General features: G+C 45.8%; 3 protein-coding genes across 5 annotated transcripts in view; 1 reads left to right on the forward strand and 2 right to left on the reverse strand.

Moving 5' to 3' along the window:
* The first annotated feature begins 8,059 nt into the window (after positions 1-8,059).
* rin3 (Ras and Rab interactor 3) lies at positions 8,060-43,612 on the forward strand. Its single transcript, XM_038288086.1, has 15 exons — positions 8,060-8,243; positions 8,485-8,598; positions 20,154-20,604; positions 20,710-20,821; positions 20,902-20,974; positions 23,182-23,273; positions 23,344-24,241; positions 31,942-32,119; positions 32,193-32,364; positions 33,958-34,079; positions 37,483-37,669; positions 39,244-39,375; positions 39,471-39,637; positions 39,723-39,837; positions 42,444-43,612. Exons 2-15 carry the CDS (start codon positions 8,567-8,569, stop codon positions 42,686-42,688), a joined length of 2,976 nt encoding a protein of 991 aa, XP_038144014.1. The 5' UTR covers positions 8,060-8,243; positions 8,485-8,566; the 3' UTR covers positions 42,689-43,612.
* A 50-nt stretch (positions 43,613-43,662) lies between these two features.
* Positions 43,663-56,920, reverse strand: ldah (lipid droplet associated hydrolase). Of its 2 annotated transcripts, none has more exons than XM_038288106.1 (7): positions 56,786-56,920; positions 49,957-50,078; positions 49,723-49,851; positions 49,478-49,647; positions 49,137-49,380; positions 44,065-44,147; positions 43,663-43,985 (listed from the first exon to the last, which is right to left on the reverse strand). In XM_038288106.1, the coding sequence occupies exons 2-7, from the start codon at positions 50,069-50,071 to the stop codon at positions 43,797-43,799; spliced, it is 930 nt and encodes a 309-aa protein (XP_038144034.1). In that variant the 5' UTR covers positions 50,072-50,078; positions 56,786-56,920; the 3' UTR covers positions 43,663-43,796. The 2 variants fall into 2 exon arrangements, with proteins under 2 accessions (XP_038144034.1, XP_038144025.1); XM_038288097.1 differs by having other exon boundaries at positions 56,657-56,850.
* Positions 56,921-61,845: 4,925 nt separating this feature from the next.
* Positions 61,846-71,713, reverse strand: part of apoba (apolipoprotein Ba) — a 40,445-nt gene continuing 30,577 nt past the window's right edge. Inside the window, exons 25-30 of one of the 2 annotated variants that reach the window (XM_038288126.1) lie at positions 66,810-71,713; positions 66,611-66,722; positions 63,808-63,846; positions 62,915-63,101; positions 62,344-62,836; positions 61,846-62,103 (exon numbers count right to left, since the gene is read on the reverse strand). The exon at positions 66,810-71,713 is cut by the window's right edge and continues 2,659 nt beyond it. In XM_038288126.1, the coding sequence (XP_038144054.1) occupies positions 61,958-62,103; positions 62,344-62,836; positions 62,915-63,101; positions 63,808-63,846; positions 66,611-66,722; positions 66,810-71,713 (5,881 nt within the window). In that variant the 3' untranslated portion in view covers positions 61,846-61,957. Of the gene's footprint in view, positions 62,837-62,914; positions 63,102-63,807; positions 63,847-66,610; positions 66,723-66,809 lie in introns of both variants that reach the window. The other variant, XM_038288116.1, reaches the window with a different exon arrangement.

Here is a 71,713-nt window from a genome sequence, read left to right on the forward strand (position 1 = left end):
CTATCTAAGCATATCTATCTATCTATCTATCTATCTATCTATCTATCTATCTATCTATCTATCTATCTATCTATCTATCTATCTATCTATCTATCTATCTATCTAGTCTCTCTCTCTATGTGAAGCTCTGCCTCGGTCTCCCACACACTCTTTTCTTCTGCGGCTCTCCATCCCTCTCGTAGGCCTCTCAGTTTGCCCTCTGCCTCCCACTCTTCACCTCAGCGTTAAGGCAACATGTATCGGCGTGGAGGCGGCAGCACAGAGAACTACAGAAAGAAAGACCAACAAAGGATTCTCACATGTTGTGCAGCCCAGTTTAAAGGCACCATGATGATCATCAGCAGCTGCAGCATCATTTGGTTCTTTTTTTGCCGTGTTTATCTGAGTGGTCCGTGCACAGACGGTTTCACCTGCACTGCTATAAAGTCTTGTTTTCACACAGAGTGGAGGCATCTACCACGAGGGACTATGATTGGTCACAGACATCTATAGCAACACTAGGTTTCCTCTAAAAACCACAAAGAAGCCCCAGAAGGCTCCCTGAGTGCAGCAGCAGCCTGCCGGTGCCTTAGACATCGATGCAGGGGACAACTTTAATTAGAGTGTGCAACCCTCTAATGACCGAAGACAAGATGATCAGCATTATCAGTTATATTGTAGTTATTATTTATACATTGTTAAAAAACACCTTGAGTTCATTTGAGTTGTGATCAGGAAAGGCTAAGTATTAATAAATAAATAAAAAAATCTTCACTAAGATAGAAGAAAAGATCAATATGGATGCAGTCAATTATGAAAATGATCGAATCCTCTGAAAAACTAAAGATTCCTGTAGGTTAGCTTAGCTTCTCTGAAAGACTGATGATGGATGGATGGATGGATGGATGGATGGATGGATGATGGATGGATGGATGGATGGATGGATGGATGATGGATGGATGGATGGATGGATGGATGATGGATGGATGGATGGATGATGGATGGATGGATGGATGGATGGATGGATGGATGATGGATGGATGGATGGATGATGGAGGGATGGATGGATGGATGGATGGATGATGGATGGATGGATGGATGGATGGATGGATGGATGATGGATGGATGGATGGATGGATGGATGGATGGATGGATGGATGGATGATGGATGGATGGATGGATGGATGGATGGATGGATGGATGATGGATGGATGGATGGATGGATGGATGGATGGATGATGGATGGATGGATGGATGATGGATGGATGGATGGATGGATGGATGGATGGATGATGGATGGATGGATGGATGGATGGATGATGGATGGATGGATGGATGATGGATGGATGGATGGATGATGGATGGATGGATGGATGGATGATGGATGGATGGATGGATGGATGGATGGATGGATGGATGATGGATGGATGGATGATGGATGGATGGATGATGGATGGATGATGGATGGATGGATGGATGGATGGATGGATGGATGATGGATGGATGGATGATGGATGGATGGATGATGGATGGATGATGGATGGATGGATGATGGATGGATGGATGGATGGATGGATGGATGGATGGATGGATGGATGATGGATGGATGGATGGATGATGGATGGATGGATGGATGATGGATGGATGGATGGATGGATGGATGGATGGATGGATGATGGATGGATGGATGGATGGATGATGGATGGATGGATGGATGGATGATGGATGGATGATGGATGGATGGATGGATGGATGGATGGATGGATGATGGATGGATGATGGATGGATGGATGGATGGATGATGGATGGATGGATGGATGGATGATGGATGGATGGATGGATGGATGATGGATGGATGATGGATGGATGGATGGATGGATGGATGGATGGATGGATGGATGGATGATGGATGGATGGATGGATGGATGGATGGATGGATGATGGATGGATGGATGGATGGATGGATGGATGATGGATGGATGGATGGATGGATGGATGGATGGATGATGGATGATGATGGATGGATGGATGGATGGATGGATGGATGGATGGATGATGGATGGATGGATGGATGGATGATGGATGGATGGATGGATGGATGGATGGATGGATGATGGATGGATGGATGGATGGATGGATGGATGGATGGATGGATGGATGGATGGATGGATGGATGATGGATGGATGGATGGATGGATGGATGATGGATGGATGGATGGATGGATGGATGATGGATGGATGGATGATGGATGGATGGATGGATGGATGGATGGATGGATGGATGGATGGATGGATGATGGATGATGGATGGATGGATGGATGGATGGATGGATGGATGATGGATGATGGATGGATGGATGGATGGATGGACGGATGGATGATGGATGGATGGATGGATGGATGGATGGATGGATGGATGGATGGATGGATGGATGATGGATGGATGGATGGATGGATGATGGATGGATGATGGATGGATGATGGATGGATGGATGGATGGATGGATGGATGGATGATGGATGGATGGATGGATGGATGGATGGATGGATGGATGGATGGATGATGGATGGATGGATGGATGGATGGATGGATGGATGGATGGATGGATGGATGATGGACGGATGGATGATGGATGGATGGATGGATGGATGGATGGATGGATGGATGGATGGATGGATGATGGATGATGGATGGATGGATGGATGGATGGATGATGGATGATGGATGGATGGATGGATGGATGGATGGATGATGGATGGATGGATGATGGATGGATGGATGGATGGATGATGGATGGATGGATGGATGGATGGATGGATGGACGGATGGATGATGGATGGATGGATGGATGGATGGATGGATGATGGATGGATGGATGGATGGATGATGGATGGATGGATGATGGATGGATGGATGGATGGATGGATGGACGGATGGATGATGGATGGATGGATGGATGGATGATGGATGGATGGATGGATGGATGGATGGATGGATGATGGATGGATGGATGGATGGATGGATGGATGGATGGATGGATGGATGATGGATGATGGATGGATGGATGGATGGATGGATGGATGGATGGATGGATGGATGGATGGATGGATGGATGATGGATGGATGGATGGATGGATGGATGGATGGATGATGGATGGATGGATGGATGGATGGATGGATGGATGGATGATGGATGGATGGATGGATGGATGATGGATGGATGGATGGATGGATGGATGATGGATGGATGGATGGATGGATGGATGGATGGATGGATGGATGGATGGATGATGGATGGATGGATGGATGGATGGATGGATGGATGGATGGATGATGGATGATGGATGGATGGATGGATGGATGGATGGATGGATGATGGATGGATGGATGGATGATGGATGGATGGATGATGGATGGATGGATGATGGATGGATGGATGGATGGATGGATGGATGGATGATGGATGGATGGATGATGGATGGATGGATGGATGGATGATGGATGGATGGATGGATGGATGGATGGATGGATGGATGGATGATGGATGGATGGATGGATGGATGGATGGATGGATGATGGATGGATGGATGATGGATGGATGGATGGATGATGGATGGATGGATGATGGATGGATGGATGATGGATGGATGGATGATGGATGGATGGATGGATGGATGGATGGATGGATGGATGGATGGATGGATGATGGATGGATGGATGGATGGATGGATGGATGGATGGATGGATGGATGATGGATGGATGGATGGATGGATGGATGGATGATGGATGGATGGATGATGGATGGATGGATGATGGATGGATGGATGATGGATGGATGGATGATGGATGATGGATGGATGGATGATGGATGGATGGATGGATGGATGGATGGATGGATGGATGGATGGATGGATGGATGGATGGATGATGGATGGAATATGGATGGATGGATGGATGGATGGATGGATGGATGGATGGATGGATGGATGGATGGATGATGGATGGATGGATGGATGGATGATGGATGGATGATGGATGGATGATGGATGGATGGATGGATGGATGGATGGATGGATGGATGGATGGATGATGGATGGATGGATGGATGGATGGATGGATGGATGGATGGATGGATGGATGATGGATGGATGGATGGATGGATGGATGGATGGATGGATGGATGGTTTTGCTGCTCCTGAGTAGGGGACTGCAGGCGAAGCATTGATCAGCTCAGTTTCTTCCATCTTTAAAGGACGGAGACCCGAGGCAGAAGCCAGAAACTCACCTCTGACCCTGAGGAACATTTACGGCTTTGTTTGAAAATCCAGGAGAATAAAAAAACATCTTTGGCTTTGTTTTACAGAAAATTTTGTGTGTGGATTTGGTGGCTTAAAACTTTAAAAAGATAGTTTATTCTATATGCAACTGTCACCATGGAAACCCACAAAGCATCAAGTCCTCAGGTCCAATGAGGCACTGGGAGGGTGAAAACATTACTGTTTTTTAATAAAGCAGTAATATACAGTTCCTAACAGCTCAACGTCTCCCTGCATTCAGCCGACTGAGGCTGCTTACATCAGCCGGCCTGCTAAAACTGGGCCAGTGGATGCTGGGTGTGATTGACAGGATGGAGTCTGACTCACTCTACTTTTTACCATGCAGCTCGGCTCTGGGTTGACTGCGTTAGTCTGTCTGCTGGAGGTAAACACAGGAAAAGTCATGCATCTGTCTGAGGAAAAACCCTGAGGTCAACTCTGAGCCTTTGTCTGGATTGGAGGAAGCTTCGTTTACCTGCAGTGATGTCAGAGGCGACCGCTGCTGCTAACGAGGAAACAGGTAATGCGGCTGGAAACTTCGATCAGAACATTTACTTCCCAAAAAATATCCATGTGTCTGGATCATAGCGCCCCCCAATGGATGCAATGAGGTTTTAGTTTTCCACACCTTGACCTTTGCTGTGTACCTGCCAGCCTAAAACCGCCTCTCAGTCCCACTCCCTGTCCCCTCCCTTAAAAAATAAAGCTGCTAGTGCTTAAATAAAGGAATTCAGGTTTCAAGAACCTGGATCCGGACTAGTTTGAACTGACCTGAGGACTCGACAGGTGTGTATCCCTTTAGTCATGTACAAAAAAAAAAAAAACAATTTAAGGTCAGATCCCCATACACTTTAAAAAACACCCAAAAGTAAGTAATTAAATCGTTTTTTTGTACGCACCCTTTGAGGTAGTTTAAAGTGGATGTTTCGTACAAAACTAAAGTGATTAACGTGTATTGACTATGAGCATGGTGGTCTGATAGAACGCCGGCTTATCCAACTCCATCCTTTGAACTTTTCTGTTAAACTTTCCCATTAAAATCTGTTTATTGTTTGTTTTACAGGAAATGTGGAACATCTTAGTAACAGTGTTCTAATGTTAACAAACCACCTGAAGGAAACATTGCTGATTGCGGGGCTCGAGGAGGATGGTAATCCAGTTTTGGGACTGGCGGCCATGTTGGATTCTGTCACAGTAATCCCAGTTTAGCGTCTCCACTGGTTCAGTGGTTTAACAATAAAGATGGATGAACGACCGCAGCTGAACATTTTAGCAGGTAGTTCAGATGAATGTGAATAAAAGTGGCTGAGCATTAGGAGCAGCGCTAACCTGATGTCCCACTGCGCCTCTTATCCAGCCCTGGTTACTGCTCCTTTATTCCCATCTTTGCCATGAACTCATAATAGTCAGACTTTTTCCCATCGCAAGCTGTTAACAGACATCTGCTCCCCTGGTCTTAATCCCTCCCTCATCATCATCCATAAAGAACTCCTAAAGACCATCCAATCCCTCAGATGTTCCTGGTAAACAGATGAATCACCGAGCCGTTTCTGCGGAAACAAAGACGACTGGCTGAGTTCAGAGCAGATCATTCTGAGGCCGCCTCCTCCATTATATCACCATTCAGACTACTTAGATTAAATGAATATGCATTTCCTGCTGTTCTGCTGGGTCTGGGTCTCATGGAGTATCAGGCCTGGTCAGCGGTCCAGGAGCCTCTCCAGGGACGCCCCTGGCCCTCAGGTTCCCTCTGATCCTGGCTATAACTCCTTCCAGTTTGCAGCTCTCACTCAAGTTGAATTGGCTCATAAAAAAAGAGTTTCTGCCTGATTTAAATCAGATCTGAGTTTCTCTTTAATCATCATACCAACGTTGGATCTTTTGTTTGCATTTTCTGATGCTGCTGCCGTTCTGGTCCTGGTCTTTAATCCTTATGCACATTAGACCTCCCCTCCTTTTGTTCTTCTCTTTATTCCTTTAGAACATATCTTTTTATATTAAAAACATTTTAGAGGACCAGGATTTAACTACACTCAATAAATCTGTTTCAAAACATGAGCTGTGAGGCCAACGGCGTAACCAGAACATTTTTACAAGGGTGGCCAGGCAATAACCAACGTACACTGATAGCTGATAGGCACCGGATCCTCTAAACCAGGCATCCCCAACCTCGGTCCTCAAGGCCCCCTGTCCTGCAGGTTTTAGAGGTTTCTTTGCTCCAGCACAGCTGATTTTAAATGAAAGCTGATTAACAGGAGTTTGGTCTACTGCAATCATTATAACCAGCTGTGCTGAAGCAGAGAAACCTCTAAAACCTGCAGGACAGGGGGCCTTCAGGACCGAGTTTGGGGATGCCTGCTCTACACTGTTCCAAGAGCAAAATTAACGAGCACAACATTCATATTTCCTAAATAAAGACAAACTCTACTTTCCTACAGCCTTTGCCAACAGATAGACGCATCTATTTAAACATCTGTGCTTTCTAGATAAAAGGTATATTGCAGGAGTAACCAATTAAAAACCTGAATAAAGAAAATCATAAACCAGTAAAAATCTGGAGACATTTTTAATTATAATCTGTTACTTTAAACAGAATTTAACACTGAAATAAAATGAGGTGTTTATGCATCCATGTTATGCATTGAATTTTTCAATAAAAAAAAAGAAATAGAAAATTTTTCCATTTTAAAATCTAAACTGTTTTTAAAGTAGAGATCAACAATCGTTCAGTTTGGTTTATAGATAATTTCCTGATTCCCATATTTTCTCAAACCCCTGAACTGATGGTTTGTTCTTTTCTTTCTTTTTTCTGTCTTAATGCTGGCAGTGGGCTTTAGGCTGCCCTGCAAGGCTTTAAACCTGGGTTTAACCGGAGACTAAGCCATTCTCAAGCACATATCAAGGAGCTCATTTTGAGCCTGGATCCAGATTTATTGTTGATTCTGTTCATGGTGGAGAATCCTGCTTCACAGCAGCAGGTTGAGCCAAACATCCTCTAAATGTGCAGGGTCATCTTTGAGCACGCCATTTCACTTTTCTTTCACCAGTTCACCGCAGTTCTTCCAGCAGTCCACACTTTCTCTGCTCTCTTTTTCTCATGGTCTTCTCCTTCTTTCCCATCGCCCGGCGCAGTGGGCTGCCATTGTGCGGCGCCCGGGGAGCAGTGTGGGGTTAAGGGGCTGGCTAGGTGACTCAGAGTGGCAGGCTCTGGGAGTGGACCTCTGGATTCCCAGCTCTATGCCGAAACCACCAGGCCACCATGCTGTCCCAGTAAAGCTCTAGGAGAGATAGAAGCAGGTGGATCATCTTCAGGAGAACAGGAAGGCTGCAGGTAAGGTCAGATCAGGTCAACCAGCCAGAGGTCAGGGCACAGAGAGAGCTGAGGTCAAAGTGGACAGACTCCATTCTCTGGCTCCCTCTGGTGGTGACTGGCTGCCAGCTCGGCATCAGATCAGGTCACTTCACACCTGGTTGTCATGTTTGATTGAGCAGGACCGCTGGGGGTCCACCGGCAGAGCGTGCACAGCATAACAAGTGGTGTTCACACAGGAAGCAGCTGCAGACACCTCATTGGGCTGCTCTTTGGTGTGTATGAAGGGGGGGTGCATGCAAATTCCTCCTGAAGCCTTCACTATAGCAGCACTTTAGTGTTCTTCATACTAGGAATTATTAATAGGAAGCATATTTGGTTTGGAGGGAGAGGCGTGTTTCTGTGGTTTGGTGGGCCGCGTCCTCTGGGTCAGCAGCCATGTTAAGGTCTTCCTCATTTGTTCTGCGTTGAAGACGCGTCGAGCTGTGAGGCAAGCTGAGCGTCCGCCCTGCAGCAGGCGTGGAGGACATTCCTCAGTCTGGAAGGAGGCATCTGGAAAACTTTAAAAGCAAAGGGGAGGAGGGGAAGGAGCATGTTAGAGGGGCTGAGTTTCAGCAGAAGGCTTTATGATTTAAAGGTGCAGGAAGTTAATTCTGATGATTCTGTAAAAGGAAGTGAAGTTTTGGACAGAGACCCAGAGAAGGAAACGCTGCAGAGAGAAAGAAAGAAAGACAGAGACAGACGGAGGAAGTCTGACCAAAGAGCTCGGCCTCTTCCTTCCTCACAGAGCTCAGGAAGTGGAGCAGAGAGTCAGGGAGGGGGGGCGCTGACACACACTCACATTTTCCTGCCGCCTTCTACTGTTTTCCCTGTTTCAGTGCTGCTCGATCAGCAGGAGAAGAAACCCCAGGAGGCAGAGTTTTCCATGGAGCAGGAGAACCGTTGGACGGAGGAGGCGTGATGGAGGCCAGCGCGGCTTCTCAGGACTCTGGGTGAGTTTGATGGACGGACCGTTCAGAGTGGAGAGAAGTTCTGGTAGAACCAAACACTGGAATGGGGTGGGGGGGCACAGATGTGATGACTCACTGTTCAAATATGGGTCACTGGCTGCTGGGAGGGTTTGAAGCTTCTTGGTCTCTTAGACCAGATCAGATCCTCTGGATCCATGGAGGTCAGCTGAAGGTTTTCCAGAAAAGCGTCTTTCTTCTTCACCTCAATCAGATCCACTTTTCTTCTTCTCTGTTGAAAGTTGGTCAACAGGAAGCTTCTGCTGGATCTGGTTGCTGAACCTCCAGAGCCAGCTCCCTGCTCCTCTGCTGATGGTTCATTCCTCTCGACTCTCTGATCAGAAAATGTCATTGTTCAGACAGACTGAGGACTTTCCTGCTACAGCCGGCTGTAAATCATCCTTTCAAGGGAAGTTGAAGTGAGTCGAGGACAAAAAAGGTTCAGAGGTCAGAATCAGACTGAGGAGAGACCTCTGAGGTTGTCCTGAAGCTCAGCTGGCAGAAAAGCTATCGGTTCAGGATGGTGGTGGTTCTGGATGGTGGTGGTTCTGGATGGTACTGCCTTAGACAACACAGCTCCTTGGTTTAATGCAGAGCTGCGTACTTTGAAGCAAAATGCTAGGAAACTGGAGAGAAAATATCGCTCCACAGGCCTGCGGGAGTCCTTCCTAGCCTGGAAAAATAGTTTACTGCTGTATAAGAGGACCCTTTGTAAAGCAAGAGCAGCATACTTCACCTCAGTAATAGAGGAGAATAAGAATAATCCTAGATTTCTTTTTAATCCAGTTGCCAAACTCACCCAGAGCCATAGCTCTGTTGAACCGTCCATTCCACCTGCTCTTAGCAGCAATGATTTTATGGGATTCTTTATAAATAAGATTGATCTTATTAAAAATAAGATCATAAGCACTCCTCTATCCGCGATTGTACCTGAGGTAGTCATGGAATCTGAACCGGGTTTAGACTGCTTTGATCCAGTTGAACTCTCTGAATTAGCAAAATTATTGTCTTCATCTAAGCCTTCAACTTGTATGTTAGATCCAGTTCCAACCAGGTTATTTAAGGAGGTATTCCCTTTGATCTCCTCCTCCATTTTAGATGTGATTAATCTATCTCTGTCACAGGGATATGTACCTAAAGCTTTTAAGGTTGCTGTAATTAAACCTCTGCTTAAGAAACCGTCTCTTGACCCAGATGACTTGGTCAATTATAGACCTATATCCAATCTTCCTTTCTTATCCAAAATTCTTGAGAAAGTAGTTGCCAAACAAGTGTGCGATCACTTCCACCATAATGAACTTTTTGAAGAGTTTCAGTCTGGCTTTAGAGCTCATCATAGCACTGAAACAGCTCTGGTGAAAGTCACTAATGATATTCTTATGGCCTCAGATAATGGACTTGTATCTGTGCTCGTCCTGTTGGATCTCAGTGCTGCATTTGATACAGTTGATCATAATATTCTTTTAGAAAGACTTGAATATTTTGTTGGAATTAAAGGAACAGCACTAGACTGGTTTAAATCTTATCTATCTGATCGAATTCAGTTTGTTCATGTTAATGATAGATCTTCAACACGCTCAAAGGTTACCTGTGGAGTACCACAGGGATCAGTGCTAGGACCAATTCTCTTTACTTTATACATGCTCCCAATTGGTAGAGTTATTAGACAGCATGGGATTAATTTCCACTGTTATGCTGATGATACCCAGCTATATCTGTCTATAAATCCAGATGAAGCTAACCCATTACATAGATTACAGGCATGTCTGAAGACAGAAAAACCTGGATGACTCTTAACTTTCTGCTTCTGAATGCAGACAAAACAGAAGTTATAGTCTTTGGACCAGAGCCTCTGAAAAAGAAGCTGATTAGCCAGTCACTTCATTTGGATGGGATTAAACTGATTTCAGATAATAAAGTAAAAAATCTTGGTGTTATTTTTGATCAGGACCTGTCATTTAAATCCCAGATCAAAGAGGTTTCTAGAATTTCCTTCTTTCATCTGAGGAATATTGCAAAAATGAGCAATCTCCTGTCCAGGGGTGATGCTGAGAAACTAGTCCATGCATTTGTTACTTCAAGGCTGGACTATTGTAATTCTTTACTATCAGGAAGTCCACAAACTCACTCACAGTGAAACTAGATGCCTGATCCTCGTTAAACTTCCCACAGATTGATGACAAACTGTCAGCAGAACCATTACATAAAGATATAAAATGCATTTCATCATAAATTAAAACAGCGTACATTAGTCTCCTCCAGGGATCCATCTCAACCCCATCTGGGGCCAGAAGGGCCCCTAAACATTCAGCACAGAATAGTTGCACCTCTGATGGTTTATTTCATAAATCACATCAACCATTACATTTCTTTGAATTATTAAAGCTTTTGGGTAAAAATCTGGACCAATGGGTGCTAGTGATGGACTGTTAGCTGCAGGTACATGATGCAGACTTCTGACATCTTAGGCGTTTTATTCCTTCCTATCAGGGTGTAACGGTGCAGTTTGAAGCCCAGGTTCTGGGTTTTGGTTTTTGAACATTAAAAAGATTGAATTGTGTGATTAGTTCTGATGCAGTTTGAAGGCCCAGTGAGCTTCCATCAGCAGGGGTTTCCATTGCTGTAGCATTCGGTTAAGTCTAAACATTTATCTGGACCTTCTCCACTGAACAGGATAAATCTTCCCTGTTTGGTGCTGAGAAATGACCAACATCTTGGCTGGATATGGTTTGATGCTTCCCTGTTTCTACCTTTCTCATATTTAATCCAGAATAATCAGGTTATCCTGATCTATCTCTATAGTTCTGCTGCTATAGGCTTAGACTGCTGGAGGACATAGGGACCCCTTTTTCATCATTCTGCTTCATTCTATCTCTATTCTCCCACTCTGCAGAATCTGTTAGTTCAATCTCTAACGTTCTGCTCTCTCTGCTTTTTCTCATAGTAGCTTCATCTGGTCTGTTCCTGTTTGGCTGTGACTCCATCCTGGAGAGAAATATCAGCTGTGCTGCTGCCATCAACACCTTTGTTTCTAGATGTTGGAGCTTGGCCTGTTTTCCAGTGTAGTCCTGTTTCTCTGACTGTGACTAACTGGATGTGCTCTCTTCATCCTCTGACATGGGAGCTGGCTCGGAGCTCGTCTGCCTGGCTGTGTGTTTCCTGGACGGGGCCGCCTGTGGAGCTGGTTGACAGTTGCCTTTTGTATCTATGCTTCTTTTTCTATGTCTGCTTCTGTCTCCTTGAACCCCAGTGGGCCTCAGCAGATGGCCGCTCACACTGAGCCTGGTTCTGCTGGAGGTTTCTTCCTGTTCAAAGGGAGTTTTTCCTCTCCACTGTCGCTACAAGCATGCTTAGTGTGAGGGATTGCTGAAGAGTCAATGAGTCGATGCAATCACCTGGTTTTCCTTAGATAGAAAACTTTGAATCAATCTGACTGGATGATCTGGTGAACTGGAAAGTGACCTGAGATGACATGATGTGAATTGGAGCTATAGAAATAGACTGAATAGAATGAATTGAGAACAGACACACAGATAAAACAACCATTGTTGTGCGAAGGTTGGTTCCTGCAAAGAGAAATAAACTCAACGACTCGTCAACATCCAGCAGAAGCGAATGCTGCTTGAGGATCCTATATATGCAGACGGTGAATCCATCTGTCTAATGTCCCATGATCAGCCTGTCAACTCTTATCACCATGGCAACATTCTTGTACCTTGAGCAACATGTCAGGAAAGAGTAAAAAGCAGAAGCTAGAAATGCAGAACCAGAACATGACACCATTCAGGTGATGTAATGTTCATGTTTGGTTCCATCATGGCAGCTAGAAGCAGCTTTCATGTCAGCAGTGACCTGCTCTGATTTCCTGTGTCTGACTGATTTCTTTTCCTGTAGAAGCTTGATGATTGGGTGACAGCAGCATAACAGAACAGGAAGATCCATCCAGGACAAAGTTCTGCTGCAAAGTCAGCAACTCCTTCCTTGGATGACAGGAGGACTCTGGGTTTTAGTTTTAGCTCTGTCCTTCCCTCACAGCTGCGGTCCGGTACCCAGACCCAGGTCCTCACAGACAGCTAGTCCAGGTTTCAGGCTCTTTGGTTCGGCTCCTTCCTCCTTCTGTCACGTCATTTCAACCCTTTCCTTTCCTCCAGTAAAGCAGAGCTTATTCTGACCCTGCTAGCCTCCTGCATCAACGCAACCATTTGATCAGATCCGTCCGCCCTAACCCCTAAATCCCTCCATCACTATATAGAGCGGGGACTCTATAGTGAACTATAGTGATCACTGCTCTTTGGTCTGTTGATCACCTAACTCCTCCTCCACCGTGCGATGCATGTGCCATGTCGGGTAGCGACAGCCTATGGAGACAGCGGGTCGCTGTGACAGCAAATCCCATCATGCTTTGCGAGGAGAGCTCTCTGCTAAAAAAGGCTACCAAAGTGGGCGGTGCCATGGTAACGAGTAATAAGTCAATTTGTCCACTGTGAGATCAATCAATCAATCAATGTACCGTTAGGGGCGGGGCTTAGTTTGACATTTAGCGTTATTTAGCTCAGATATGTTCATATAGAAAATAATAAATGGACACTTCATTTGATGTGCCTATAGGGCGGCCATCTTGGGTCAGACCACAGTTCAGACAGCTGACAGAATGATCAGATCTCATTTTAGTCACATGAAAGACGAGTCAAAGATAATGTTGCAATAATCTCTTACATGTCATCACGCCTTAAAACAACAAAACACATTTTAAAATGGCTTTTCTGTTAAATTACACATATTTATTCACATTAAAAACTATTTAAACATTTTAAAATTAATATGATAAACACAATGTTTTTTATCAATACATTATAACATTAAATTATATAAATGTTATATGTTTATATAAAATAAAATATATAAATATATATGTATACAGTATATTATTATTGTCATTTGTTTTTAACAGTTGTACTGTAATAATGAGTAATATGATTTATAGAGAAAACTTTGTATTCTGATTTAGTAAAGTTATTATTACATTTTTTTTTATTTATTTAAATTTTTTGTTATTGTCAAAGTATTTTTTGTCAAATCATAGTGAATGGTAAATTTATAATGTGTGTAACTAAAGGCTTTTTGTCCTGATAGAATTGGCTAAACTTCTCTACAGTCTGGTTGTCTCTGACAGCAGCTTGGTCTGACCTAAGATGGCCGCTCTGTCGACACGCTTCTCACCCAACGATGCAATGTCTACGTATGTTCTCAATATGTCTGTGACCCTAATGTTCGAAAATGTTAACAAAAATATCAGCTTCTTCAAACAGCTCATTAAGACTAGAAATCGCAAACAAACATATAATATTCAGCTGTGCATCAATCTGCCTGTTTCATGCTGGAGGCTGTTCCAACTGATGCACATGCAGAGCGTCTGACCTCCGCTTTGCTTCTGGGGGAAACGGTCGGGTTAGGTAGAGGATCAGATTTACAATCCCAGAGACTGGTAGACTTAAACTAGCTGGTATGCTGGTGAAGATTCTCAGTCATCCAGGTCAATTATTCCAAAAGAGTTCAAATCAATCCTCTGGACTTTGTTTCCAAGTTTGAAGACGTTTCTCTTCCATCCAGGAAGATTTTTCAATTCAAAATGTCAGAAATAGCGTTTAGGTCCAGGCTTTATACGGTAGCCCAACAAAGCTTTGATTTTGTTTAGAAAACCCCTTTGGAATGGGGGTCATTTTGTTTCTTTGCTAGCCTGCAATGCGCCATACCTGTCTGAGGCCGTTGATCAATTCAATAGAACGTGAGTACGGACTCATGTTCTCGCCAAGTCCGATTTTGACTAGAACCCAGGAAAGTCTGGACTCGGGGAGAACGGGAGCAGAATAAATCTGGGTCAACTGGAACAGAAGCGTACTGATGACATCACCACATTCAAAGCTAGTCAGGAGCTGCATTTCACCTGCTGGTATTAATTAAATGTATTAATAGATAATAATCAATTCTGACTTTTTTCATTTAGTTGAGGAATAATAATGAGCACAGTCAGATAAACACAGCTGTTATAAACCTTCAATGCAGCGATAGAGTTGATTCCTTCCTGATATCATCGCAGCCCCACCCCCTTTACAGGAGAACAGAAGACCTCGCCTATTCAGCCAGGCCAACTATTCCCTCTAACGACCCCCCTTTCAGAGACATAGACAGGTATGGGGCATTGCAGGCTAACAAAGAAGCCAAACGACCCCCATTCCAAAGGGGGGGACCCGTTCATCAGTTTCTATTTGCATGTTTTCTAAACTAAAACCAGGCTTTGTTGGGCTGCTGGATAAAACCTGGAACTAAACGCTATTTCTGACATTTTGGATTGAAAAATCTTCCTGGATGGAAGAGAAACGTCTTCAAACGAGGAAACAAAGTCCAGAGGATTGATTTTGAACATTTCCGGAATAACTAACCGGTAGTGACTCTTTACTTTAACTCTTCTTTCTGAAATGACAGGGTTTTGTTTGTGACTCATCAGTTTAGTTTTTGTTAAAATGAACAAGTTTTCAATGATTTCAAGTGTGTAAAAATCAGAACTAAGACTGTGTTTGCATGTACTTTAAAGCAAACTTAAAAAATTATAAAGTTTGAATCACTGAAACCCAGAAGTTGATTTAAAACAGAGATCTGCTTTGATAAACAGCAGACAAAACTATAAAATATTATTTTCCTTTTATGTATAAGTGCTCCTGGTCTGGTCTTGGTCTGAGTTCATCTCCACCTCTGCTACCTCAATGTTTGGTTCCTCAGTGAAGACAGAGAGGATGAGGACAGATGGATCAGTGATGTTTCCAGGCTGTTAGAGTGAAACATTGGTTGAACCACCTATAAGATCCTAAAGCTGCTTTGGTTTGAGGGAGATTTGTTCACCTGGAATGGATATTTTATGCTGTAGAGATTAAATGTTTGATGTGGAGACAGAACAGGCCATGCTGACTCTTCGTTTACACTGATGGTCCTAAATGAGCTCTGGCCTAATGCTAACCTGATGTGAGAAAAACCTGCGGTTCCTAAGGTTAGTCACCTCTAAGGTCTAAATGTCTGATGCTGAACTGGAAGATCAGAGAACTCCTAACATAAAACCATCAGAAAGCGACCTCCCTCAGCCTTCTCCTAAAAACTCAGATTTCTGATAACGGGTCTCTGATGTTCGGAGGTGTGAGCATCAGAAACAGGATGACTAAGCATGCTACATTCTCCACCCTTAGAGCCCTCCCTGGCTCTCATTGAACCTTTACTCCTCATGTTTGCTGGATGACTTGAGCTTTTGATGCTACCTAACACCTACATACAGAAGAAGTTGTTTCCTGTTTGGACATGGTGTTAAAGCCACTGAACGCTGCAGTCGGCCTGTAGTTGGCAGCAAAATGTCATCACTTACAGCAGGAAGACAGACTCTGTAGGACACCTCCATGGATCTTCTCCAATGGAAGCAGATGGAGAAGGAGAGTGAAGACTCAAAACAGTTCCTCTGGGCTCATGTTTATATCTAAGTCTCCTGATCTTAGGCTTTCACTAATCATAGCTCAGATTATCAACAGCAGTTAGTTCTCGACCAAAGTTATGCTTGTGTGTCAAAAAAAGAGCATACTGAAAAACTACTGCTGCTAAAACTTCCCCGGTTTCCATGTCAGAGGATGAAGAGAGCACATCCAGTTAGTCACAGTCAGAGAAACAGGACTACACTGGAAAACAGGCCGAGCTCCAACATCTAGAAACAAAGGTGTTGATGGCAGCAGCACAGCTGATATTTCTCTCCAGGATGGAGTCACAGCCAAACAGGAACAGACCAGATGAAGCTACTATGAGAAAAAGCAGAGAGAGCAGAACGTTAGAGATTGAACTAACAGATTCTGCAGAGTGGGAGAATAGAGATAGAATGAAGCAGAATGATGAAAAAGGGGTCCCTATGTCCTCCAGCAGTCTAAGCCTATAGCAGCAGAACTATAGAGATAGATCAGGATAACCTGAGCCACTCTAACTAGAAGCTTTATTAAAAAGGAAAGTTTTAAGCCTAGCCTTAAAAGTAGACAGGGTGTCTGCCTCACGGACTAAAACTGGTAGTTGGTTCCACAGGAGAGGAGCCTGAGAACTAAAAGATCTGCCTCCCATTCTACTTTTAGAAGTTCTAGGAACCACTAGTAAACCTGCAGATTGAGAGCGAAGTGCTCTGTTAGGAACATAAGGAACAATCAGATCTCTGATATCAGATGGAGCTTGGCCATTTAAGGCTTTATATGTGAGAAGGAGGATTTTAAATTCTATTCTGGATTTAACAGGAAGCCAATGAAGAGAAGCCAGGATAGGAGAGATATGATCTCTCTTTTTCATTTTCATCAGAACTCTGGCTGCAGCATTTTGGATCAGCTGAAGGCTTTTAACTACAGTTTGTGGACTTCCTGATAGTAAAGAATTACAATAGTCCAGCCTTGAAGTAACAAATGCATGGACTAGTTTCTCAGCATCACCCCTGGACAGGAGATTGCTCATTTTTGCAATGTTCCTCAGATGAAAGAAGGAAATTCTAGAAACCTCTTTGATCTGGGATTTAAATGACAGGTCCTGATCAAAAATAACACCAAGATTTTTTACTTTATTATCTGAAATCAGTTTAATCCCATCCAAATGAAGTGACTGACTAATCAGCTTCTTTTTCAGAGAAGTGCTATGATGAGCTCTAAAGCCAGACTGAAACTCTTCAAAAAGTTCATTATGGTGGAAGTGATCGCAAACTTGTTTGGCAACTACTTCCTCAGGAATTTTAGATCAGAAAGGAAGATTGGATATAGGTCTATAATTGACCAAGTCATCTGGGTCAAGAGACGGTTTCTTAAGCAAAGGTTTAATTCCAGCAACCTTAAAAGCTTTAGGTACATATCCCTGTAACAGAGATAGATTAATCACATCTAAATGTAAGGTTTCTAAAAAAAAATACAAATAATTTTCTTTATTAATTAGGTGGCATTAGGTAGATTAGGTCAGCATGATTCAGCATTATTAGTAGCTAACATTAACATAAAGTAGCATTAGCGCAAGGTAGCATTACTGTTATATCGTCATGGCATTAGGATGTGTAAGCACAATGAGCATTGGCATTGAATTGTCATATCATCAAGCATCATTGGCATAAATTGGCATTAGTATTTGGTAGTATTAACATAAAGTAGTGTTAGCATAGTGTTGGTATTAGGCAGCAATAGGATAGTGTCGGCATAAGGGAGCTAAGTATGATGTAGCAGAGAATTAGCATTAGGTAGCATTAGCTACCTAATGCTAATTCTCTGAGTCATATACTTCTGTTTGATCATGCTTCATGGATTTACTCATTCCTAAACGAATCCAGTGCTTCAACTTGCTGCAAACAACCTTCTCTGGATTGATTTAGCAGGTTCAGACTTCTGTCTGTGACGGTAGCCATCTATTAACAATAACTCAAACTAACTAAACCATTCCCACCAACTGGACCAGAGTCCGTAAGGGTTGGGGTTAAGATAAAAGGGGCAATAGAGGGGCCCAATGCCCCTTTGAAAAGCAAAATAATCTAAACTATAAATCTAATTGGATTTGTTTTGGTCAAATGTTTTCACAATCCTTTTGCAAACAGGTGAAGTGGGAATCCGGGACAGTGTGTCAGACCGATGGTATAACCTCAGCTGGATTTGGGTTCCAGAGGTTCTGAGTTCAAGCCCCACTCCCCTGGACTGCCTCTCTGGGTCCCTGAGCAACTCCCTTAACCCCACACTGCTCCCCAAGGGGATGGGTTAAATGCAGAGGGTTAATTTTGTTGCTTTGTAGTTGTTACAGTGGAATGACAATAAAGTTGGATTTTTTCATTCTCACCATGTTGCTCCTCTAAGACAGGCCTGCCAGTAAAAGGCTCTTGTGCAGGGGTGGGCAATTTCAGTTCCTGAGGGCCAGTATCCTGCAACTTTTAGATCAATCCTTGGTCCAACACACCTGAATCAAATGGCTGAGTTATCTCCCCAGTATGCAGTGTGTTCCTCCAGAGTCCTCTCAGTCATCTAATTGATTCAGGTGTGTCGAACCAAAGGCACTTCTAAAAGTTGCAGGACACGGGCCCCTTTAGGAACTGGAATTGCCCACCCCTGCTCTAGTGCCTGCCCCTTTTTGTTCTGACTGTCGAAGGAGGCAGTCGCATTTTCCTGCTGCTCCTGCACCTCCCTACCTGTCCCTGCTTTGCTGCGTCCTTTTCTGAGCTCTCTATTCACACCACCCAAACTAAAAAAAAAATGGATCTGGTCAGCTGGTCTCTTAATGCAATTGATCAAATTTATTAAACTTGAAGACAGGGAAAAGGGGACCCTTCCTGTCCTGCTGGGACATACTTCGTGGGATACACCATGGACTCCTGGAAAGCATGGAAGATGGTGTGTTTCACAACGTTGTCATTGGAGGATATCGAAGATGTGTGGATTTTTGGTTTTATGATACAGTGGTTGATGCCCTCACAAAGGCTGTGAATTAGCAGGACTGGGAGCTGAGCCGCATGCTGGGTGCGATTGAACACAGGCTGACTGCGGTGGTTGAACTCAAAGGTGAGATGGGATAACATCTTGGATGTGAACGCTCGCTTCAAGGCGGAAAAGCCCAACACATTTGGAATATTGCATTTCACCACAAAAGAGCCAGCAAGACAAAGAGTCAAGGCTGAAGGAAATTCCTGTGAAGCCTGATCTCAAAACAAAAGTGTTATTCTGGATTCGACCCCCGACCATCTAATCACCCCTGGATGTTATGGCGAAAGGGCACAGAAGTCTGCTGCCCCCCTCCCCTACCTGCAAACACCTGTGGATGCGCTAAGTGACTGTTGATAAACTTCCATCTCATCAAGGTCATTGCCTGTGGTCAGCGTTCATGGACAAATTGAACGCACTCATCATACGCGCACAACTAATGTCTCGATGTCAGTCAATTGACTCCATGTGACTCCGCCTCCAATCTGAGCCTCTGCTGAAATGTCTGTTTTGTGTTACATGTGCTTTTCTTGTGGGAGGTTTTTTGATATCTCCAACTGTATCCTGTCAAGGATAAAGTGTGAAATAAGTTTTTTTTTCTCTCTCTTCCCCAATGTAGCTCCTATCTTTCCACAGAGACAATGGCAGCACTAGGTAACCGCCTGGGCCTAGGCAGCCAGGTAACCGGTGGGAACCCGGCAGCTTGGCCTCAGTTAATCCATTGCCCAACCCCCACCCCTCCCCCCACCCTCAGACCCCCAACCCTAATGTATGTGATGTATTGTGACGGTTGTACTGAAACTGTATTTCCCATTGGGATTATTAAAGTATGTCTGATTCTGATTTACTGTGCGTCTATTGTGGGCATATTGCGGTGACGCAGTGGTTAACCCCAGACCCAGGCGCTGACCTGTGGTTCTCCTCTCATTCCCCCTTTCCTGTCAGCCTGTTGTCAAAAAACGAGCCACTAGTGCTGTAAAAACCTCAAAGAACCTAAAAAATTCTCTAATTTGATCATGTGTTTGTTCTCCTCTACAGCCACACTGGCCCTTTGACAGGGGTTCTCATCTCTTCACCAACCCCCCAACCACCTGCCAGGCCATGTCGGCCCAGACCCCCTCCTCCAATGCTGAGGCCCTCCCAGCTACCCTCCCGTCCTCCTCTACCCCCTCCAACCCCTGCATCACTTCTTCCTTCTCCTGCACCTACTCCCCCATTTCTTCCTCCTCCTCTTTCTCCTATTGTCCTCTCCCAATCTACACCACAACCATCTGATCTGATTCCCTCCTTTTCACCTCCATCTTTATCTCCATCGTCTCCCACTCCATCTTCACCCCTTCTCCCACTGGCTCCCGTCATCCCACCATCCTCCCCGGCTGCTCCACCGCTCAGCTCCATAGATAAGCTTGTTGGAAGCGTTTCAGTGTGGCGGCCCAGCGGATTGAGCCAAGACAAGATCTTATGTTTACTAGAGAAGCAGCCAGCAGGAGTAAGACTGCCACTAGATTGACTCCGTATCTACATCATGAATTAACATCCCAAACCAGTTATTTTGGACATCCATCTGGATCATGACGTTCTGCTGTTTTCGCAGACATTCTTGGCTCACAGCGCAGATGAAAAGGTCACCAAGATTTCCTTCCGACTGCCAGATGAACTTGGAGCACCGATTGTGCGCAGCGTGGCAGTCAATCAGCACCAAAGCTGTACGTGTCCCGTTATAACAGTTCACGAAAAACACTGTAATGTCTGATCTAAACTAACTTCTACATCAACTTGTTCGCAGTTGTCCACCTGGAAGGATCCTCGCTGGTGTTTGATGACATTTTCAAACTGATCTCCTTCTATTGTGTCAGCAGGTAACACCCCCCCATCCACCCCCATCCACCCACCCTGTCTTTTCTTTTGGTTTAACTGCATAAAGATTGGTGCTAAAAGGACTGAACAGCAGTCAGAAATAAAGCAAGGTCCAGGACTTGTCTGGGAGAGAAGTAGCCTCAGCTTCTGCTGGAGGTGGAGTAAAACTGCTTACATTCAAACATAGACTGGGCTCAGGTCCTTGAGAGAGGCTCCATGCTAATTTGGAAAACAGTGGAAGGACACGTTAGGGAGGACCAGACCCCAGCTCTGAATCTGAGCTGTGTTTCATTAATGGACTTCCGTCCAAGTCCTGGATTATCCATAAGGGACATCTTGTTCAAGCATAAAGATGTCCACCACTGGGCCCAAGTAGGTCAGAGGTTGATGAATGACTTTGTAGTTGTATCTTCTGATCTTTAGCCACATGTCTTGGACACTCAGATGGACACTATTGCAGTGGCAACACCAAATCCCAGTGCTGGACACCTTTCAGTAAGGGAGGCTGTAAAGCTGAAGGAGTCCCACCAGGGCCAGCTTGTGGGACTCTTTCAGAAGCAAGTAGGTATCCCGAGGCTAAGCATGCCGCTGCCCGGGTGGTCAAGGAGGCAAATACTAAACTAGACTAGACTAAATAATAGGCCATGGAGAAAGTTTATAATTTGTCAGCCTCAAAGGATTTCTGGATAACATCTGCCCCGAGCACCTCAGGTCTCTGGATGCCGTCAGGCTATCATGGCTTACATGCATCTCCAACTACTGGATGATCACACTTCTCAGGATGATGTCAGGATGCTGGAGAGGAGAGTTAGGCTGACTGTGCAACCTCTGCTCCAGGAGTAGCAGCATGATTTTCATCTGGGCTCTGGAACACTGGACTGGCTCTAAACTCTGCCGGGTGCTCAAGGTTTCATGGATGTTTGTCCAACCACTCCACATGTGTATTATGGACCCAGAGAAGGGGTTCAGCAACATCCCTTGTGGTGCCCTGTGGAGGTGCCCCAGGAATATAGAACTGGGGGCCCTTTATCAGGGGCCACATAATTTCTGTAACACCAGACCAGTATTTTATTCCGCAGTTCAGCCTTAAGTCTGACCTGTTCCCGGTGCATATTGGTGTTTAGCAGGGCTGCTCTCTCTCAGCACTCCTTTTAGAAATCTTTATGAACAGGATTTCTAGGTCCAGCCAAGGGCTGATGATGTTGTTCTGCTTGTTCCCTTCTTTGGACATCTATAGCATACATTGGGGGCAAACAGGTTAAATATTCAGCCTGGTTTTATGTTGACCAATGAGAGGGAGAAGCAGATCCTCCAAGTCCAGGGTGAGGGTCTGGACCAGAAGACGGTGGCTTGGCCACTTCAGTTTTAAGAGAGTTTCTGCCTAAAGTTGAGGGGTTCAAGTATCCTGATGTCCTGTTCATCAGTGAGAGGGATCGATAGACGAATCGGTGCTGCCACCATAATCCAGACACTGCTCTGTCTGCTGTGGTTCTCCTCAGCTGACTCAAAAGGAGTCAGCTGAGGAGGATCAGGCATCTTTATCAGATGCCTACTGGACGCCAATGTAGTAAAAACCACACCAACCCAGACCGAAGAGTATCGAGTTCAAGACAAGGCAAAGACATTTAGAGTTTGAGACTAAGACAACACGGACATGTAAGGTCTTGGCCTCGGTTGCCAATACTGGACGCCTCCCTCTGAGGTGTTCCAGGCGCATCCCAGTGGGACGAGGTCCAGGGGAGGACCCAGGACACCATGGAGGGACTATGTCTCCCTGCTGGCATAGACTGTCTGAGGAGAGGGAAGTCTGGGAGCCCCTGCTGAGACAGCTGCCTCCGCTATGTGTTTCAGGAAAAAGCAGAAGACAATGAATACGAAAGCTTAAAGATAGTCAGTGATCAAAGGCAGATCAAGCAGATTTTCTTTATATAATTGTTCTGCATTTATATCATGTTTATTATGAGTTAAATTGACTGTTGGAGGAAATATTTCATTTTTAGTTTTATTTATTTAATCCTTTAGCTAAAGGCCACATTTTTCTGCTAATTTGCTAGCTTTTGTATTCAAAGTTGTATAAAATCTGTAATTTCCTGTAAAAATTTAACTTTAATTTTTAATCTGACCGGATGATCTGTTTAAAGTGACCTGAGGTGAACTGAAGCTCTAGAAATAGGTGAATCCTCAGTTCTGATTTTTATCCTCCAATCAGAGACATTCTTGCCATGCCGTTGAAGTTACCCCCATCTGTTACCATGACGACCAGTGAAGAGGACCTACAGGCCGTCTCTGCTCTGGGCGCAGGTAGATGAAGCGTCTATTTTAGTAACGTTCCTCTGAGGCTGTAAATCTTTACTGAACCTCTGTGCTGCAGATTTCTGGACGTCTGACCAGAAGAACCAGAACCAGAATCCTGAGCCCAACATCTACCTGTATGTCAAACCAGTCCCAGTGAAGGAGCAGCCTGGTCCTGAAAGAAAACTTCTGTCTGCTTCCAAGCAAGAGTCCGTCTTCAGTGAAGACATCATGTCCTCCATGCAGAATGGGGAAAGCTCAAAAAAAGCACAGATCAAGGTCCCCAAACGGCCCCCTCCCCGGCCCCCCAGCCTGGGTTCTGGTTCTGGGACCGGCCTTCTGTTCTCCTCTCCCTCCTCAGCTCAGACTGCTGCTTCTACTTATCCAGAGTCTGAGAGGAAAGAAGGAGGAAGGGGAGCAGTAAGCCTGAAAGAGGAGAGGAAGGCAACATCCCCTCCTCTGCGGCGGCCTTCTGTCCCCCAGCAGGCCAAAGGGGCTCCTCCTCCTCCTCCTCCTCCTCCTCTGCAGCGTGCCTCGCTACGCAAAGAGGACGGACAAGAAGCTGCAAAAGCCCCTGAGAGGGAAGGAGAGAAGAGGAAAGAGATGACAGGAGGAGTAGCAGGTCTGCTGGGCGAGGAGGCTGAACAGGAGGCCGGCCGCCATGAAGACCAGAGGATGAGGAGCAAGGAGAAGGAGGAGGAAGAGGAGGGGAAAATGGGAAAGGAGGACAAACCGTCACAAAAAAGACCCTCCCGTCCCGTCCCGCCTCCCAGGACTAAACCATCCGTCACACCTGGAGGACCAACCAATCAGAGTGGACCACCGAAAATCCCCCCTCCCTCCCCGGCTCGGCGTCCAGATGTGTCGCTGTATTCACCACAGGGGGGCGCCGCTCTGGGGGCCGACCTTGATTCCTGTTCCACCAGCAGCACTGAGGAAGAGGTAGAACCAAACCTGGAGCAAGAACTGAACAACAGGTAGGATGGGAGGTGCCTAAACCTGTTAGACCCCGCCCCTTTAGCTGCCAGACGCCATGTGCCATCAGCATGGCTGCTGGCGTTCTGTTGAAACCGCTTCCGAGAAAGCAGCGCTATGCTAACTGAACGCGGAATCTCCTTGCTTCTTCTTCCCTGCTATCCTATCTCTCTGGAGGGATTAGAATATCCTGCAGCTGGATGACATGAGGTATGCAAAGTAGGCGATGACGTCATCTAGCTCCTTTTAGGACAGCCAATAGTGACTTTTCTTGCTGAGGAGGTGGCAGCGCTGCTGTTTATACTGAGCATCAGGTGCATCGAAGGGTTTAATGTCACCTTACTGATCCAGATCTCATTCTGCCAGAGACCAGAACCTTCTTATCCTGCTTAAAGCTCCTGTCACACCTTTACGATTTAGACCAGCGTATGTCTGATGTACGAAACATCTGGCAAAAACGCTGGCATACATTGGATAGGTTATGCCTACGGTTTGTATAAGTCTGCCATCCACTGGCCATCAGTTCCAGGTCAGTTATCTGATGGTCGACATCCGTTCAGTTCCTCATCAGTCGTGGCGTCTAGCTGATCCTAAACCTCTGCGTAACTTATCCAGAACTTCTCTCCAACATATCAGCGTATCTGCCGTGTTCCAGACGAGCGCTGAACGTGTTTCTACCTTCCAGCTACTGTATAATGGCGTATTGGCAGCGTTTTGGTATAAAGGGGGTTCACAGGAGGAAACCGTCAGTTCTCCTCCAGACTTCATCCCCATCATAGGGTGAGCCAGAAGGTGAGTGATGGATCCTCCCTGCGTTCACGCCCACCACCAACACACTTCCTAGCAGACATGACGCTCAGTCTGCTGACACCAGAAACCTCCTTTCTTTATTTCTTTATTCTTTTTTTTGGCGGTTAGTAAACAGCAGCATGGTTAATACAGCGATCAAACACATTTTTTTCTGCAGGCCGGGCGCCTCCAGGCGCATCGCTGCCCCCCTCAGGTCACTGCGCATCATTTCCTGTGCATCACGCTGCCGTGAGTTACATGCAGAAGTTAGGCTGTGGTTGGACAGAAGTTCTGGACTCGTTATGAATCCTCTGTTTACGCCCAGAATAGAAAGATTCCATAAAAAGTTCAGGGTATGGCAGCGTTTTAGGAGATTCTGGGACGTCGGCAGACGCTGGAGAAATCGTCCAGGTGAGACGGGGGCCTCATTAGGCTGTTAAAGACCGATCAGAAACATCCTCTAAGCTGCAGACATTCTTCACTGATGGTTGGAAATCAGAGCAGTCTGATCTCTGCCTCATACGGGTCCAACCTGAGATCTGATGAACATCACACCTGCAGCCATGATGGTCCTGGCTGCTGCTGTTGCCCATAACTACCGTTCAGTTGGAGGCGTGTGGGAACTATGTATACATTTTCTATATGTGAGCTCAGTCATGGTGGTTTTATTGTTTAGCAGCTTATAGAAGTGCTTCCTGCTGCATTGATCCAGACTGCAGACGCCTTTTCATACTCATATTATTCTACTGCTGTTATTTCTGACAGTCCAAATATGATCACAGACTCTCTCCACGGTCTGCAGCTCTAGCAGAACCTCATTTGTGGTGCAGAAGTTTTTGTGTGGGTTTGCACCTGCCTGCTGGAAATAGACACATGAACAGAGCATGGTCTCGGTTGTAGGTTTCAGAAATCGCTTTGCTTTCGGTTGCTGTTTGTTTGCATTTCTTCCACCCATGATTCTCTACAGTCTGCTGATTTGAAGAGGATCTGCTTATTCAAGAACCCACAATAATGACTGCTTAATCCGTGCAGTTCAACCTGCACCTGAGCTGAGGATCAGCTTTGCACACGCTGACAGGTCTGCACGTTTCAACACCTGCAGGCCTTGAATGCTCGTTTATTGCCGTAAAAGTTGGCAGAGGAAGCAAAGATCGGCTCACATCCTGGATCCCTTCGAATCCTCACTGTTCTGATTCAACGTAGACATTCTGAACGTAGACATTCTGAACGTAGACATTCTGAACGTAGACAGTCTGAACATAGACAGTCTGAACATAGACAGTCTGAACGTAGACAGTCTGAACGTAGACATTCTGAACGTAGACATTCTGAACGTAGACATTCTGAACGTAGACAGTCTGAACGTAGACAGTCTGAACGTAGACATTCTGAACGTAGACAGTCTGAACGTAGACAGTCTGAACGTAGACATTCTGAACGTAGACAGTCTGAACGTAGACAGTCTGAACGTAGACAGTCTGAACGTAGACATTCTGAACGTAGACATTCTGAACGTAGACATTCTGAACGTAGACAGTCTGAACATACACATTCTGAACGTAGACAGTCTGAACGTAGACAGTCTGAACGTAGACATTCTGAACGTAGACAGTCTGAACATAGACAGTCTGAACATAGACAGTCTGAACGTAGACAGTCTGAACGTAGACAGTCTGAACGTAGACATTCTGAACGTAGACAGTCTGAACGTAGACAGTCTGAACGTAGACAGTCTGAACGTAGACATTCTGAACGTAGACATTCTGAACGTAGACATTCTGAACGTAGACAGTCTGAACGTAGACAGTCTGAACGTAGACATTCTGAACGTAGACATTCTGAACGTAGACAGTCTGAACGTAGACAGTCTGAACGTAGACAGTCTGAACGTAGACAGTCTGAACGTAGACATTCTGAACGTAGACATTCTGAACGTAGACAGTCTGAACGTAGACAGTCTGAACGTAGACATTCTGAACGTAGACATTCTGAACGTAGACAGTCTGAACGTAGACAGTCTGAACGTAGACATTCTGAACGTAGACAGTCTGAACGTAGACAGTCTGAACGTAGACATTCTGAACGTAGACATTCTGAACGTAGACAGTCTGAACGTAGACATTCTGAACGTAGACATTCTGAACGTAGACAGTCTGAACGTAGACATTCTGAACGTAGACATTCTGAACGTAGACAGTCTGAACGTAGACATTCTGAACGTAGACAGTCTGAACGTAGACATTCTGAACGTAGACATTCTGAACGTAGACAGTCTGAACGTAGACATTCTGAACGTAGACAGTCTGAACGTAGACATTCTGAACGTAGACAGTCTGAACGTAGACATTCTGAACGTAGACAGTCTGAACGTAGACAGTCTGAACGTAGACAGTCTGAACGTAGACAGTCTGAACGTAGACATTCTGAACGTAGACAGTCTGAACGTAGACAGTCTGAACGTAGACATTCTGAACGTAGACAGTCTGAACGTAGACAGTCTGAACGTAGACATTCTGAACGTAGACATTCTGAACGTAGACAGTCTGAACGTAGACAGTCTGAACGTAGACATTCTGAACGTAGACAGTCTGAACGTAGACAGTCTGAACGTAGACATTCTGAACGTAGTCTGAACGTAGACAGTCTGAACGTAGACAGTCTGAACGTAGACATTCTGAACGAACGTAGACAGTCTGAACGTAGACATTCTGAACGTAGACAGTCTGAACGTAGACATTCTGAACGTAGACAGTCTGAACGTAGACATTCTGAACGTAGACAGTCTGAACGTAGACGGTCTGAACGTAGACAGTCTGAACGTAGACGGTCTGAACGTAGACATTCTGAACGTAGACATTCTGAACGTAGACAGTCTGAACGTAGACATTCTGAACGTAGACAGTCTGAACATAGACATTCTGAACGTAGACATTCTGAACGTAGACAGTCTGAACGTAGACAGTCTGAACGTAGACATTCTGAACGTAGACAGTCTGAACGTAGACAGTCTGAACGTTGACAGTCTGAACGTTGACAGTCTGAACGTAGACGGTCTGAACGTAGACATTCTGAACATAGACATTCTGAACGTAGACATTCTGAACGTTGACAGTCTGAACGTAGACGGTATGAACGTAGACATTCTGAACATAGACATTCTGAACGTAGACATTCTGAACGTAGACAGTCTGAACGTAGACATTCTGAACGTAGACAGTCTGAACGTAGACAGTCTGAACGTAGACAGTCTGAACGTAGACATTCTGAACGTAGACAGTCTGAACGTAGACAGTCTGAACGTAGACAGTCTGAACGTAGACAGTCTGAACGTAGACATTCTGAACGTAGACAGTCTGAACGTAGACAGTCTGAACGTAGACATTCTGAACGTAGACAGTCTGAACGTAGACAGTCTGAACGTAGACAGTCTGAACGTTGACAGTCTGAACGTAGACAGTCTGAACGTAGACATTCTGAACGTAGACAGTCTGAACGTAGACATTCTGAACGTAGACAGTCTGAACGTAGACAGTCTGAACGTAGACATTCTGAACGTAGACAGTCTGAACGTAGACAGTCTGAACGTAGACAGTCTGAACGTAGACAGTCTGAACGTAGACATTCTGAACGTAGACAGTCTGAACGTAGACAGTCTGAACGTAGACAGTCTGAACGTAGACAGTCTGAACGTAGACAGTCTGAACGTAGACAGTCTGAACGTAGACAGTCTGAACGTAGACAGTCTGAACGTAGACATTCTGAACGTAGACAGTCTGAACGTAGACAGTCTGAACGTAGACAGTCTGAACGTAGACATTCTGAACGTAGACAGTCTGAACGTAGACAGTCTGAACGTAGACATTCTGAACGTAGACAGTCTGAACGTAGACAGTCTGAACGTAGACAGTCTGAACGTAGACAGTCTGAACGTAGACAGTCTGAACGTAGACAGTCTGAACGTAGACAGTCTGAACGTAGACATTCTGAACGTAGACAGTCTGAACGTAGACAGTCTGAACGTAGACAGTCTGAACGTAGACAGTCTGAACGTAGACAGTCTGAACGTAGACATTCTGAACGTAGACAGTCTGAACGTAGACATTCTGAACGTAGACAGTCTGAACGTAGACAGTCTGAACGTAGACAGTCTGAACGTAGACAGTCTGAACGTAGACAGTCTGAACGTAGACATTCTGAACGTAGACAGTCTGAACGTAGACAGTCTGAACGTAGACATTCTGAACGTAGACAGTCTGAACGTAGACAGTCTGAACGTAGACAGTCTGAACGTAGACAGTCTGAACGTAGACAGTCTGAACGTAGACATTCTGAACGTAGACAGTCTGAACGTAGACATTCTGAACGTAGACAGTCTGAACGTAGACAGTCTGAACGTAGACAGTCTGAACGTAGACAGTCTGAACGTAGACAGTCTGAACGTAGACAGTCTGAACGTAGACAGTCTGAACGTAGACATTCTGAACGTAGACAGTCTGAACGTAGACAGTCTGAACGTAGACAGTCTGAACGTAGACAGTCTGAACGTAGACATTCTGAACGTAGACAGTCTGAACGTAGACAGTCTGAACGTAGACATTCTGAACGTAGACAGTCTGAACGTAGACAGTCTGAACGTAGACAGTCTGAACGTAGACATTCTGAACGTAGACAGTCTGAACGTAGACAGTCTGAACGTAGACAGTCTGAACGTAGACATTCTGAACGTAGACAGTCTGAACGTAGACAGTCTGAACGTAGACAGTCTGAACGTAGACAGTCTGAACGTAGACATTCTGAACGTAGACAGTCTGAACGTAGACAGTCTGAACGTAGACAGTCTGAACGTAGACATTCTGAACGTAGACAGTCTGAACGTAGACAGTCTGAACGTAGACAGTCTGAACGTAGACATTCTGAACGTAGACAGTCTGAACGTACAGTCTGAACGTAGACATTCTGAACGTAGACAGTCTGAACGTAGACAGTCTGAACGTAGACATTCTGAACGTTGACGGTCTGAACGTAGACGGTCTGAACGTAGACATTCTGAACGTAGACATTCTGAACGTAGACATTCTGAACGTAGACAGTCTGAACGTAGACATTCTGAACGTAGACAGTCTGAACGTAGACAGTCTGAACGTAGACATTCTGAACGTAGACAGTCTGAACGTAGACATTCTGAACGTAGACATTCTGAACGTTGACAGTCTGAACGTAGACGGTCTGAACGTAGACATTCTGAACGTAGACATTCTGAACGTAGACATTCTGAACGTAGACAGTCTGAACGTAGACATTCTGAACGTAGACAGTCTGAACGTAGACAGTCTGAACGTAGACAGTCTGAACGTAGACAGTCTGAACGTAGACAGTCTGAACGTAGACAGTCTGAACGTAGACAGTCTGAACGTAGACATTCTGAACGTAGACAGTCTGAACGTAGACAGTCTGAACGTAGACAGTCTGAACGTTGACAGTCTGAACGTAGACAGTCTGAACGTAGACATTCTGAACGTAGACAGTCTGAACGTAGACATTCTGAACGTAGACATTCTGAACGTAGACAGTCTGAACGTAGACAGTCTGAACGTAGACATTCTGAACGTAGACAGTCTGAACGTAGACAGTCTGAACGTAGACAGTCTGAACGTAGACAGTCTGAACGTAGACAGTCTGAACGTTGACAGTCTGAACGTAGACAGTCTGAACGTAGACAGTCTGAACGTACACAGTCTGAACGTAGACATTCTGAACGTAGACAGTCTGAACGTAGACAGTCTGAACGTAGACAGTCTGAACGTTGACAGTCTGAACGTAGACAGTCTGAACGTAGACATTCTGAACGTAGACAGTCTGAACGTAGACAGTCTGAACGTAGACATTCTGAACGTAGACAGTCTGAACGTAGACAGTCTGAACGTAGACAGTCTGAACGTAGACATTCTGAACGTAGACAGTCTGAACGTAGACAGTCTGAACGTAGACAGTCTGAACGTAGACAGTCTGAACGTAGACAGTCTGAACGTAGACAGTCTGAACGTAGACAGTCTGAACGTAGACAGTCTGAACGTAGACAGTCTGAACGTAGACAGTCTGAACGTACAGTCTGAACGTAGACATTCTGAACGTAGACAGTCTGAACGTAGACAGTCTGAACGTAGACAGTCTGAACGTTGACAGTCTGAACGTAGACAGTCTGAACGTAGACATTCTGAACGTAGACAGTCTGAACGTAGACATTCTGAACGTAGACAGTCTGAACGTAGACAGTCTGAACGTAGACATTCTGAACGTAGACAGTCTGAACGTAGAACGTCTGAACGTAGACAGTCTGAACGTAGACAGTCTGAACGTAGACATTCTGAACGTAGACAGTCTGAACGTAGACAGTCTGAACGTAGACATTCTGAACGTAGACAGTCTGAACGTAGACAGTCTGAACGTAGACAGTCTGAACGTAGACAGTCTGAACGTAGACATTCTGAACGTAGACATTCTGAACGTAGACAGTCTGAACGTAGACAGTCTGAACGTAGACAGTCTGAACGTAGACATTCTGAACGTAGACAGTCTGAACGTAGACAGTCTGAACGTAGACAGTCTGAACGTAGACAGTCTGAACGTAGACATTCTGAACGTAGACAGTCTGAACGTAGACAGTCTGAACGTAGACAGTCTGAACGTAGACAGTCTGAACGTAGACAGTCTGAACGTAGACTTCTATCATTATATGGTCAGCCACCACAGTGGGACTCTAACTGGGACGCTGCTGTCTGGTAGCGGCAGCCTATGGCGACAGCCGGCCGCTGGGACAGCAGATCCCATGATGCTTTGCGAGGAGAGCTTGTAGAAACGTCACAGCGTTCAGGAATGAGGAGGAAACCTAAAGTTCTGCTGTTTTTTCCATCAGGACTCCAGCAGACAGCCACAGCTGTAAGACCGCCGTAAGAAGAACCCCCACCGTCATGTTGGACCGGGCACGCCACCGCCTCTCCACGGTCCTCACCGGAATCATCTTCCATGACGGCCGCCTCACCAAGCGCATCGTGGAGCTGGCCAGGGACCCGCTGAGCTACTTTGGGAACCTGGTGAGTGCAGTGAGAGGATGGGGCTGCTTCCTCATGGACCAGCAGACCTGCAACGTCCCTGTTTTGTGTCCAGGTGAAGGACCACAGAGCTTTCACCTTGGAGACCATGTCCAAACACTCCACCTCCACGGAGCTGCTGCAGGAGATCCGTCTGATGATGACCCAGCTGAAGAGCTACCTGCTTCAGAGCACGGAGCTGCAGGCCCTGCTGGAGCCTCAGCATCAGTACACGCAGGACAAGCTGGGTAACATTTTAGTTTTTATTTATCCTTAATTTAACCAGGTAATACCCATTAAGATTAAAAATCTCTTTTGTAAGGGAGACCTGGCCAAGATAGGCATCAAAATGACATCCCATCATTACATACGTACAAAGACACACACATAAAAGCCAAATATGCACTTACAATAAAATTTCAATTAAAACATTGACATGTGAGGGAGTCCAACTCAAAACATCTAATTTTCAGCTTAAAAGTGTTCAAAGGAACCAATTTACTAAGATTAAAGTTATTTTGCAGCAAATTCCATGTAAAGGGAGCAGAGTAAGCAAAGGCCTTTTTACCCAGCTCAGTACCGACACGTGGGACAGAAAACAAGACGACAGCCTGAGAACGGAGAGAGTAATGACCAGTACTTTTTTTCATAAGAAGTGAACATAAATAAGATGGAAGCGCACCAAGAATAGCCTTATATATAAATATATACCAATGACAAAGCCTCCGTGTAGCCAAGGCAGACCACCCTACACCAGAATACAGCTCACAGTGATGGCTGCGAGCTTCACAATTAGTAATAAATCTCAATGATGCGTGATAGGCTGCGTCAATCATCTGCAGGCATCAAGCAGATGAATGCATATATATCACCATAGTCCAGCACACTTAAAAAAGAAACGTTTTTTTACATTAAAAGAAAAGCACAGCTTATTTCGAAAGTGAAAACCCAATTTTAGTCCCAACTTCCTCACTAGACAGTGAACATGAGGCTCAAATAATAGGTGGTCATCAATGACAATATACCAAGATACGTTGAGCTGCACCACCTGCTGGGGGGGGGGGGGGGGGGGGGGGGGGCTGAACCATCTGCCGGGGGTGGGGTGGGGTTGGGGCGCTTAACTGCGCCAAAGGCCTCCAAGGTGAGAAGTGGATGAAGGAGACATCCTGAAGAGTCCGTCTGCAGTGGAAGTTCAGGACCAGATGGACACCAGAGATCATCCCACAGACAGAAACAAGGACTTCACTGAGAGGAGAAGATGCTGATGCTGAGCCCAGAGGAGGGTGATCCATCTGGATGACGTTCTGCTGAAGAAAGGACAGGATCCCAGTTTGAAGGCTTTACTGGGTCTGCTGGGTGCAGAAGAGATAAAGTCTAACAGCAGCTGGAAGGAAGGATCTGAGGTTCTGCTCCTTTGTGGCCCTAACCGCCTTTACTGAAGAAGCTCTGCAGCTTCATCATCAGTGTCCTCAGGAGGTGGAATCTGCCTGTGGATCAGTTCCCCGCTGTCAGTGAGGTCATCACCAGCAGTGAGTATCCATGCCGACGTCCCGGTGGATCCAATGAAGACCTCACCAAAGGAGGAACCGGTGCCAAACAGGAGGTCTCCTCCAGCTTCAGGCTGAGGATGGAGATGTTTCCCATGATGCCACACAGCTGATCTGATGTCATCTGATGTCATCCACGCCTTCAGCCTGGGGCTTATTTTAAAATGCAGATAAAATCGGACATCTTAATTGGAAGCACTTTATTAAACGTTGTAAATAAAGATGCTGGGATCTGTCGGCAGCTGAAACAGGAAGAGATGGATGAAGCTAAATAAACCGTGTCTGTTTCTGCAGAGAGCATCGTGGAAGCCGCTCTGTGTAAGAGCGTTCTGAAGCCGCTGAAGGAACCCGTCTACAAGAGCCTGGAGAAGCTGCACTCAGATGCTGGAACCATGAAACGGCTGGAACAGAACCAGGTGGGTCCAAAACCCCACGGACAGAACCAGCAGGACCTGCTCACTGCTTCACCATCACAGGAAAAAAACAGATTCAGAGTCCGATTCAGAGTCAGATTCAGAGTCTGATTCAGAGTCTGATTCAGAGTCCGATTCAGGGTCCGACTCAGAGTCCGATTCAGATTCAGAGTCCGATTCAGATTCAGAGTCTGATTCAGAGTCCGATTCAGAGTCTGATTCAGAGTCCAACTCAGAGTCAGACTCAGAGTCTGATTCAGAGTCAGATTCAGAGTCCGATTCAGAGTCAGATTCAGAGTCTGATTCAGAGTCTGATTCAGACTCCGATTCAGAGTCAGATTCAGAGTCAGATTCAGAGTCTGATTCAGAGTCTGATTCAGAGTCCGATTCAGGGTCCGACTCAGAGTCAGATTCAGGGTCCGACTCAGAGTCCGATTCAGAGTCTGATTCAGAGTCTGATTCAGAGTCTGATTCAGAGCCCGATTCAGAGTCAGATTCAGATTCAGAGTCTGATTCAGAGTCCGATTCAGGGTCCGACTCAGAGTCCGATTCAGATTCAGAGTCCGATTCAGATTCAGAGTCTGATTCAGAGTCTGATTCAGAGTCTGATTCAGAGTCCGATTCAGAGTCTGATTCAGAGTCCAACTCAGAGTCAGACTCAGAGTCTGATTCAGAGTCAGATTCAGAGTCCGATTCAGAGTCAGATTCAGAGTCTGATTCAGAGTCTGATTCAGACTCCGATTCAGAGTCAGATTCAGAGTCAGATTCAGAGTCTGATTCAGAGTCTGATTCAGAGTCCGATTCAGGGTCAGACTCAGAGTCAGATTCAGGGTCCGACTCAGAGTCCGATTCAGAGTCTGATTCAGAGTCTGATTCAGAGTCTGATTCAGAGTCCGATTCAGAGTCAGATTCAGAGTCTGATTCAGAGTCTGATTCAGAGTCTGATTCAGACTCCGATTCAGAGTCAGATTCAGAGTCTGATTCAGAGTCTGATTCAGAGTCCGATTCAGGGTCCGACTCAGAGTCAGATTCAGGGTCCGACTCAGAGTCCGATTCAGAGTCTGATTCAGAGTCTGATTCAGAGTCTGATTCAGAGTCTGATTCAGGGTCAGATTCAGACTCCGATTCAGAGTCTGATTCAGAGTCTGATTCAGAGTCCGATTCAGAGTCCGATTCAGAGTCCGATTCAGGGTCCGACTCAGAGTCAGATTCAGGGTCCGACTCAGAGTCCGACTCAGAGTCAGATTCAGAGTCCGATTCAGAGTCCGATTCAGAGTCAGACTCAGAGTCCAACTCAGAGTCAGACTCAGAGTCTGATTCAGAGTCAGATTCAGAGTCCGATTCAGAGTCCGATTCAGAGTCCGATTCAGAGTCCGATTCAGGGTCCGATTCAGGGTCCGACTCAGAGTCAGATTCAGGGTCCGACTCAGAGTCCGATTCAGAGTCTGATTCAGAGTCTGATTCAGAGTCCGATTCAGAGTCTGATTCAGAGTCTGATTCAGAGTCCGATTCAGGGTCCGACTCAGAGTCAGATTCAGGGTCCGACTCAGAGTCCGATTCAGACTCCGATTCAGAGTCTGATTCAGAGTCTGATTCAGAGTCTGATTCAGAGTCCGATTCAGAGTCCGATTCAGGGTCCGACTCAGATTCAGGGTCCGACTCAGAGTCCGACTCAGAGTCAGATTCAGAGTCTGATTCAGAGTCCGATTCAGAGTCTGATTCAGAGTCCAACTCAGAGTCAGACTCAGAGTCTGATTCAGAGTCAGATTCAGAGTCCGATTCAGAGTCCGATTCAGAGTCAGATTCAGAGTCCGACTCAGAGTCTGATTCAGGGTCCGATTCAGGGTCCGACTCAGAGTCAGATTCAGGGTCCGACTCAGAGTCCGATTCAGAGTCTGATTCAGAGTCTGATTCAGAGTCTGATTCAGAGTCTGATTCAGAGTCAGATTCAGACTCCGATTTAGAGTCTGATTCAGAGTCTGATTCAGAGTCCGATTCAGAGTCCGATTCAGAGTCCGATTCAGGGTCCGACTCAGAGTCAGATTCAGGGTCCGACTCAGAGTCCGACTCAGAGTCCGACTCAGAGTCCGATTCAGAGTCCGATTCAGAGTCAGACTCAGAGTCCAACTCAGAGTCAGACTCAGAGTCTGATTCAGAGTCAGATTCAGAGTCCGATTCAGAGTCTGATTCAGAGTCTGATTCAGAGTCCGATTCAGGGTCCGACTCAGAGTCAGATTCAGGGTCCGACTCAGAGTCCGATTCAGAGTCTGATTCAGAGTCTGATTCAGAGTCCGATTCAGAGTCTGATTCAGAGTCTGATTCAGAGTCCGATTCAGGGTCCGACTCAGAGTCAGATTCAGGGTCCGACTCAGAGTCCGATTCAGACTCCGATTCAGAGTCTGATTCAGAGTCTGATTCAGAGTCCGATTCAGAGTCCGATTCAGGGTCCGACTCAGAGTCCGACTCAGAGTCAGATTCAGAGTCAGATTCAGAGTCTGATTCAGAGTCCGATTCAGAGTCTGATTCAGAGTCCAACTCAGAGTCAGACTCAGAGTCTGATTCAGAGTCAGATTCAGAGTCCGATTCAGAGTCAGATTCAGAGTCCGATTCAGAGTCAGATTCAGAGTCCGACTCAGAGTCTGATTCAGAGTCCGATTCAGTCCGGTTCAGAGTCCGATTCAGAGTCCGATTCAGTCTGATTCAGAGTCCGGTTCAGTCTGATTCAGAGTCCGATTCAGAGTCTGATTCAGTCCAATTCAGAGTCCGGTTCAGAGTCCGATTCAGAGTCCGATTCAGAGTCCGATTCACTCTGATTCAGAGTCTGATTCAGTCCAATTCAGAGTCCGATTCAGAGTCCGATTCAGAGTCTGATTCAGCCCAATTCAGAGTCCGGTTCAGAGTCTGATTAAGAGTCCGATTCAGAGTCTGATTCAGTCCAATTCAGAGTCCGGTTCAGAGTCCGGTTCAGAGTCCGATTCAGAGTCCGATTCAGTCCAATTCTGAGTCAGGTTCAGAGTCCAATGTAGAGTCCAAATAAAAGTCAGATTCAGAGTCCCATTCAGACATGTTGAGTCCGGAAAACTGCAAAAATGGTTGCCTTAAAACCCTGGATGTGTGTGTGTGTGCGTGTGTTGGGGGGGGTGGGGGGTTCTTCCTGTTCAAAGGGAGTTTTTCCTCTCCACTGTCGCTACTAGCATGCTTAGTGTGAGGGATTGCTGAAGAGTCAATGAGTCGATGCAATCAGCTGGTTTTCCTTAGATAGAAAACTTTGAATCAATCTGACTGGATGATCTGGTGAACTGGAAAGTGACGTGAGATGACATGATGTGAATTGGAGCTATAGAAATAAACTGAATAGAATTGAAGTGAAGTAAACTGAATTGTGTTGAATTGAACTGAACTGCAGGCGGAGGTCCTGGGCAGCACCACCACAGCTTTAGGGATAACCACCTCCATCCCTGAGGCTCCTGCCATGGAGAAAATCAGCATGAAGCTGAACAAACTCCATCAGGAATATTCTCCACAGAGGAAGATTGAGCTGCTGCTGAAGACCTGTAAGATCATCTATGACTCCATGTCCATCAGCTGTCCAGGTCCGTGCCGCTTTCTCTCTGAAGCGCTGCTAGAAACCAGTCCAGCCTCAGGCCTCGCAGCCCAACGTCCTGCAAGTTCTGGACACTGAGCTCTAATTTATTCACTGGATTGCCGACAGCCCAAAAATAAGTGAAGCCACCGACCGCCATATTGGTACTCCCACGGAAACGCGCCATAATAATGCTTACATGTGTAGTTCCTCTCAGATTTAAGTTAAAAACAATCCACTGGACTTTGTTTCCAAGTTTGGTTTTCATCCAGGAAGCTTTTTCAGTTCAAAATGTCAGAAGTTTAGGCTATCCAGGCTATCGAGGCTATCCAGGCTATTGAAGCTATCCAGGCTATTGAAGCTATCCAGGCTATCGAGGCTATCCAGGCTATTGAAGCTATCCAGGCTATTGAAGCTATCCAGGCTATTGAGGCTATCCAGGCTATTGAGGCTATCCAGGCTATTGAGGCTATCCAGGCTATTGAAGCTATCCAGGCTAGCCTTGATAGCCTGGATAACTGAGACCAGCCTCCCTGTTCAGCATTTGGCTGCAGAAACCAGCAGTTTTCTGGCTGCAGGAAGACGTTCCACTGGTCATTTCCCAGTCAGCGGATGAACTAACCAATAAATCCATCTATAGCCGATGGATCCTATAGTTTAGTCTGCAGACTAACATTAGTCTGGCTCTCTCAGACTGACTGGAAGACATTGACTGAGTTAGACACTGACATTGGGTCTAAGGTTAGAAAATAGAAAGTAGAGGAAACAGAAAGTCATTCACTGGGAAATGTTAATGTAGGAATTCTTTATTCAGTGGATGATGCTGTTGTTTTTACAGTGTTTGGTTTATTTCTCATTTGAAAAAGTCATGAGCTGAAATATACTGAAGGTTAAATTGATGGAAAAAAAGCAACTCCAACATTTTAAAGGCTAATGCAGCATAAAGTATACGGCTTCATTCACAATAAAATACTGCAGCATTAACAGACACGGACTGCTGATTCAGTTTGATGCTAAATTTAGAAATTCTCTGTAAGATGTAAAAAATGTAATAAATGCATGTATATTACATGGACATCATTAATTTAGCACTTTTGGATCATCTGCTCCATTAACACAATCGTTTTATCGTGATGGATTTTGTATAATATGTTATATTACATGATTTATAGACTTTATTGGTTTCATAATGACTCTGCAGTGTAATGGGTCTATTTTTTATTCTAAGTTAAAGTTAATCTACTGATGCTATGAAACAGCCAGTCTGGGTCAAACTGATGAATTTATCTTTATTTCAAAAGTCTTAAGTCCCCCTAAAAATGAAAACATCACCGTTGTTCGATGCTGTAGCGCACCGATTGTTTACATTCTAACCGCTCTAACTAGGGAGTACCAATATGGCGGCCGGTGGCTTCCCTCCACCCCATACTACCAACAGGCAATCAGCGATCCAGTGAATAAATAGATACTGTTCTGATGGTTTTTCAGTGGGTCTGTTGACCTGCCTGAGGAGAAACCTGCAGGATGGGGGCCATGGAGGGCCGCCGCTGGACAGCTCTGATCTAACGGGTGGTCTCTGAACAGGGCGGTCTCACGGCGCCGATGACTTCCTTCCTGTAATGATGTACGTCCTGGCCAGATCCAACCTGGCCGCCTTGCAGCTGGACGTGGAGTACATGATGGAGTTGATGGACCCCGCCTTAACGCTGGGAGAGGGTGAGAACCTGTAGGGTCCCCCCATAAAAGGAGGGTTATATTATGCGATGTTGAGGCTTTGTCCCTGAACGCACCTCTCCCCTCTCTGGGTTCAGGTTCCTACTATCTGACCACCACCTATGGGGCGCTGGAGCACATCAAGACGTTTGACCAGCAGAGGTCAGCGACGCGGCAGCTGAGCAGAGAGGTTCAGGACTCCATCCACCGCTGGGAGAGACGGCGGACGCTCAACCAGGAGCGAGAGGGCCAGGGTTCTGTTCGGGTACAAACACACAGAACCAGAACTTCAGGGACTCAGAGTTCTGCTACTCAGAACCTAATGGATCCACGGTTTGTTGCTTCTGCAGGACTTCCTCACCGTGTACTGTCCTGAGATTGGTGCTGACCCCAAAACTCTGGGTGTCGTCCCCTCCATGACCATCAAGGAGCTGACCGAGCAGTGCGCCGCACGCTTTGAACAAGGTACCGTCTCTGACATCACTTCCTGTTTCTGGGAGGGTTTCTATGCAGAACGAGCTGAGCTGGAATCTAAAGGTGACGGAGGCTGCAGCCCCGTGGTGGGCTGTTTGATGGGTGTTCCTCTGGAAAGGAACCAGAGGTTCGATGGGGGAGGTTCTATGGGGGAGGTTCGATGGGGGAGGTTCGATGGGGGAGGTTCGATGGGGGAGGTTCGATGGGGGAGGTTCGATGGGGGAGGTTCGATGGGGGAGGTTCTATGGGGGAGGTTCGATGGGGGAGGTTCGATGGGGGAGGTTCTACGGGGGATGTTCTATGGGGGATGTTCTATGGGGGAGGTTCGATGGGGGAGGTTCTATGGGGGAGGTTCGATGGGGGAGGTTCGATGAGGGAGGTTCTACGGGGGATGTTCTATGGGGGAGGTTCTATGGGGGAGGTTCGATGGGGGGGGTTCTACGGGGGATGTTCTATGGTGGAGGTTCGATGGGGGAGGTTCTACGGGGGAGCTTCTATGGGGGAGGTTCGATGGGGGAGGTTCTATGGGGGAGGTTCTATGGGGGAGGTTCGATGGGGGAGGTTCTACGGGGGATGTTCTATGGGGGAGGTTCGATGGGGGAGGTTCGATGGGGGAGGTTCTACGGGGGAGGTTCTACGGGGGATGTTCTATGGGGGATGTTCTATGGGGGATGTTCTACGGGGGAGGTTCGATGGGGGAGGTTCTACGGGGGAGGTTCAATGGGGGATGTTCTATGGGGGAGGTTCGATGGGGGAGGTTCTATGGGGGAGGTTCTATGGGGGATGTTCTATGGGGGAGGTTCGATGGGGGAGGTTCTACGGGGGAGGTTCGATGGGGGAGGTTCTATGGGGGAGGTTCGATGGGGGATGTTCTACGTGGGAGGTTCTATGGGGGATGTTCTATGGGGGATGTTCTATGGGGGATGTTCTATGGGGGAGGTTCTACGTGGGAGGTTCTATGGGGGATGTTCTATTGGGGAGGTTCGATGGGGGAGGTTCGATGGGGGAGGTTCTACGGGGGAGGTTCGATGGGGGAGGTTCGATGGGGGAGGTTCGATGGGGGAGGTTCGATGGGGGAGGTTCGATGGGGGAGGTTCTACGGGGGATGTTCTATGGTGGAGGTTCGATGGGGGAGGTTCTACGGGGGAGGTTCTATGGGGGATGTTCTATGGGGGAGGTTCGATGGGGGAGGTTCTATGGGGGAGGTTCGATGGGGGAGGTTCTACGGGGGAGGTTCTATGGTGGATGTTCTATGGGGGAGGTTCGATGGGGGAGGTTCTATGGGGGAGGTTCGATGGGGGAGGTTCTACGGGGGATGTTCTATGGGGGAGGTTCGATGGGGGAGGTTCTACGGGGGATGTTCTATGGTGGAGGTTCGATGGGGGAGGTTCTACGGGGGAGGTTCTATGGGGGATGTTCTATGGGGGAGGTTCGATGGGGGAGGTTCTATGGGGGAGGTTCGATGGGGGAGGTTCTACGGGGGATGTTCTATGGGGGAGGTTCGATGGGGGAGGTTCTACGGGGGATGTTCTATGGTGGAGGTTCGATGGGGGAGGTTCTACGGGGGAGGTTCTATGGGGGATGTTCTATGGGGGAGGTTCGATGGGGGAGGTTCTATGGGGGAGGTTCGATGGGGGAGGTTCTACGGGGGATGTTCTATGGGGGAGGTTCGATGGGGGAGGTTCGATGGGGGAGGTTCTACGGGGGAGGTTCTATGGGGGATGTTCTATGGGGGATGTTCTATGGGGGATGTTCTACGGGGGAGGTTCGATGGGGGAGGTTCTACGGGGGAGGTTCTATGGGGGATGTTCTATGGGGGAGGTTCTATGGGGGATGTTCTATGGGGGAGGTTCGATGGGGGAGGTTCTATGGGGGAGGTTCGATGGGGGAGGTTCTACGGGGGATGTTCTATGGGGGAGGTTCGATGGGGGAGGTTCGATGGGGGAGGTTCTACGGGGGAGGTTCTATGGGGGATGTTCTATGGGGGATGTTCTATGGGGGATGTTCTACGGGGGAGGTTCGATGGGGGAGGTTCTACGGGGGAGGTTCTATGGGGGATGTTCTATGGGGGAGGTTCGATGGGGGAGGTTCTATGGGGGAGGTTCTATGGGGGATGTTCTATGGGGGAGGTTCGATGGGGGAGGTTCTACGGGGGATGTTCTATGGGGGATGTTCTATGGGGGAGGTTCGATGGGGGAGGTTCTACGTGGGAGGTTCTATGGGGGATGTTCTATGGGGGATGTTCTATGGGGGAGGTTCGATGGGGGAGGTTCTACGGGGGATGTTCTATGGGGGATGTTCTATGGGGGATGTTCTATGGGGGAGGTTCTACGTGGGAGGTTCTATGGGGGATGTTCTATGGGGGAGGTTCGATGGGGGAGGTTCTACGGGGGAGGTTCTATGGGGGAGGTTCTATGGGGGATGTTCTATGGGGGAGGTTCGATGGGGGAGGTTCTACGTGGGAGGTTCGACGGGGGAGGTTCTATGGGGGAGGTTCTATGGGGGATGTTCTATGGGGGAGGTTCTGTGTTGAGGTTCTACGGTGTGGGGTCACTGAGCGGCTGTGGTTCTGATCCAAATGTGTCTCTGTTGTTCAGACTCCTACACGCTGAGCATCTATATGGACGGGGTTCTGCAGCCGGTGGTTCCGTCGGACCTGGCTCTGAGTGTAAAGAACAGCTGCCAGCCAGGAGCCTACTGCTTCCTCTTCCATCCCATCGACCGACCCGCCGTCCCGCAGGTCCCCGCTTGTCCCACAGAACCGCCTCTTCCTCTACTGACGGAACAGACGGCCAGCGGGCCAACCGAGCCAGAAGAGGAGGAGACTCTGATCAACCTTTAACCCATCCAGAACCAGAACCAGGGTACTGCCTGGTAGCTGCATCAAGATGGTGCTGATGCAGTTTAGCTTCTGGATGCAGTTGAAACTGAAGAGACTCTAGAGGAGATGTTCAGAACCAAAGAGACCCAGGTTTCTAGTCAGAGGGTCTGGAACCCTGGCAGACGGGTCAGAACTCTTCCTAATAATCTTTATTTTGTAATCATCTATATTTGACTTTGTGAGGTTCAGGCCGGCTGGTTCTGAAAGCTGGAAGGTTCTGTTTACTTCATTCAGTGTTTCTCTATTGAAGGAAGCAGCTGTTGGGTCAGAACCAGACATCAGACCTGACCAGCAGGGGGTGCTGTGGACGATTTTTATCCTTTAGGAAACACAGAGGCAGCAGCGCTGAAATGCTGCAAAGTAACAATGACACTTTGGACCATTCCGAGTTCTGGTTCTGTTGGGATCCGGGCTTTGATGCAGGATCCCTACAGAACCAGTAGGGATCCATCCAAAGGTCACAGGAAGTGACCCTTGGATGGATGACAGGAAGTGAAACATTTAACTGACAGTTTTCAGGTTTTCTATGATTCTCACTGATGAGATTCTGTAGAAACTGGACCTGGAGGTTCTGGAAGGTTTTGACTGGTTCATGATGACTTCCAGTTTCCCTCAGGGGGGTTCATCCTCCTAGGATGACAGACACACCTCCTAGGATGAGGAGGAACCAGGAGGAACCAGCAGGAACCAGCAGGAACCAGCAGGAACCAGGAGGAACCAGGAGGAACCAGTCCCTGCTGGGTTTTGGTCAGATGAGGCTCTTCCTCTCAGGCAGCCATGTTGTAAACGACCCGTTTTTTAATAAATATTCAGACGCGTTTTATTTTCCTCTTTTTATAATCAATTATATTAAAATAAGGAATAAATGATCCAAACATTCAATAATCACAATGATTTGATAATTGCTCCTCATTAGTGTCCCTGCTGGGCTTCCGTAGAACAGAACTAAAAGCAGGCAAATGTTCCGATCACCGGAACCGGACCGGACCGGACCGGACCGGTCTGCCGTCCTGGCTAGAACCTGGGTATTTTCCCCTGGGTTTTGTCTGGCAGGTTGTAATCCTGACCCTCATCCCCTCAGAGATCCACGGGTCCACTCCGCCACCATCTGAGCCACGTCCCGACCTGCGTCCAGAACAAAGGCGTGCCGGATGCCTTTCTCACACAGCCGCAAGTCTCCATGTGGGAAATCCCTCCTGATGTCCTGGAAGTAGGTGACGGGGCACCAGTGGTCCGACACTCCGTAGTAAAACAGGAGCTGAGGAACAGGAAGTGTTTGAGTCTCCAGAACGGAACCCGTCCTCTGGGTCCAAAAAGGAGGACAGATGCTCTCTCACCTTGTCCAGGTTCTTCTGGATCGTCACGTCGTCTCTCTCCAGAACCATCCTCATTTCCTGCCCTCCTAGGTACAAAGCGTTCACTGCAGCAGGAAACAAAAAGCAGAACATCACAGGAGGTTCTGGAAGATCAGAAGAACCCGACCATGAAGACGGGTCCGGTTCCACCAACAGAACCGGAAAAATTCAGGCAGAACCACTAAACCTTCTACAGCAGAATCTGTTCCAGAACCGCAGGTTCCACCACCTGATCAGCCGTGTCTCTATGGTTCCGTGTTTCTGTAGGACGCCGGTTCTGATCCGGTTCTTCACTGCCGCTGGATTCTGATTGGCTGATTTATTTCATAAAGTGATTGGATTCTTTGCTGTAAAAAAATGAAATTAAAGCTATTTGAACTTCTAGGTGATTCTTTAATCTTCATAACCCTGACCAACGACCCCATGATGAAGACGCTCTTCAACATCCTCGGCTGAATCACTAACAGGCCCCTAAGGCCTCTGTTTGCGGCTCCGCCCCATTAAGTGCCGTCCCAAACCCCTAGTAGTTAGGGCCACTGGATCGTCCCGCCCTTAGATCGCTGATTCCAAACCCCTAGTGGTCAGCGAGGGCATTGCAGAGGGTATATGAAAATATTTCATTCATTAGGCAATAAAATAAAATAGAACTGGAATCTTTTCTGCTTTCTGAGGAGCCAATAAAATAAAAACAAATAGTTTTTCTTTGTAGAGAACAGTCTGGATGTAGAGAACAGTCTGGATGTAGAGAACAGACTGGATGTAGAGAACAGACTGGATGTAGAGAACAGTCTGTAGAGAACAGTCTGGATGTAGAGAACAGTCTGGATGTAGAGAACAGTCTGGATGTAGAGAACAGACTGGATGTAGAGAACAGACTGGATGTAGAGAACAGACTGGATGTAGAGAACAGCCTGGATGTAGAGAACAGACTGGATGTAGAGAACAGACTGGATGTAGAGAACAGTCTGGATGTAGAGAACAGTCTGGATGTAGAGAACAGTCTGGATGTAGAGAACAGACTGGATGTAGAGAACAGTCTGGATGTAGAGAACAGACTGGATGTAGAGAACAGACTGGATGTAGAGAACAGTCTGGATGTAGAGAACAGTCTGGATGTAGAGAACAGACTGGATGTAGAGAACAGTCTGGATGTAGAGAACAGACTGGATGTAGAGAACAGACTGGATGTAGAGAACAGTCTGGATGTAGAGAACAGACTGGATGTAGAGAACAGTCTGGATGTAGAGAACAGACTGGATGTAGAGAACAGTCTGGATGTAGAGAACAGACTGGATGTAGAGAACAGACTGGATGTAGAGAACAGTCTGGATGTAGAGAACAGACTGGATGTAGAGAACAGACTGGATGTAGAGAACAGTCTGGATGTAGAGAACAGACTGGATGTAGAGAACAGACTGGATGTAGAGAACAGACTGGATGTAGAGAACAGTCTGGATGTAGAGAACAGACTGGATGTAGAGAACAGTCTGGATGTAGAGAACAGTCTGGATGTAGAGAACAGACTGGATGTAGAGAACAGTCTGGATGTAGAGAACAGTCTGGATGTAGAGAACAGTCTGGATGTAGAGAACAGACTGGATGTAGAGAACAGTCTGGATGTAGAGAACAGACTGGATGTAGAGAACAGACTGGATGTAGAGAACAGACTGGATGTAGAGAACAGTCTGGATGTAGAGAACAGACTGGATGTAGAGAACAGACTGGATGTAGAGAACAGACTGGATGTAGAGAACAGTCTGGATGTAGAGAACAGACTGGATGTAGAGAACAGTCTGGATGTAGAGAACAGACTGGATGTAGAGAACAGACTGGATGTAGAGAACAGACTGGATGTAGAGAACAGTCTGGATGTAGAGAACAGACTGGATGCAGAGAACAGTCTGGATGTAGAGAACAGTCTGGATGTAGAGAACAGTCTGGATGTAGAGAACAGTCTGGATGTAGAGAATGTAGAGAACAGTCTGGATGTAGAGAACAGTCTGGATGTAGAGAACAGACTGGATGTAGAGAACAGTCTGGATGTAGAGAACAGACTGGATGTAGAGAACAGTCTGGATGTAGAGAACAGTCTGGATGTAGAGAACAGTCTGGATGTAGAGAACAGACTGGATGTAGAGAACAGTCTGGATGTAGAGAACAGACTGGATGTAGAGAACAGTCTGGATGTAGAGAATGTAGAGAACAGTCTGGATGTAGAGAACAGACTGGATGTAGAGAACAGTCTGGATGTAGAGAACAGACTGGATGTAGAGAACAGTCTGGATGTAGAGAACAGTCTGGATGTAGAGAACAGACTGGATGTAGAGAACAGTCTGGATGTAGAGAACAGACTGGATGTAGAGAACAGTCTGGATGTAGAGAACAGACTGGATGTAGAGAACAGTCTGGATGTAGAGAACAGACTGGATGTAGAGAACAGTCTGGATGTAGAGAACAGTCTGGATGTAGAGAACAGTCTGGATGTAGAGAACAGTCTGGATGTAGAGAACAGACTGGATGTAGAGAACAGTCTGGATGTAGAGAACAGTCTGGATGTAGAGAACAGTCTGGATGTAGAGAACAGTCTGGATGTAGAGAACAGTCTGGATGCAGACTGGATGTAGAGAACAGTCTGGATGTAGAGAACAGTCTGGATGTAGAGAACAGTCTGGATGTAGAGAACAGTCTGGATGTAGAGAACAGACTGGATGTAGACTGGATGTAGAGAACAGTCTGGATGTAGAGAACAGTCTGGATGTAGAGAACAGACTGGATGTAGAGAACAGACTGGATGTAGAGAACAGTCTGGATGTAGAGAACAGTCTGGATGTAGAGAACAGACTGGATGTAGAGAACAGTCTGGATGTAGAGAACAGTCTGGATGTAGAGAACAGTCTGGATGTAGAGAACAGTCTGGATGTAGAGAACAGACTGGATGTAGAGAACAGTCTGGATGTAGAGAACAGTCTGGATGTAGAGAACAGTCTGGATGTAGAGAACAGACTGGATGTAGAGAACAGTCTGGATGTAGAGAACAGACTGGATGTAGAGAACAGTCTGGATGTAGAGAACAGACTGGATGTAGAGAACAGACTGGATGTAGAGAACAGACTGGATGTAGAGAACAGTCTGGATGTAGAGAACAGTCTGGATGTAGAGAACAGTCTGGATGTAGAGAACAGACTGGATGTAGAGAACAGTCTGGATGTAGAGAACAGACTGGATGTAGAGAACAGTCTGGATGTAGAGAACAGACTGGATGTAGAGAACAGTCTGGATGTAGAGAACAGTCTGGATGTAGAGAACAGACTGGATGTAGAGAACAGTCTGGATGTAGAGAACAGACTGGATGTAGAGAACAGACTGGATGTAGAGAATGTAGAGAACAGACTGGATGTAGAGAATGTAGAGAACAGACTGGATGTAGAGAACAGACTGGATGTAGAGAACAGTCTGGATGTAGAGAACAGACTGGATGTAGAGAACAGACTGGATGTAGAGAACAGTCTGGATGTAGAGAACAGTCTGGATGTAGAGAACAGACTGGATGTAGAGAACAGACTGGATGTAGAGAACAGTCTGGATGTAGAGAACAGACTGGATGTAGAGAACAGACTGGATGTAGAGAACAGTCTGGATGTAGAGAACAGTCTGGATGTAGAGAACAGTCTGGATGTAGAGAACAGTCTGGATGTAGAGAACAGACTGGATGTAGAGAACAGACTGGATGTAGAGAACAGACTGGATGTAGAGAACAGTCTGGATGTAGAGAACAGTCTGGATGTAGAGAACAGTCTGGATGTAGAGAACAGACTGGATGTAGAGAACAGACTGGATGTAGAGAACAGTCTGGATGTAGAGAACAGACTGGATGTAGAGAACAGTCTGGATGTAGAGAACAGTCTGGATGTAGAGAACAGTCTGGATGTAGAGAACAGACTGGATGTAGAGAACAGTCTGGATGTAGAGAACAGTCTGGATGTAGAGAACAGACTGGATGTAGAGAACAGTCTGGATGTAGAGAACAGACTGGATGTAGAGAACAGTCTGGATGTAGAGAACAGTCTGGATGTAGAGAACAGACTGGATGTAGAGAACAGACTGGATGTAGAGAACAGTCTGGATGTAGAGAACAGACTGGATGTAGAGAACAGTCTGGATGTAGAGAACAGTCTGGATGTAGAGAACAGTCTGGATGTAGAGAACAGACTGGATGTAGAGAACAGTCTGGATGTAGAGAACAGTCTGGATGTAGAGAACAGTCTGGATGTAGAGAACAGTCTGGATGTAGAGAACAGACTGGATGTAGAGAACAGTCTGGATGTAGAGAACAGTCTGGATGTAGAGAACAGACTGGATGTAGAGAACAGTCTGGATGTAGAGAACAGACTGGATGTAGAGAACAGTCTGGATGTAGAGAACAGTCTGGATGTAGAGAACAGACTGGATGTAGAGAACAGACTGGATGTAGAGAACAGTCTGGATGTAGAGAACAGTCTGGATGTAGAGAACAGACTGGATGTAGAGAACAGTCTGGATGTAGAGAACAGACTGGATGTAGAGAACAGACTGGATGTAGAGAACAGACTGGATGCAGAGAACAGACTGGATGTAGAGAACAGACTGGATGTAGAGAACAGACTGGATGCAGAGAACAGACTGGATGTAGAGAACAGACTGGATGTAGAGAACAGTCTGGATGTAGAGAACAGACTGGATGTAGAGAACAGACTGGATGTAGAGAACAGACTGGATGTAGAGAACAGTCTGGATGTAGAGAACAGTCTGGATGTAGAGAACAGACTGGATGTAGAGAACAGACTGGATGTAGAGAACAGACTGGATGTAGAGAACAGACTGGATGTAGAGAACAGACTGGATGCAGAGAACAGACTGGATGTAGAGAACAGACTGGATGTAGAGAACAGACTGGATGCAGAGAACAGTCTGCGATCAGCTGCTTTTCTCTCTGAGCTATCAGAGCTCATCAAAACAGCTCAGGTTTCTGGATGAAAACAAAGTAAAACTGAGTCAGTCTGACATTAATGTGTTACCTGGACAGTCTCCTGAACCCAGCATCTCCACCGAAGGCTGGAGGACACACGGGTCCAGATCGGGGATGCTGCTGAACATCAGCCTGACGAGCCGCGCCATGACGCCATGCGGCAGCAGAGACAGCAGGAAGAGCGGCAGGTAGAGCAGGTAGCGCAGCTGACACATCAGGGGGGTCATGACCTTCCCCTGGGGGCTCTGCGCCATCCGCTCGATGGTGGGGAACAGCAGCACGGCCTTCAGAACCTGCAGCCAGGACAAAGCAGAGGCCTTCAGGGCAGAACCTGGAAGGAACAGCTATCTAGACCTGAGTCCAGGTCTGGGTCTGGGTCATGGAGGGTACCTTCAGCTCCGGGTCCCTCCTCATCATCTCCAGGATCATGTAGCAGCCGATGGAGTGTCCAACGAGAACCAAGGCAGTTCCTCTGGGAACGTGTTGGTGGAGGAAGGCCAGCTTGTGTTGGACCTGTCCATCCAGACCGAACACGTCGCGCTTCGCTGCCGCCGAGGCGTCTGAACCACAAGGAGAGACCACCTGGTTCTCAGGTCTGAGCTGGGAGGAAAGTCTGGATGAAAAGCTTCTCCTACCTTCTACCATGTCCATGGAGTCCGGTGGAGCACAGTGGCCGGCGTGGCTCACGGCCCAAACGGGACGTCCCAGCAGGCTGTGCAGGGTCTGCATGAAGCTCCGGTAGAACTCCACCATCCCGGGGTTACCTGAGGACAACAGAGACCCCTTCATGTCCTCCAGCTTTAGGTCCTCCAGTGATCCCGGAACCCCAGAGTAGGAAGGCAGCCCCGGGTCTCTGAATGAAGACTCACCTGGGATGATGAGGAAGAGCACGTCTCGGCCTGAGAGGTGAGAGGAGCCGACCTTCAGAACCTCCGTGGCGGCTCCGCTGCAGTAGATAAATTCCCTCTGGACCTCCTTCTCCATCTGGGTGCTGCAGGGAAAACAGAACCTCCATTTATGTGGTCCTCAGAGGGGTCTGGGCGGAGCCAAGTGGCGTCCCTACCGGCAGAACCTGCCGTCACAGCGTCAGGGGGAGGAGCTTCCTGCTCCACTGGATCAATCAATGAACTTCATTAGAAAATGCTTTGAGTTTATTTCAAAGGACACTAAGGAAACAACATCATGGTGGAGGACAACCCAGCAGACCCCCCCCAACACAGTCCCAGTCTGTCCCAGTCTGTTGGGTCCCAGTCAGTCCCAGTCGATTTTGTCCCAGTCTGTCCCAGTTCCAGTCTGTCCCAGTTCCAGTCTGTCCCAGTCTGTTGGGTCCCAGTCAGTCCCAGTCGATTTTGTCCCAGTCTGTCCCAGTTCCAGTCTGTCCCAGTTCCAGTCTGTCCCAGTCTGTTGGGTCCCAGTCAGTCCCAGTCGATTTTGTCCCAGTCTGTCCCAGTTCCAGTCTGTCCCAGTTCCAGTCTGTCCCAGTCTGTTGGGTCCCAGTCAGTCCCAGTCGATTTTGTCCCAGTCTGTCCCAGTTCCAGTCTGTCCCAGTCTGTTGGGTCCCAGTCAGTCCCAGTCGATTTTGTCCCAGTCTGTCCCAGTTCCAGTCTGTCCCAGTCCGTTGGGTCCCAGTCTGTCCTGCTCTCTGAAACTAGAACCAGGACATCCAGATATTCAGACTAACTTCCTCTCTGTTCTCATTGATCATTTTTTTCTAAAATGGGAGAAAATTAAACTAGAAGAAAAAAAAAACACATTTTATGCTGTTTAGAATCTATTTTCAATCGCTTTAGATTTTTGAAGCTAATAAAGGGAGAAAAATTCAAACTACAAATGAAATAATTGGAAACAATAGCTTAACCTTTGCTCTGTGGAGCGCCGATTCATTGTACCTGTGGTGACCTTTGAACTGTGACGTAATGTTTACCTGCAACTGATCGGCACTTCCTGCTAATCCTCGGTTATCAATTCATGGAGAGAAGCAGAAAAATCTGGTTCAGACTAAATCGGTTTGACCTTCAGCACAGCGGCAGAGAAAATCCGCCTTCAAAATAAAACCCAGCGCTCTGATTGGCTCAGCTGAGGTCTGACGGACCAATCACAGCGATTGGCATTTTGTTGAAATGTGATTCAATTCAACACAACATCTTAGCAGATAATCAGTGAGCTGGCAGAACATGGATGGATTATAATCCAGCAAATTAAAAAGACAGACCATCAAATAACTATATTTATAATTATAATACACTTACATGTGTACATCTAAATGGTCCAATAATCTGACAGCCGGTTGGATTAGAAAAAAAAATCAAAGTTATTTTTCCAACAGAAAAAAAGTTTTAAAATTCCTAAATCTGAAAAAAATGTTCCTAAATGTTTTCACCATCATCCATCATCCATCCATCATCCATCCATCATCCATCCATCCATCATCCATCCATCCATCATCCATCCATCATCCATCCATCCATCATCCATCCATCATCCATCCATCATCCATCCATCCATCATCCATCCATCCATCATCCATCCATCCATCCATCATCCATCATCCATCCATCCATCCATCATCCATCATCCATCCATCATCCATCCATCATCCATCCATCCATCATCCATCATCCATCCATCATCCATCCATCATCCATCCATCCATCATCCATCCATCCATCATCCATCCATCCATCATCCATCATCCATCCATCCATCCATCATCCATCCATCCATCCATCCATCATCCATCCATCCATCATCCATCATCCATCCATCATCCATCCATCATCCATCCATCCATCATCCATCCATCATCCATCCATCCATCATCCATCCATCATCCATCCATCATCCATCCATCCATCATCCATCCATCATCCATCCATCCATCATCCATCCATCCATCATCCATCCATCATCCATCCATCATCCATCCATCATCCATCCATCCATCATCCATCCATCATCCATCCATCATCCATCCATCCATCCATCCATCCATCATCCATCCATCATCCATCCATCCATCATCCATCCATCATCCATCCAACCATCATCCAACCATCCATCCATCCCTCAAACCTCCATCCATCATCCATCCTCCATCCACCATCCATTTCCCCCATCCAACCTCCTCCATCATCCAACATCCAAACCAAAACATCCAAACCCTTTCCCTCCAAACAAACCATCCATCCATCCATCAATCATCCCCTCATCCCCTCCATTCATCCATCCATCCCCTCATCCATCCATCCATCCAAACCAAACCCTTATCCATCCAAAAAATCGATCATCCATCCCTCATCCACCAACCTCATCCATTTCCCCCAACCATCACCCCTTAAACCATCCCTTCCCCCTCATCATCCATCCCCCTCCCCTCCATCAAACCCTCGATCATCCATCCATCCCCAAAAAAACATCCGCCCCATCCATCCATCCATCATTCCCCTCCCCCCCTCCAACATCCAATTTTTCCATCCATTTCCCTCGATCATCCCCCTATTTATCCCCCCGATCATCCATCCATCCAACCAAAAGTCATCCCCCCCAAACCCTCCATCCCATCATCCCCATCCTTCCCCAACCACGAACATCCATCCCTTCCATCCCCTCGATCATCCCCTTTCCCTCCATCCATCGATCATCCATTCCTTCCATGATCATCCCCTCCATCTCCATACCATCCCCTCATCCATCCATCCAAAACCATCAATTTCCCTTATCCAACCATCCATCATCATCCATCCATCATCCATCCATTTCCCCATCCAACCATCATCCATCCATCCCCTCCATTCCCTCCATCCCTCATCCATCCAAACCACATCCATTTTCCAAACCCCTTTTTCCACCATCCATTTCCCTCCATCATCCACCCCTCCATCCATCATCCAACCATCCATCATTCCATCCATCCAAACCATCCAACCATCCATCAATCATCTAACATCCATCCATCAATCCCTCAAACCCTCCATAACCTTCCCCTCCAACATCCAAATCCACCCCTCATCCACCATTCCCCTCCATCCCTCATCCATCCATGGCCCCTTTATCCCCTCCATCCAACCATCCCTCCATCAACCATCCATCCAACATCCTCCATTCCATTTATCCAAACCAAAACCATCAAAAACATCCCATCATCCATCCATTTTTTTTTTTTTTTTTAAAATTTTATTATAAGATTCCCTCCCTTAATTTCCATCCATTTCCCTCCCCTTCCTTCCATCATCCAATCAATCCATCCATTCCATGCCAACCATCCTCATCCCCTCCAACCCTCCTTTCCCCAACCATAAACACCATCCAACTATCAATTTTCCTTCCATCAAATCCATCAAACCACCAACCCTCCCCTCCCTCCCCTCAACCAACCATCCCCTCCCACAATCCCTTTATCCAAAACCCTCCCCCCATCCATCCCCCATCCCCTCCAAACCCCTCCATCAATCCACATCCATCCATCCATCCCCTCCATCATCCATCCATCCCTCCATCCATCATCCCCCCCAACATCCATCCCCTCATCCCTCCATCCCCTCAATCCCCTCATCCATCCATCCCCTCCATCCAAACCATCCCTCATCCATCCATCATCCATCCATCTATCATCCATTCCCCCCATCCATCCTCCATCCAACCACCCCCAAACCATCCATCCATCCATCCATCATCCCCCCATCCCATCCATCCCCCAACCATCGATCATCCCCTCCCATCCCATCCCCATCATCCATCCATCCATCCATCCCTCCCTCCATCCAGCCATCATCCATCCATTCCCTCAACCCCTCCATCATCCAACCATCCATCCATCCATCCATCCCTCATCCATCCATCCCCTCCTTCCAACATCCCCCCCCCTTTATCCATCCATCTAACAACCATCCATCAATCATCCAAAACCCTCGATCATCCATCCAACCCCTCCAACCAAAAACCCCATTCCCCTTTCCCCCATCAACCACCAAACCATCCAACAACCATCCATCCAACAACCAACCAACAACCTCCAACCATCATCCACCATCCATCCATCCCTTTATCCATCCATCATCCATCCATCCCATCTTTCCCTCCCCCTCCATCAACCCATCCAAACCCTCCACCATCCCCCATCCATCATCCCCTCCATCCCTCACCATCCATCCATCATCCATCAAAACATCTATCAACCCCCACCATCACCATCCAAACAAACCATTTTCCCTCCATCATCCATCCATCCATCATCCAAAAAAACCATCCATCAAACCATCCATCCATCAACCATCCATCCATCCATCAAATTTAACCATCATTCCCCTTTCCCCTTCATCCATCCATCCAAAACATCCATTTCCAACCCATCCTCCATCCCCAATCTTTCCCTTATCCATTCCATCCCTCGTTTATCCATTTTCCTTCCATTCCCTTTCCCTCCATTTAACCATCCATCATCCATTTCCCTCCCATCCTCCATCCATCCAAACCATCCCTCCATCCAAAACCCTTCCCTCCATCCCTCCCAACCATCCCTCCAAAACCCTCCCCATCCCTACCATCCTCCACCAACCAAACCATCCCCTCCAACCATCCCTCCATCACCATCCATCCCAAACCCTCCCTCCAACCCAAAAACCCCCCATCAACCCCTCCAACAAAACAAAAAAATTTATTTTTCCATCCATCCAACGAACATTCCCCTCCTTCCCCCCCCATCAACCAACCCCTCCATCCAACATTTAACCCCACCCCCATCCTTTCCCTCATTTATCCCCTCATCCATCCATCCATCCCCCTCATTTCCCTCCAAAACCATCCAACCATCAATTTATCCCTTCCCCTCCCCTCCATCCAACATTCCCTCTATCCATCCATCCCCGACATCCATCCAATCCACCATCATCCATCCCCTCCATCCCCTCATTCATTTCCCTCATCCCAACCATCTATCCCATTTATCATCCAACATCCATCCCACCCATTCATTCATCTAAACCTATCCTCCATCGATCCAAACCATCCAACCATCCCTCCCTCCCCTCCAACCAACCCTTTAAAATCCAACATCCACCCCCCCCTATCCCCTCATTCATCCATCATCCATCATCCACCCCATTCATTCATCCTCCCTCCATTTCCCCAAACCTTTTCCCTCAAAAAAACATTCATCCATCAAACCCCAAAAACCACCCATTCATTTCTCTAACCATCCATCCCTTAAACCCGGGTGCCATTTTTCCCAACTTAGTCCCGCCCCCAAGGGTTTTAGGGCGGGAATTTTGGTCCCCCGGCCTCTTTTCTCCATATAAACCGAGTATTAAACGCCCCCCCTGTCAGGCGATCCAATCAAATTGTCAGGGCGGGCTTTATACGATGATGGACAGATGATCAACAGTAACGTAATCAACCACATCACCAAAGCGCGCTTGGGTGACAACAACAATGGCTGCCGCTGGAGAGTTGAGGTGAGTAGATTCTGCTATTAGGTCTGTTCTAGAAGATATCGACAGCAAATTAATTTTAAAAGAGGAACAGAGAAACGCGATCAAGGCTCATCTTCTTATTCTAGGCGTGAAACTGCACGCTTTGATTTTTGTTGACAACAACTATGCGTCGCTTAACATATGTCACGCACTCCATTGCTCTTATTGGTTGTAGGTCTATCCAATTGAGTGCAGAGGCATTTTTTTTCCTGGTTCGTTCGAAACACGCCCCATAATCACAGCTCTATAGAGCAGCATCAGACTCATTCTGACTAGAATTGAGTCGGACTACGTCAGGCTACCCATCCATCATCCATCCATCATCCATCCATCCATCATCCATCGTCCCAGCTGGGCTGGTGATTGGCTGTCAGTGGGTTAGAGCCGGGGTCCACCATGGACAGGTCACCAGTCCATGTCAGGGAAACACAGAGACAACCAAACACTCACACCTAAGGAGACTTTAGAGAAGCCAATTAACCCAACAGTCATGATTTAGGACTGTGGGAGGAAGTCGCTCAGGGAGAACATGCTAACTCCATGCAGAAAGACTCCAGGCTGGGAATCAAACCCAGAACCTTCTGGCTGCAGCAGCAGAGCTACCCACTGCTTCACTGGGCAGCCATGATTTTACTCCCCAGTTCAGCCAGTTTAGGAAATCTGACCAGAATTTAAAAATAAATTCCTAAAAAAGAATCAATGTTTCAAACTCTCAAGGTTTTTCACACAAAATAAACAATATTCTGTATCGAACCTAAACTTTGATGTCAGAAATCATTTGGTTGGAAATATTTAAATGATTATTCTTATTTTTATCTTTAGCTTTGGAGGCAGAAGGTCAATTATTAATTAGTTCTTATTTTAATAATCCTTTAAAATTGAATATCTTGTAATTTAGGAAAAGTTGTTTTAAGAGGAAATTCCTTAACATCTTATTGCTAGATCTATTATCCTAGATGTGAAAACCTTTAATGACGTCATTATTGGGGGAAAGTCTGATCATTTTAACTCTGGATCTAAATTATTTCAGCTGTTTGTTTATAAAGTTTCCTTCTGGATCCATGAAGGGAAAAAACTGAGCGGATGATTTTCCATCACTGACCTTCTGCCGACCAATCAGGATCGTTATTCCAACCAGGAATGTTTTTTGGAGAGAAGCCGTGTTTGTAGATCTATATCCAATAGAAGTTGCTGATGAAACGCAGAGAATGAATCTGAATTAAAAATCTACCTTAAACATCAGAGCTTCGATGGTTCTAAACGCTGCTTCCGGTCCCTCACGCTGCTGCTCTCTGATTGGCTGGCGGCGCGACACCAGGCTGCTGCGTTTAGGATGACCTCGGAATTTTTGGTATCAGAAAGACAAACCGAAGTTCTTCGTAATATTGTTGATGTAATTGATAGGATAATTATCATTAAGGATATATGAGTCTGTTAATCCCTAATAATACCTGCCTTCTGTGTCAGAACTGATCTTTTACACAATAGTTTAATGTAATCAGGACAGTTTCTCTGTCTGGATATAATCTTCATTCTGCACGTGGCAAAGATTTGGAAATAGAATGAGAGCGAAGTCCTATTTTGATAAGGCTGGAGCCATGGATTCCTAATGTCATGATAGGATGATGTCATAATGTGTCAGACTGGAGATGTATAAAATGCTTCTTTAACTGTTAATCGAAGCCACTTCCTGAGAGGTGAGCAGCTGCTTTCAGTAACTCTGAGCAACTTCTCTGATCTGAGTAAGATTATAATTTCTATCAGAATCTGTTTTCATGTCTGCTGGTTATTTAATGCATTATGAAATGTTATTGAAAGAGTTTGTCCTGAGTGATCTCTTTTCAGGGAAAGAACCAGAGAGATAGAGCTTCAAGGTGCAGACACACATCTTTAACATAATGAAGTATTAGGGGTCAGATGGTCTTAAACAGCTTCCTGCGGTCAGGTTTCCTTTTTGTCTGTGGAACAAGGAGGTCCAGCTTTAGTTTTAAACTAGGAGCCCTGAAGGAGCAGAGCGCCCCCTGCTGTAATATATGAAGAGCACACCTCCTGTTTGCTCCTCCTGGGAGCAGTTTTCCAAAGACTTTCTCTTTGATTTTAAATACTCCTTTAATAAAAAGCTTTATTACATATGCAGAATATAATAAAACCAAACTGAGACCATTTCAATGATAAACTCGGTGTCATAACCATGATGTTTGTGTAAATTAATGAAGCCGCTAGGATGTTAGATTAAAACCTTTTCTATTGCAAATAGATGAAGAGGAGGTCAGTTCTGCTGATGCCATCATGAGGAACAGGTGAGACATAGACAGGTATGGAGCATTGCAGGCTACAGAAGAATCCAAATGACCCTCATTCCAAACGGGTGGACCCGTTCATCCGTTTCTATTTGCATGTTTTCTAAACTAAAACCAGGTTTTGTTGGGCTGCTGGATAAAACCTGGAACTAAACGCTATTTCTGACATTTGGAATTAAAAAATCTTCCTGGATGGAAGAGAAACGTCTTCAAACTTGGAAACAAAGTCCAGAGGATTGATTTGAACTTTTTTGGAATGACTCTGACCTGGATGGCTGAGGTCAGCTCTGCTGAGGACATCAGATGAACTTTAGCTGAATAAAAGCTCTGATTGTGGTGATGAACAGTAGAAATGATCTCAGCTATAAAAATCCTTTCTGTCCAAATCAAACCTTTTGGTCTGAATGTAGATAAACGCATTAAAGGTTCTTTATGGTGTCAATCAGTCAGAGCTGCTCCTTAACCTGGGAGGTTTAACAAACCTGATGACGTCACGTTTCTGCTAATGAAATAAAATACATTAAAAATAGCTTCAAATGTTTTGGAGGCAGGTTTATTTTAATCTATGATTTTTATTCATCACCCAACATGCAGGACCCTCCTCCTCCTGTGGGGGGCGCTGAGAGCCATTCACTGCTTCTGCTCATATCAGAGCATTCAGAAAGGTGTTTGAGAACTCTGGTAACAACCTGGTGACACTAGAAGTTTAATAGTGATGGTACCAGGAAGCCTTCCAACCCAAAGCTTTGCCTAAAGATTCATTCATTCATTCATTCATTCATTCATTCATTCATTCATTCATTCATTCATTCATTCATTCATTCATACTGCAGCACATACACAGCCCTCAGGTTTCTAAAATCAGAAAACATCAATGTCTGCACTATTGTCCAATTTAAAATATTTATACCACCAGATAATCTTCCTAAAATGCTGACTGTTGTTTTATGTTATTTCCTCTGCTGATTTAAATGTTTTCTATTCGTGAAAATCTTGTTTTTTAAATGATCTTTTTCTTGGACTTATCCTTTAAAATTTGAACCGGAAGTTCATTCATCCAACAGCATCCAGCCGGTTTCTCTCTCTGTCAGATTATTATTGATCAAACAACTAAATGCTGAATTTCTAGTGGGTGAGTTAGGGTGGTTTTTATTAAAGAATAAGACATTTTTTACAGTATCTGGTTTAAGGCGGTTTTTTCATCAACTAATTTTGACAATTTAAAGAATAAATTAAATTTAGATCATTGAAGTCAGATAAATAGTCAAATAATTTTAGTAACGTCGTACTCAGGCTGGCGTCTGTAGTTTATGATTCCTCATGTATGGTTCTGTAATACCGAATCATTGAGGTGTTTTTATTGATTGATTGATTGATTGATTGATCGATCTCCCAGAGGAGAATTTTACTCTTGACTCGAAGTCCAGCTCCAAACAAAACAACACCTATTAAACCTTGTTTCGAGTCATTTCTAATGACTCCCAAATGGAAGAGCTCTTCCCTTTTTTGATGCCATTCTGCTTGGATTATTCTGCTGATACGCGACCAAACTACCTACAACAAGCAGAACGCCTCTTTGCGTCTTTATTTTGAAATCTGATATGTGAAATGAAACAGTGACAGCAGTGAGGCATTGCTTGTTTCCGCTCACGTGCTTTTCCAAAGACGGCAGAAGCATGGAGGCGGGGCTTCATTAGACACGCCTCCTTTTTACTTGACACACGCCTGGAAGACGGGCTTCAGATGTCTTATCACTAAAGGTTAGGGGTTGGAAAGGCTGAAAGGGAGTGAAAACTTTTTAAAAGGAACTGTTAGTTGTCGATTGAATGAACATTAAAGGAGTGTTTCCTTCAGCATCTAGCAGGAGAAGACCCTGCAGATCAGACGGGAAAATTTGGTGGAAGGATGTGACATGGTTGCATCACAAGGTGGCGCTGCAGCACAGCCAGCCCATTCACGCAAAAGTTCTGGGAGTTACGGCGGGCAGGATTCCATCTTTGTTTTGTGTCTTAAGGCCTGGTTATCGTAGCCTGACGTAGTCCGACTCAATTCTAGTCAGAATGAGTCTGATGCTGCTCCATAGAGCTGTGATTATGGGGTGTGTTTCGAACAAACCAGGGAAAAAAATGCCTCTGCACTCAATTGGATAGACCTACAACCAATAAGAGCAATGGAGTGCGTGACGTATGTTAAGCGACGCATAGTTGTTGTCAACAAAAATCAAAGCGTGCAGTTTCACGCCTAGAATAAGAAGATGAGCCTTGATCGCGTTTCTCTGTTCCTCTTTTAAAATTAATTTGCTGTCGATATCTTCTAGAACAGACCTAATAGCAGAATCTACTCACCCAAACTCTCCAGCGGCAGCCATTGTTGTTGTCACCCAAGCGCGCTTTGGTGACGTGGTTGATTACGTTACCGTTGATCATCTGTCCATCATCGTATAAAGCCCGCCCTGACAATTGGATTGGATCGCCAGAGGGTGGGCGATAATACTCGCGCTACTATGGAGCAGAGCCAGACCGAACTTCCCCGAACTCAAACCTTGTGGGCGGGACTAAGTTCGGACTGGCACCCAGGCTATGGTTATCGTCCCGCAGCAGTGTGTCGCAGTGAGCTTGTCGCAGATATTTTTGATTTATGCCAAATATTGAAACGTGGCCTGCACTATGTTATTCCACACCTCAACGCCAGAGGGCCAATCAGGAACTAGCTGTGGGTCTAGATACGACCGAGGTGGTGAGGAAGTGGGGGCAAGTTTGTGTGAAAACGGAGGGACATGAGGGCCAAAAAGAGCGGGGATCCAGGAGGAAAAAGGGTCCCAGCGTTCTCGCGCAGCTCGCTCTGCTAGCTGCTCCATCTTCACCAATCGTTTCTCACAATGGCGGTCAGACAAACAAAACAAGGCGGTAAGGAGCCAAACAGGAAATACGCATAGAGTAAAGCGATGTAAATTTTACCAATCAGAGGCCTGCTGTCTGCGATCACCTACAATTTTGGAGAGGTGCAGCAGAGTGTCTGCAGAAGGGGGCGGGGCATATCTGCATTAACTGCAACACACGCTGACCACCTGGTTTCTGAGTATAAACCAGCCTTGAGACGGATGTGGCGATAGGCAGTGGTGTCAAAAGTACAGACATTTGTTACTTAAGTAGAAGAATAATTACTGCAGTTGAAGAATAAACTCAACCTCTTTACTCAAGTAAAAGTGAAAAAGTATGTGCTCCAAAAACTACTTAAAGTATAAAAGTATAAAGTAACCTTTAAAAAAAACAATATTTTATTTTTTTTTTCAACTATTTCTATAAATCCTCTGAGATAGGGCCAAGGATGAGGGAGGTCTGGTTGGTCTCCGTCTCCCGATACGCTCTCGCCTGTGTCCGACCTTTCAGACATTTCAACATCTTTTTCTGAATCCCACATTGTAGCATGGCATAGACAATTCACGTTAGCAGTTTGAAGAACACCTGCTGCTTCTGATTGTTTCCTTTAGCTAACCAATGAGTGTTTGCGTTCTATGACTCATCCAATCACACTAGTTTCACTAGATGTGGGTGGAGCCAATGATCTGCATTGGATGGAGCACATGACGGGAAATAAATATTTACAAACATTAAACCGAAGCCAAGAGTAACGAGTAACGGTTGATTTAAAAATGTAAGGAATAGGAAGTACAGATACCTAAAAAGTGTACTTAAGTACAGCAACAAAGTACTTGTACTTCGTTACTTGACACCTCTGCTTCTGTCCCTGTCTAAAGAAGACCTGCTAACTCCAAAGCAGCGGTGTAGAAATAGTGATTACTAATCTTATTCTTTCCAGAGTCCTTAAAGTGTGAGTGGATGAAAATGAATGAATGAGTGAGCTTTAGAGAAGCTCCTTCAGGTTCTCTCTAACCTTTCCTATTTTGAAGGAACCCCTGGAGGTCGTAGAAGCTACTGACAATGACCAGAAGAACCTGGGCGGAGAGCAGAAACTGAGACTAGGACACTGGTTCTCATTGTTCTCTTTATTTATTCTTCCAGAGATAAAATGATGGATCGGCTTGGGTTTGGCGGCCCGTTAGAGGAGGCTCTGCTGACGGCTCATGTTCTGAGCGCAGGCGGTCATCCGCTGACTGACATCCAGGGAAAAGGAATTTCTACGTCCACCTGCTCCTTCCTCACTCGGATGTACGGCGCAGCGCTCTGAGTCACCTTCTCCATCACATCCACGCTCCTCTGTACCGCCTCAGTCAGATTAGACTGTAATACTGTGATGAGCCCCTGGGCGGCGCTGTTCACCGGCTCCATGCTCAGAGCGCTGTGAGCCTCTTGGACCTTCAGCCGAACAGCGTGTTTAATGTCTGTACTTGTCCGCCGAAGCCACCGCATAGCATGATAACGAGCAGCTACAGCTTCTCTCTTCAGGTTCCACATGATCTCACTTCCATTCACCACAACCTCAGTCCCAGGAATGGTGAACGTGTGGTCAGCAATCATCTCCATGATGCTGGACTTCCCCTGCTGGAACATCTCTGAGATGGAGAACTTTCTGTCTGATCCAGGGACAGAGAAGTTCCTGTTATTTAGGAAGTCACCTGTAACTTCTCCGATCCATTGGTTTCTGAGATCCATGGAATCTGGGAAGCGCAGGGTGTCAGAAGCTGCATGGTACCAGTGCAGGCCTAGATCAGCCAGGGTTTGGAGCGCGTCCTGCAGCGCGGTGAGGGAAGCAGACGCCACATGGCGGACGCCGTCTACCGCGTTCAGCAAAGCAGCCCTCAGCTTCACAGACGCTCGGTTCAGATCGAAGCCAAAGTGAGAGACGTGGTACTTGTTGATGAACTTCAGAAGACTGTTGGTCATTAGAGGGATCCGGTCCTTGAAGCCTGTGATCAGATCATTGATGGAGTCCCAATTCCAAGACGTCTGCAGGACCAACTTGTCTGAGTTCCTCAGTGAAGCTTTGGCAGTCAGAAGGTTGATGTCCTTCGCAGGAGAGTCCTGAGGATGAGAAGAGAAGCAGCTAAACCGATGTGAGAGTTTGGTAAGAAAGGAAGCAGCAACATGGGAGAAAATCACCAGAAAGCGGCTGAACAGCCTGCCGTGCAGCAGCGACGAAGACCGTCGCTGAAGGTGCAGGCCCAAGAAACCAGCGGATGGAGATGAAGCGGACGCTGTAATGCTGTCTCTGTGGGACGCAAAGCGGATGCTGACGTCTGTGAAGGTCGGGCTGGTGATGTCGACATCCAGGGTGTGACGATAGTCCCTAAAACACCAACTGTTAGAACAGAAACACTGGACCCATTCTGCTGACATGAAGTCCCAGCAGAGGTCAGGAACCATTAGAGAAATTCCCCAATGAGGTTAAGGACACAGAGGAACTGTGATCTTCCAGTTTCTCACATGACCCTCAGGAAGTCATAAACATCTTCAGAGGAACCAGTTTAAGCACATTCTAGGAAATAATGATGCAAATTTCTGATTGAAACCCAGACTGATGTTTCTGTTATGGCCAGGATTCAACAGGAGGGATGGATTTGCTCTCATCTCTCCCAGGATTTGGTCTAAATGTTGAACTCTGACTGTCTGTCCTTCAGCAGTGGAGTCTTGCATCATGAGGCTGCAGATCATGTTAAATCAGCCCCTTGATTTGACCCTTGGACTATTAGGGTCCCACAAATGGGTCAGAACCTGGTTCTGCTCTCTTCCCACTGATAGACTTCAGTCGGTGACATTAATCTAACATTTTACATCCTTAATTTGTTCAGTTTTTGTTCCGTTTCACTTCTGGGTTTAACTTCTGGGTCATCTGGATGGGCTGTCCCAAACATCTGCTGAGAACTTCATATCAGCTCCACCTTCAGAAACGTAGGAACCTACAACACGTCTGGTCTTATTTTAGCTGTTCCTTCCCCCTTCTCTGCTTTTTTTGGTTTGTAAGGAAGAAAGTTTTTGTCCAGTTGAAGACTTACCGGCTCACAGAATCACCTCGGGAGATTTGACGTTTTATCCTGAGAGGAAGAACAAGAGAGAAGAACCTTTACATGTTGGGTAACACCTTTTAAAAACCGTTGTAAAGTGATTGTAGCAGCAAGTGTTTCCTGTTCTGGAATTTGGATTAAAAAGAGGCAGATGGATGCTGATCAAGCCGAAGCAACTAAAGAATGGCCGGAGGACTCCGACAGAGAGAGCACCACTAATTGCTAATTGTTAAAGCATCGACAGCTTTGTCCAGGTCACAGTTTTTATAGAATCTGCAGCCTCCTAGAAGGTCTGAATTGTTTAGCTGTTTTGTCAATTGTAAAAAAAAAAACAAAAAAAAACTAATAATTAATAAACAGTTTTGGAATTCTTAGTTTACAGTAGGGTTGGAAATTGATAAGATTTTCACGATTCCAATTCCCTTATCGATTCTGTGAAATGATTCGATTCCTTATCGAATAAGGAATGTCGAATAAGCGCTCGGTGGCATTGGTCTACCTTCGCCTGGGACGTTCTATCTCTGCCTGCCTCGGTGGAAACAGAAGGCAGTGAACGGGAGCTGCAGCCTCTGATCCAGCCAGGCTACCCGTCTCCTCACAGTCATCTAAATCTAATGGAGAAGGCCTCCGTTTAATGAAAAACCATTACTGTACAATTTCAGGAAAAAAACTAATCTCTCCCTGATTTAAATAAACGAGCGTCACCTTTCTCTGGCTCCCTGAACTGCGGAGCAACTTGGTAGCATGTTTAAAGTGGAATAAAGGTTCCAGCCAGCGGGAGCAGGAACTAATCAAATCAAATGTAATGATAGAAACCTTAGTCAGTTAAATAACCTGCTGCTGTCATTCTGCACATCTCTGATGTTGCTGCTATTTTCAAATATCCATTACTGTAAAAATGTCCATAGCTGCATATTGGTTATTTATTCCCCAGTTTTATATTGTTAAAACACTTTACAGGATTTTATTGTTTATATTTTAACTCTTCCCTATTATGTTATTCTTATACATTTTTCTAAGGTCTTCATTTGTGTGACCATTTTCAATATTCTTTCTGCTGCTGTAAATTTGCCCATTGTGGGACAATAAAATATAAAAGGGGTAGAAAGATATAAGTAAATCTAAACAATGTATGTATAAAAAATATATCTGCAAAATCTCTAATATTCAACAACAAGAAATACTTAGTTAAGCATATTGTGCAAAATAGCAATAAAAAATTAAACTCCTATCAGATTTATAGTCCCCACCCTGCAGATATATTAGAATCTGTCCTTAAATTCCAGCCAAACCCATTTAATCAGTAACAGATAAAAACCTTCAGATAAACCAAACATTGCCGCCACATATCTGACTCTATAACCATTAAAACAACTATTTTCATTCATCTCAGACGGAACTATTCACTGACTGGATTATATTAAACTGAACTTCCAATATTCACCACTGGTTGGTGCCAAGTAACCTTTCCTCTGATCACGGCTTGCTTGGTCTCGCAATGAATCCTGGGATATCCAAGGATAGCGAGGATACATCGGACCCGTCCTTCAAATCGGGCAAAAAGGACGCATTTTAAGGCAGCATAACAAGGATTCTTGGAATCTGACCAGACCTCGGCGCCGCGCTATGACGTAATCGGCCTTCGAAGGACGCATCCCATGAATTCGAACAGAGCCCTAGACTTACGCCTGGTCACGTCGTACTTGCTTACCGAATGCCGTGTGCGTAACTTACGTAGAAAACGTGACGTAAGTCGTGCTGCCCAGCGCTAGCCTCTGGTGCTGCCTGGAACCGTTAAGAGAACCGGTTAGCGAGCTGCTAAACGGTGCCATGGAATTGGAACACACAGAACCGGTTCTGAACAGGAACCGGTTTTCAATTCTCATCCCTAGTTCACAGTTTATTTAAAATGCAAGTATTCTAGTAGGGCCCATACTTATTTACTTTATTTGTCTAAAAATAACCAAAATATAGAAAATAATATATATTGTATCAAAAACGTTCCATATAACTACAAACCACTTGTTGTTACTTAGTAACATTTACTGGGCTATAAAAAAAATCAATATTTTACAACTTTGTTTCAGTTGAATCCTCAGAAAACCTCCAACCTACAGCTGCACCTGTCCTCATCTAACCCTGACCAGGTCTGAATGTCCAAATTCTTTCACAATCTCACTCCAAGGTTTGGTGAAAAGTTGGCAGCCCTGTAGATAGTTTGAAAAACTGGAGACGTAAAGATATAAGCCGCACCGGGCTATAAGCTGCTGATATCTACAGAACTGTCTCCCACCACAACTGTAGGGGGAGCTCTATATATAGTCCATGGAGTAGTGATAAAGAAGAATGCTAGCTCCTGTTAGCTTGTCAGCTCGCAGCAGTAAGAGTTTCTACTGAAAGATGGAGCTTCATCAGCTCTTTATTTAAGCTCTGCAGGAGTTAAGTCCAGTGTATTCATTGGTTCGGTAGCTTTAATGCAGAAAATAAATGTCAAAAGGTGTGAATTTGGGATATTTGTTCTCCGTCTTTCCTGCTGCTAGCATGTTTTAGTGCTAAATGCAAATTAGCCCCTTATTTTTTCACCCCCTCTGGCGGTAAGGAAAGATCTACAGAAAAGCCGGAAAAAAGTAGTGGCTTATAGTCCGGAAAATATGGTAGCTTAATCAACATTATTGTTGTTATAACAATGATTATTATTATTTTGTGAGATCAGTCTTTTAAATGTTTTTGTGTTCGTCTGTTAACTGATAGAAAAGCAGAAAGTCTACTTCAGGATACAGCAGTCAATGCTCACCTGAGAGGATGATCCAACACATGGTGCCAGTTCACCGCCGCGTCCCTGTGGGCCAACCTGCCGTCCCCATTCAGCTGAAACATCTTATCAATATATCTGATGGTTGCAGAGGCTGAAGAAGCAACCAGAAACAAGAAGATAAGGTTTTCATGGTTCAGCAGAGAAATGCAGCGATCAGAAGGAGGTGCTTCTTTCCTACCAGTCAGATCGTATTCCATGAAGACCAGGGTGGAAGTACACAGAGAGCTGATTAAACCCTCAAGGTTAAGGTCCTTCTTGCTCACAGAGGCCACTGTGGAAACTTTGTAGATGGGGGAGGAAATGTTGAATAGAGCACTGAGAGAACCGAAAGACGGGATGAAGATGCTTGAAGGTAGATTCAGGACAAGTTCAGGGATCTCCACTTTTTGCTCTGGGATAGAGAGAGCAGGAATTTTAAAGCTGGAAATGTGATTGGTGATGTCATCCAGGTGGATGGTGAGTTCTCCGATGGTGAGAGATTTTGGTACAGTGAAGGAGGACACTGTGATCTCATGCTGTGGAATCCTGAGGGACAGGAAGGACATCTTGTCCTTGAGATACTCTGTTCTAATGTCGTAACTGGGCACTGATATGACAGGCAAGCCAGGGAAAAGGATATCAAAAGCCTGCTTTGGAATCACTTTAGGGATGGTCAAGCTCTTTGGGTCCACTGTGAAGGACTCGATGTTCGAGCTGGTCAATGGGACATGGAAGGCAGGGACTGTGATGATGGGGGGGATGGTGACATTATCCGGGACTTCCACCATCTCAAATTTCATACCTGTGTTCGTGCTGGAGAGAGGGGCCTCTTTGGCCCAGAGAGGTACAGCGAAGCTCAACACTGGCAAGCTGAAGGTTACGCCGTCTTCATTCATGGTAGAAGGTATCTGGTAATCAAAGCCATCCATGCTCTTTGTGTAGGTAACAGCAGAGGAGAAGTTAAACAGCTGCACGTCATTTATGTTTGTGACCTCATCAAATTTGAGCACATCCCACAGGCTCCTCTGATAAACAGGAAGTTTGATCAACTTCAAGAAGGCCAGGGGTCCTCCGACCCACACAGAAAACACCGAACCTGCTTCAGACACTTCATTGAAAATGTTCCAGTCAGAACCATGAAGGACCGATCCCAGCTGCTCCTTCAGACTCCAGCTGAACGACTGCTTCTCAGAGCTGAAGGCTAAGGTGACGTCCTGGCTAAGGACAGCATCACCCAAACTGCTCGACTGATTAACATCACACCCTAGATTAGCACTGAAGGATTTGAGAGGAGCCAAATCCAGCTCCCCGCCAGCAGCATGTGTTCCTACCATGGTAAAAGGTTCAGTCTGAAAATTATTGTAGCTCTTATATTGGACTGTTGCATAGACACGGTGTAGGGAAACATCCGAAGCTACCATGTTCTCCAGATTAAACAAGAACAGTTTGGTCCTTAAGCTCCGTTTCTGCTTAACTTGTTTGTCCACAGTGAAGGACAGGGAGGTCTGGCCAGTCGTGCGTAGGCCATTAATGCTCAGGTAGAAGGATTTTGTATTTTCTAGATTGCTGGCTAAATTAAACAAGTCCATTATCATCATGTCTGACCTTCCTTTAGTAGAATAATCCACCAACACATGAGAAGACTGAGCTTTCAGGTCCCAAGTGGTGTCAACGCTTCCTTTGCCTGCAAATGCAACCTGAGGAACATTAAACATGTAGCTGAGCTTTTTCTTGGACAGGACATTTATCTTAGTTCTGGTGCCACCAGAAAGTTCCTGATTCATCTCAATTTGAAGGAAGGGTAAATTTACTTTTATTGAGTTGGCTGCAGATGCTTCCATGCTCCTCCTCGTAAGACTAACTGAACATTCATGGTCGGCTTGGACATTGCTGTGCTCCAAGCTGATGGCAGAAGCCAGTTTTAGACCCCTTGTCCTCGTCAGACTGGTGGTGCCATCAAGCTTCCCTTTCAAAGCATCAAACGGAGACACAGAAAATGCACGAAAGCGAGCAACAATGTCCGATTCGTTGTTAAGACCCGCATTAGCATTCAGGGAAATCACTGAGGATTTCAGTGAGAAATCGAAGGTCATGTTGCCCATAGCAGGGATCCCAATGCTGTCCTGGACAGCTGGCAGAGTGAAACTGGGCAGTTTCACTTCACTTAAAGTTTCTGGAACATAAATCACAGGAAACCTGAGAGATGGGAGTACAAGGGTGTAGGAAGGCACAGAGAAGCCCAGAGCTGGAACTCTGAAGCTGGGCGTGCTCACCTTCTTGGGGACGAAGTAGCTGAATGCCGGCATCTCAGCTCTGAAAGCAGAGACCTGGATGCCTAGGAGGGGAATTCTGTATCCAGGGACCCTGAAGATTCTTGGAGGAAGCCTAGAGGTGTTGATTTTATGTGTGAGGTAATGTGTTCTTGCTTCATTGTAGGAATATTTTAGAAATTTAACCATTTTGTCTCTGTAGCCCTCAAATTGACCCTGAATGATTTCAAAATTGCTATTGATCGCACTGTAGATTGGTTCCAAGTGCAATTCAAAGCAATGCAGAGCTGGGTTCTTGTGGTACTGAAACCTGAGGTCCATATCAAATGACTGTTGAGGGTTGAAAAGCAAGAATTTGAAGCCAACATCTTCCCATAGAGATAAGTCTCTGAGCTCTGGGGTGTGGATTTGGAGATAAGGTACTGTCATTTCTGGGACTGAGAGGGGAATGGTTAGAAACTCCAAGTTAGCCTCGCCTTCTGCTACAGACTGAAAGAAGATGTGCTTCTCATTGTTCTCTGCTGTGAAGTTGTGGCTGTATTTGTACTGATTGAATCTCACCAAAGCTAACCACCAAGCTCTCTGTTTCTCTGAGTTCATCGTGACACCATAATCATGATGGAAGTCCATCTTACTGGTGAGCTTTAGAGGGAGCAAAACTTTGGGATTAATCTTATTCCTGACGTCAACGGTGATCTCGAATGGATGGGCTTTGAGCTCTAAAGAGTTAGACATGGTTCCAGCCAAATCTCCAATGAATTCAGCCTCATGGGAGAAGGTTAGAGCAGCTTTCAGGTCTGCAACATTAGCCTCTCCTTTTAAAACCAAAACACTGTTTTTGACAAACGGGGTTCTGGATTCGCTCTGAGCTTCAAAGGCAATATGGCTTAAAATGGCAGATTCAGCAGTGAGCATGTGCTTCCATCTTAAAGCATTGTAGTCTATTTCTCCTCTACATGTAAGCTTTGCTGTACTCATATCAACTTGAAATTCCCCATTGGTCCTGTGGGTACCTTCATCAGAAAGCCCTTGAATGGACCACTCCCCGTAACCAGTAGACTCCCCAGTAACTGTAACCAATCCAGACTCCACTCGTGCAACTATGTTTTGCTTCAGTGATACCTGGCTGGAAGCATCTAATGCTGGGAAGTCCAGCTTGTGGTTGAATGATGATTCTATAACTGCAGATATTTCACTCTCTAATGAAAAAGCTGCATTACCAACCAGTTCCGCCGTGTAGAACTCACTGGTCACCAAGGTGGTAGCATTAGCAGAAATCTCTGCAGGAGAACCAGGAAGCATCAGAGATACTTCATGATCCACTGAGAAGGCCATGTGTGTAGCCTTAAAGGTCTGTTTGAAATGTAGTTTCTCCATCCCTGGAGCTTCTAGCACTGCCATGGTTTCCAACGTATGTTCAAGGGCTTTGATTGGTGATTTAGCATGAGAAGTGCACGTAGCCACAAACTTGGGTTTCGACGAATCAGAAGTGGAATTTTCAATCTTTAATTTGTTAACAAGGATGTATTGTGGAGCAGTAATGCTAAGTTCTCCATAGAGTTTTCCAAACACTGGGATGCAGATGTCTGTGGGAATCTCTGGAAGCACCACATCAGGAACTGTGAGCTTTCTCATCCCAGAGTCTTGCAGGTTAAATTTAGGGATGCTTATGGCAGGAAATCTTATATCTATAAGAACAATTTCTGGGAAGGTGAGGTCTGGCAGGTCAGGAAGGTAAATCACTTTTAAATTGCCAAAGATGTCCTCCAGGTCAGGCATTTTGATCTGAAATCCCCGGATCCTATCAATTACTGCAACAATCCTGGTCTTGATCTCTTTAAAATCTATTTTAAAAGCAGGGATGGTGTACGAGGCTAGGACGGTGAACTCTGGTACTGCTATTTGGGCTGGAATAGTAATCTCCTGCATTCTGTTCAGATTGATAGTGAATTCAGGTATTACCAGGTCGGTAAGAGGAATAGTAAAGGTTGGAATTTCAATCTCGGCTCTTTTTAATTGCACGAGAACTTCTTCTACTGCTTGCTTCGTCTGCTCAATTACCTTTATATCCCCAGCCAGTGTTTTGATCCACTCTATCAGTCTATCAAAGTGTACAGAAATGAAGGTAACTGTGTTTTTGTAGGAGTCACTTACTCTCTGGAAGTAAATGTGAATTTCATCCCTAATGTCCATGTCTAGAATTCGTTGCCGCATGTCCTCCAGGATGTCCTGAACTTTGAGTTTGACATCATTGTAAAATGTAGAGTCCATCACATCCTTCAGCTTCTTCAAGACTTCAGACACTTTGGTGTTTTTGAGTTCATCCAGATACGTATAAATGGAATGTTGAATTTCTCTGAAAAACTGCCTAACAGCCTCAATCTTGTTCACAATCTCATACCTTTCAATTTCTTTGTTTAGGTAAGCCGTCAGATCAGCAATCTCCCTGTTTGTCTGATCAACAAATGCACTGTAGTCAAAGCCTTTCATCGATTCAAGAATTGAGGAGATGCGTCCATTAAGGTCATCTATGATTGTTTGGAAGTCAGCTTCTCTAACTTTGTTTAGTAGTATGTAGAGAAAGTCCATAATTTTGCCATAAACAATTTCAATTTTGATGGTTTTCAGAGCTTCAACGATTTTTTGCAAAGTTTCCTCAAGTTTCCATTCCTTGACAAGAATCACTGCTTGATCAATGAAGTCCTTAAAAATATCATCCAGTTCATATTTCAAAAGCAGATATTTAAAGTAGGCTAACACTGCATTTAGCTTGTTGGGGATTTCATATTCATCGATCCAGTTGAGAATGACCTCGTTCATGGATTCCATAACC

This window comes from Cyprinodon tularosa, unplaced genomic scaffold, assembly GCF_016077235.1.
Source record: "Cyprinodon tularosa strain WSP-4 unplaced genomic scaffold, ASM1607723v1 ctg1066, whole genome shotgun sequence".
In the NCBI taxonomy this organism is placed as follows: Eukaryota; Metazoa; Chordata; class Actinopteri; order Cyprinodontiformes; family Cyprinodontidae; genus Cyprinodon; species Cyprinodon tularosa.

Coding starts and splice junctions, on each gene's coding strand:
- rin3 (XM_038288086.1), top strand. CDS start 8,567: ATGGAGGCCAGCGCGGCTTCTCAGGACTCTGG. Junction 20,975..23,181: donor TCCTTCTATTGTGTCAGCAG/GTAACACCCCCC, acceptor TCCTCCAATCAG/AGACATTCTTGCCATGCCGT. Junction 37,670..39,243: donor CATGTCCATCAGCTGTCCAG/GTCCGTGCCGCT, acceptor GTCTCTGAACAG/GGCGGTCTCACGGCGCCGAT.
- ldah (XM_038288106.1), bottom strand. CDS start 50,071: ATGGAGAAGGAGGTCCAGAGGGAATTTATCTACTGCAGCGGAGCCGCC. Junction 49,852..49,956: donor GCTCTTCCTCATCATCCCAG/GTGAGTCTTCAT, acceptor TGTTGTCCTCAG/GTAACCCCGGGATGGTGGAG. Junction 49,381..49,477: donor GGAGGGACCCGGAGCTGAAG/GTACCCTCCATG, acceptor TCCTGGCTGCAG/GTTCTGAAGGCCGTGCTGCT.